Source organism: Mustela nivalis (genome assembly GCF_964662115.1).
Source record: "Mustela nivalis genome assembly, contig: HAP1_SCAFFOLD_75, whole genome shotgun sequence".
Taxonomy (NCBI): domain Eukaryota; kingdom Metazoa; phylum Chordata; class Mammalia; order Carnivora; family Mustelidae; genus Mustela; species Mustela nivalis.
The window spans coordinates 954868-1026956 of record NW_028136523.1 but is presented as its reverse complement, the minus strand read 5'-3'; positions in this window follow the sequence as shown (position 1 = coordinate 1026956).

Below are 72089 nucleotides of genomic sequence, written 5' to 3'. Positions count from 1 at the left end.
TTTATTTTGCCCCAAAATTTGATCACTTTTTTCACTGTCCTTACCTATTTTCCAAACCTAGTCCTTTTGCTTCACCTTTCAGTCTACGGACAACCCTGTATCTGACTGACTTGTTAATTCTGGGAATGTCTTGCAGATTAATTTGCTTGCCCGAGGTGGTTCCTCTAATTGATGTCTAAGAACCCTAATTAGTTAAGAAAACTTTTTTTTAACATTTTCATTGCTATTTATTATTATTATTATTATTGCTAATATCTCTATTATAAATAATTCACAAGGGCATCTTTCTGACAAAAGACAAAGAGCTGGCTACTAGTAGAAAAAGTACATTTAACTCTGTCAGTGAAAGTGGTAAAGGGATTTGAGAAAATAAGGCAAAGCAGTGGAATTATGTGTTAAAACTTTAAATATTATAGACACATTTACTTAATTTCTAATACTGTTGTTGCTTATAATTAAATAAGATGTTTTCCATGAACCACGCATTACAGCAAATATATTGTTTATACAGATTAAATTTTCATCAAAAGGGACGCCTGGGTGGCTCAGTTGGTTAAGCAGCTGCCTTTGGCTCAGGTCATGATCCCAGCGTCCTGGGATCGAGTCCCGCATCGGGCTCCTTGCTCGGCCGGGAGCCTGCTTCTCCCTCTGCCTCTGCCTGCCATTCTGTCTGCCTGTGCTTGCTCTCTCGCCCACTCTCTCTGATAAAGAAATAAAATCTTAAAATAAATAAATAAATTTTCATCAAAAAATTGTAAGTGTATTTTATTGTAGGATATGATAAGCATTTTGCAGATGAGAAAAGTGAAATTTAGAAAAGTATGTCTTTTCAAATCCCTCATACAATATCTGGCCTAGATAGAAGGATATACTATCACAATTGAGGAAGATAATTGAGATTACTTAAAATGATAAACTTTACTGTATAGGGTTTTTTACAAGTTTGCCACAGATTCAGATTCTTTTAAAATATATATCTATTTTGTGTAAAGAGAATGCACTGAGAAGTAAAAAGAAAGTGATATATCAGTGCTACCAACTAATGGCTATAATATCATCACCTTATTTATGAACAATGAAACAGTGTGCAATATTTAAATAAATTTAAATAAATTCCTATTTATTTTATATATTTATAAATTTAAATAAATTTCTATTTATTTATTATTAAAGAAATTCCTCTAACAAACAGTATGTTTTGAAGGTTGCTAGCAGGAAAGTGTTGTACGACATGGAAGTAATCAGAAAATGTGATCTAAAATTCTGCTTTCAAGGGCGCCTGGGTGGCTCAGTGGGTTAAAATTCTGCTTTCAAGAAGCTATCACAGTAAGTACTGAGCATTAGCTATTATATGCTATGGATGAATAACTGAAATCTACATTTGAAACTAATGGTACACTATATGTTACCTAATTGAATTTTAAAAAGTTAATAAAAAAACCACTATTTTATAAAACAATATTCCCAACAGGCTCTTTTGCTTTAAAATACTCACTTTGTAATGAGAGTCATTACTTTTGTCTAGCCAATTCTTACAGCACTGTTTATCCCTTCCCTGCTTTATCCCTTCCCAGTATCAATAAAGGCTCACTTGGGTTACCTAGAAGCCATGAGAAAGCTTGTAATAGATCTGGCTGGTTTTCACCAGCAATTTGACCACCATGTGCACAGGGAAGTCTATTGATAAAGGCTTTATTGCAATAAGTTGCAAATACATGGATGATTTTGAATTCTCTTTCTTGAGGTCTTGTTTCATGATAATAAATTTAGGGTGGCTTATTGGAATGGATGTTATTAACATATCTTCATAGTTATAAGCACATGGAATTGTAAAATAGATGAACGAATGTGGCATTACTGACAACTGTCCTCATTTTGAAATCAAATTACAGTGTACTAAGATGAGGAAGCAAAGCAGATTTGGGATTATGAGTGAAATAATTTAAAAAAGTCTTGGGGTATGATCAGACTATTGGGTAATTCAGTAGAAAAATGTCAACTGATTGAGATTCTGTGTTCCCTGATTTCAGAGAGAAGTTAAGATAAATAAGTAACACGAGGAGACTAGGAAGCCAAACATAAGTGATAATTTTGTGCCAGGGTGTGTTTACATCTGTTTATCTTCTTGCTTTACCACTAAGGTTGCTCCTAGAGGAGAGTTTAAATATGTGTTGGAGCTAATCTCTGTGGATTACACAAGAAACCACATCCTACAGCTCTCCCTGAAACACCCCTTATGATTTCAAAGTAATTTGGTTTTTGCATTTTTAGAAATAACAAAATACTTTGCAAACTCATCTACTTTATTACCATCACAAGTGAGTCAGCTGACTCCACATTTTAACACAGTGACAGTCACAGAGAATGGAGGAATGAGTAGAGTTATCAATATATGTGCTTTTAAGAAGTATGACAGGGTAGCAGCTATTTCCAGGAACCAAAACATGGGTCAGCAGCTGTGCAGGAAAAGTGATGGAATAAATGACTCATTTCAGAGGAGTTCTATAACATATTAGTTCTATAATGTATCTTCAGCCCCCAATTACCCGCTTTGATCTAAAGATAAGGATTTACAGTTAAGGTCCCATTTATGATTTGACTGGTGTGGTCTGAATCATTTTTACTATTGTTTTGACTATTACTTGAAACCTATAGTAGTACTTGGGATATGTGTTGTGTATTCTGTGAACATGTGCTATTTTTAGATTAGATAATTTCTGTCTCGAACCCCTGTTCATTTGTTTGTTTTTGTTTATTTGATAGTGGTTTCAGTAAATGGATATATCTGAAAAATTGCAAAGCCACTATTAAAACAAGTTATTATTATATATAGCATGGAATTGCACATTCCTCCTTTGAATCCGACAGAGCTTCACCATATCCTTAAAAATTTGGGAAAAACATGCTATTATTTTTCTTTATAAAATTTCTCCTGTTAGGCTGTGATGGTTGTCATCAGCAGTAACTCCTCTGAAGGCTTTGTCAAAAGAGTTGAAAAAATTGGAAAGGTGTGTGAATGAAGCTGTTTGCTGAATATAAAGAAAAGAGCATTGAAGTACAATTCACACTCTTACTTCTCCTTCTATGCTTTCAGATGTTTGACATTTGAAAATTTTGCTTCTAGAAGAGATGCCCTATATAATTCTTACTTTAAGGAGCAAGTTGCTTTTATAATTTTTTTATTATTCTACCATTCCAGTATTTCCATTTAAATTAAATTCAATACCATTTAAAAAAAATCAAAAGTGCAGCCAGTATTCAATTCCTGGGCTAAATAATTTTAGAAAGCTTTGTGTTATTGAACCTACAGGGTTTTTCTGTAGTTTTAACTCTTTCTTTCTGTGATTTTTCCCATTAGTCACGTAAGTGACTGCAATATAACAGACATTGAGGATAAAGAAGGACTGAATAGAACAATCCTTGGCCTCATGAAGTTGAGAATCTAGCAAGGGAGTCAAACAATTCAATCATTCAGTGACAATTTATTGAGTGCCTGGCCTAAAATGAGCACAACAAACCCCAGGCCAGAGGAATCATTTTAATGGGAGAGATAGATAATAGGTAAGCCAACTTTAAAAAAAAAATCGTACTGCTTTTTCTTTAATAGAGATGCATATTTGAACTAAATAAGCACATTTTTAAAAGAGCAGTGATTGAGAAGAGGTTTTTTAACTGAGTGGTCCGAAAGGGCCTCCCTGAAAAAGTCTGTTTTGAACAGATTTCTGAATAATATCAGCTAGGAAGCTGCGTAAAAATCTCAGGGATGGGTGATTTTTCCAGTCGAAAAACTGTAAAGGCTCCAAAGTCACAATAGAGCTATAAGTTTCTCTAATAAAGTAACTTCTGACAAAGAATGAGAAGAAATAACTAACCCAGGTTTGAAAGAAAAGGGACAGACTTTCTATGGAATTCATATTTAATTAAAGCTCTAAAGGACAAAAATACAATAGAGCAAAATTCTGGTCACGCTGATATACCTAACGAAAGTTCATAAACAAGGTGTGGGTAGCAAAGAGTGTGTGGGAATGTTGGTAAGAACAGTGGGGAAGAGTCATCCCTGAACATGTTCTTAAATGAAGCAATTCTTGTGTTGTATTAAAGGGTAAATTGGAGTTTGCCTAAGTGATTAGAGAAGGATGCCTCAGCTTATGGAAGTTCAAAGCCATAAAGATGTGATAAACTACTGCAGATATTTTCATGTATATTTGTTGTTGCTTCTAGTAATGGTGATCTAAAAACTCCTACTTAAGACAACTAAAAATCCAGACAAAATAGCTTTTAAAGTTAAAAATATCAGAATGATTATAAAAATAAGTGAGGGATTACTGGGCCAAAATACGAAATACAATGAGAGCCTAGAGATATATGCCCTGAAGCCATTTTAGCTATGAGAGCATTTGAAACTGCTAAAACACACTGAGCTGTGTTGTTCATAGACTCTTGATACTAGAGAAACAAATCCAGCAGCAATCAAATTTGAGGACTTTGGTACAACCCAAATTTAAGTTGAGATCCCCAAAGCACAAGGAGAAGCAGAAATAAGACTATAGCCTACCTTGCCTTCTGTGTAAACTGAGAAAGCCAATCACTGAATTTGGAGTATGATTGTCTTGTAGAGTCTCAGATATAAGAGAAAATTCTACCAAGGAGGACCATACCATTATTATAGCTCTTAATTATCCCTACTCAATAAGAGTTTCAAATATAATGTCTTGAACATAGCAAAATGTAACAAAGCACACAAAGAAAAACCATTAACAAGATTTGATAGACAAAATGGGATTAAGTATGATGTTAAAATGATCAATAAAGATTGTAAAATGGCTTGATTACTCTGCTCAAAGAAATGAGAGGGGAAGTAAATTGAACCAAAAACTGACACTAAAAATGATATTGAGAAAGGTTTTATAAATGAACCAAATGGATACTCTAGAACTTTAAAGATATGACAGCTAATTTAAGATACCACAGGGGTGCCTGGGTGGCTCACTTAATTAAACCTCCAATTCTTTTTCCTTTTTTTTTAACACCTTAATTTTATTTTATCTCTTTCAATTTGGCTCAGGTCATGATGTCATGGTTGTGAAATAGAGCCCAGAGTTGGGCTCTGTGCTGAGCCTGGAGCCTGCTTAAGATTCTTTTCCCTTCTTTTTCTATCCCTCCCTGCACTCTCACTTGCTCACTCTCTCTTGCTTGCAAATAAATAGATAGATAGATAGATAATAGACAAAGCAAAATAAAAGCAGATTATGAAAATAAATATAAAGATTTTGAAATGAAAACAAGTTCAAAATAAAATAGAGAAGACCTACACAGCTAAAAGTTCATTCAGAAAATCTACTATTAAAGAAGTCAGTATGACACAGTGTTAAGATATCAAAAGATTTGAGCATGTACTTTACAGAAAGGGTAATCCAAATGGCCACTCATATATAAAAACTGTTTATCTTTATTATGAATCTGGAATTAAATTAAATTAAATTAAAAATAAATTAAAACCTAAAATGACATACTATTACACACTTACCATATTGGGCAACAGTAAAATTGCCTTGCAAGAATGTGAAAGAATGAAAGTGCCCATAATAAAAACATTTGAGGTAAGTTGGACAATATTTAGAAAACTTAAAAATAAAAATAAAAATTTGGTCCATTCCTAGAAATACAACATGGAACTAAATGAATATTTTCACCAGGATATGCAAACAGATGATTATAGCTATTTCATTCATAACGGCAGATCAGTAGTGGTCTATTTGCACAATGTTACATTAAATAAGAGAGAATATTAACAAACTGGGAGGAGGGGCTAGGTTGTTATCAGAAACAGATCTTCTATGGTGCTGATTATGTTCTATTTCTCAAAATCTTTAAGTTAAAAAAGTTTTCAAATTTATATCTAGATAGATAGATGATAGATAGACAGATATCCCAGAAGCTGCAATGCTAGGCTAAGACCAGGCTTTAAAGGGCTTTTCTATACTCTACTAAATACTTGAAACCATTCATTATATCATAGCTCAGTGTTCAAATCTCCATTTGTTTCCTCAGGTTCCTAATATTTACCTTAAGGTGACCTGATTCAGACTTTTGATCACCTTTGTCTAAATATTTCTATTTTAACAAAGTGCTTTTTAACACTGAGAGACTAAAACTTAGAAAAATACTCTGATTGTTATCTCACTAGGGTGGAAAATATATAGTTACCCATTAACTAATGATATCCATGTCTACATTAGATCCGTGGCATTTTTAATTCTTGGGAGCTTTTGGTTAAATGAAATTTTTAAGCTTCCTTTAAAGGAAGCTTTAAGCCATCACCACATGAATAAAATTAAAGAACCAAATGAAAACAGGCCAAGTATTTACAGAGTAATAGAATGTGCAGTGGAAAGAGTACAATTCTGAAATCATAAAGCCTAAATTAGTGTGATGCATTTTTGCTACCCATGTAATCATAAACCAGTTATCTAAATGTGTTAGCCTCAGTTTTTTCACCCATGAAATGGTGATGATAATACTTATTATGCAGCGTTGTTGTGTGGATGTGATGAAGCATGGAGCATGAGAGTCTCATATTCCATGCTAAAATGATAGCTATTTTTATACTTATAATAATTCTAGTAATAGTAATTAAATTGTTCAAAATGGTAATATTCATTTATATTGAGGCATTGTATTGACTATTATTAGACACATTTACCAACATAAATTTCATTTTACTTTACCCCCTCTGAGGATATATATTCCCTAATTCAATATGAATCTCCTTATGAATAATAATTATCATAATAAATATGCTGATTTTTCTTCTATTTGTTTTTAAGGAGGTATCCTTTACTGTTGAACATAAAGAAACTTAAGCAAGTCTGTCTTATTCAAACTTTGCATGCTGCTTTCTTATGAAACTAGATTATAGAGTTGTATGAAATAAATTCATGCAGTTAAGACATTGATGTTTGGAACACTGGGTGGTCAGTTTAGTATTTCAAAAGAAGATTTTAAATTTAAACCTTAAAACTGAGCTCTTTCAGCCTTTTTTATAGACCATCCTTCATGCTTCATAAGTACTCCTCCATTGTAAACTAAGTAATAGTTTTTGTCACAGTGTATATAACAAAAATGGATTTTATATTCTATTATTTCAGAGTTAGTTGCAGTTTCTACTGCCTTACTTCCTTTTTTGAAAAATAGATTAATTCTACAAAAAGTTTTTTCCAGCTTTATTGAAAAAAATCGACATATTTGTAAATTTAAGAAATGATTTCTTATAACATTGCAAACGTTTAACATTGTGTAAATTTTGTACAATTTGATAAATTGGTATACATCTTTATTGCAATATAATCTACACAAAAATGTTAATACATCTACTATCTCGTATAGTTGCCACTGTTTTTTATGCATTTATCATAAGGAATTTTAAGATCTACTCTCTTAGCAACTTTTATGTATATAGTATAGTAGAGATAAACTTCAGAGGTCTTGTGGGTTTTGTTCCAGACTGCCTCAATAAAGTGATTATCTCAATAAACTAAGTCAAATTATTATATTTTTTGGTTTCCCAGTGCATATAAAAAATTATGTTTCCCAGTGCATATAAAAAATAAAAACTATACTGCACTGTTCAAAAGCATTAGGTTTTTAAAGAAAATCAATGTATATACCTTAAGTACACTAGTTCTGAGTTTTCAGTGGGTCATAATTACTGATCACAGATCACCATAACAAATACAATAATAATGAAAAAACTTGATATATTGCAAGAATTACCAACATGTGACAAAGAGACACAAAATGAACAAATGTTGTTAGAAAAATGGTGGCAGCAGACCTCTTTTATACAAGATTACTATAAACTTTCAACTTGTAAGAATGTGATATATGCAAAGTTTATTAAAGGGAAGCACAATAAATAAAAAGTATGTATATCTTATTAACTATGATCATCATGCTGTACATTAGATCCCCAGAACTTTTTCATATTATAGTTGCAAGTTTGCACCCTTGGACCACCTTACTCCACCCCAGGTTCACCCCTTGTCAACTCAACTCTAAGTTTCCATTAGTTTTCCTTTTCCTCAGATTCTGTATGTAAGGGATATCATAATACATAAATTAAAAAAATATACAAAATCTTTGAAATATTTCACTTAGAATAATACCTTCAAGATCCATCCATGCTGTTGTAAATGGCAGTATTTCTTAATTTTTCATGGTTAAGTAGTATTCCGTAGTATATATTTACCATACTTATTTTACTCATTCATCCATTAATGGATACTGAAGTTATTTCCATCTCTTGCTTAGAGTTAATAATTTTATAATAAACATAAGAGTGCAGATATGTCTTTGAACAGTGAACTTTGTTTTCTTTAGATAGATACCTAGAAGTGGGATTACTGAATCATATGGTAATTTTACTTTTAATAATATGAATAATCTCCATACTGTTTTCCATACAAATTTATATCTCTATTACAGTGCATAAGTTCCCCGTTTTCTCCAATATTTACCAAAATTGGTTAGTTTCAATTTTTTGGTAGTATATATTCTAATATCTTGCTGCGTTTTTCAGAGGTAAACAACAACAACAACAACATAAGGACTTTGCCCTGAGATTTTTACGTTGAGCACTTTTTAATGCTCCTGTTGGTCATTTATATAACTTTTTTGAAAAAAAAGTCTATTGAGATCCTTTTGCTATTTTTTTAATCATATATTTTTTTTCTATTTGTATCTGTTGGTTATTAACCTCTTTTCAGATATAAGATTCGTAAGTATTTTCTTACATTCTGTGGATTGTGTTTTCATTCTCTCTCCCTTTTTTTGGCAATGCAGAAACGTTAGTTTGATGTAATACCATTTATTTATTTTTGCTTTTTTTGCTTGTGTTTTTGGTCTGGTATCCAAAAAACTATTGGCAATACCAATGTCAAGGAGAATTTTTCCTATGTTTTCCTTTAGGAAATTTAGTTTCATGCATCACCTTTAAGTCTTTAATCTATTTCAAGTTCAGACTTATGAGTGATATAAGGTTCCCTTTTCATACTGTTTATGTGACTATTCAGTTTTAAATATCATTTATTGAACAGGCTATCTTTCCCCATTACATATGTTGGCCCCTGTCAAATATTAGGTGACTGTATGAAAGGATTTATTTCTGGACTCTCAATTCTGTTCTACTTGTTTATTGGTCTGTTTTTATGCCAGTATACTTTATTGTTTTGAGCATGAGGGCTTTGTAGTATAGTTTCAAATCAAGAAGTGTAATCTCCCTTCTTCATTCTTTCTCAGAACTGCTTTGATTATTTGTTGTCTTTCATGGTCTCATATAAACTTTAGGATTCTTTACTTACTTCTGTAAAACAATAATATTGGATTTTTTTTAAGATTTTTAATTTATTTATTTGACAGAGAGAGATGACAAGCAGGCAGAGAGGCAGGCAGAGAGAGAAGAGGAAGCAGGCTTCCTGCTGAGCAGAGAGCCTGATGCGGGGCTCGATCCCAGGACCCTGGGATCATGACCAGGTTCACCCCTTGTCAACTCAACTCTAAGTTTCCATTAGTTTTCCTTTTCCTCAGATTCTGTATGTAAGGGATATCATAATACATAAATTAAAAAAATATATAAAATCTTTGAAATATTTCTCCAAGCATAATACCCTCTAGTTCCATCCACGTCATCACAAATAGCAGGATTTCATTTCTTTTGATGGCTGCATAGTATTCCATTGAACATATATACCACATCTTATTTATTGATTCATCTGTTGAAGGACATTTAGTTTCTTTCCATAGTTTAACTATTGTGGACATTGCTGCTATAAACATTTGGGTGCATGTGCCCCTTCAGAATGCCACGTTTGTATCTGTAGGGTATATACCCAGTACTACAAGCACTGGGTCATAGGGTAGTTCTATTTTCAGCTTTTTGAGGCACGTCCACGCTGTTTTCCAGAGTGGTTGCACCAGCTTGCATTCCCACATACAGTGTAGGAGGGTTGCCCTTTCTCCACATCCTCGCCAGCATCTGTCATTGACGGACTTGTTCATTTTAGCCATTCTGAACGGTGTGAGGTGGTATCTCATTCTGGTTTTGATTTGTATTTCCCTGATGCCGAGTGATGTGGAGCATTTTTTCATGTGTCTGTTGGCCATTTGGATGTATTCTTTGCAGAAATGTCTGTTCATGTCCTCTGCCCATTTCTTCATTGGATTATTTGTTTTTAGGGTGTTGAGTTTGATAAGCTCTTTATAGATTTTGGATACTGGCCCTTTATCTGGTATGTCATTTGCAAATATCTTCTCCCAGATAACTTCTGACAGTGATCTTTTGGCTTTGTTAACTGTTTCCTTTGCAGTGCAAAAGCTTTTGGATCTGATGAAATCCCAATAGTTCATTCTTGCCCTTGCTTCCCTTGCCTTTCGCGATGTTCCTAGGAAGAAGTTGCTGCTGCTGAGGTCAAAGAAGTTGCTACCTGTTCTCTCCTCAAGGACTATGATGGATTCCTTTCTCACATTATGCTTCTTCATCCATTTCCAGTCGATTATAATGTATGGTGTTAGGATGGTCCAATTTCATTTTCTGCATGTGGCTGTTCAATTTTCCAGACCCCAAGGCCAATGGCTCCTTCTCTTCCCCAGGGACAGTGTGCTGTGCCTTCCCCACACTTGCTCCAGGGGAGCGCAGTGACAGACGTGTGCAACCATGCATCTCTCCCATGCAGAGGGGATGCCCAGGCAAAGAGGATTTCGCTCCATGCGGGTTTATTACACCGTGCTGTGGAGACTAGCTCCGGCAAGCAGCAGGCAGCATCCCACAGACCCGACTCTGATTTCCCAAAGAATGCTGTGCTTTCCCAGAGGGGATGCCCAGGCAAAGAGGCTTTCGCTCTATGCGGGTTTCTCCAAAAGTGCTGCGAATACTAGGCTAAGGCAAGCAACAAAAGCAGCCCACAGAACCGACTCTGATTTCCCAGCGACGGCCATGCTTTCGCAGAGGTTTTCAGCTTGGCGCGAACCGCACTTCGCTGCTGCTTCCTCAGCAAGGCTGTGGTCGTTTGCTCTGTCGCGGCAGGAAAGAAGAGCCGCGGGAGAGCTGGTGCCTCTTGGTCCTTGCTTTCCCGGGCTCCATGTTCGCGCCCGGGGTTCACCTTGCTAAGCCGATCTAAGCAGACACAGTCACAACCCTGCAGCAGCGTGCGTGGCCTAGCATGGCACTCTATGCCTATTACCATCTCCTGGCGTAGGTAAGGCTTTGCCTTTTGCTCCGGCGCTCGGGCAGACTCGGGTCTAGGCCAGTGCCTTCACCATAGGAGAGAGGAGGCGACAGGATTCCTGCACCGGGCCCGAGCACTGGGATGGGGAACAGTGGGGACTGTCTCCACTCTTTCCCCGGCACACCCCATGCCACCCACAATGCTGCCATATCTTGATGGAAGACGGCATCTGACTGCACGTTTCTCCATGGGGTTGTTTCTGCGAGTTCCGGGTATGGCAACTGGTGGCAAGCCCAAGTCTGCCCTTGGGACAGGTGGCCAAAAAAATGCTTTCCCCTTGGGACCAGAGGCACAGGACAGGCCTGCCTTCTGCCTAGACTCCTTCTTCAGAGTGGAGCACGCACCCATGCCCTTGTCGTCCCCTCATGTCTCCTTAGCAGCCAGGCTTCAATCTCTCCGCACAGGGAGCAGAGGACAGTTGTCTTCTCATGACCTGCTATTCGTGCCTCGGCAGGCTATTCTGACTCCCGAGCGTTTCCAGACCCCTCGGCCAAGGGATCCTTCTCTTCCCCGGGGGCGGCGTGCTGTGCCTTCCCCAAAATTGCTCCTGGGGAGCGCGGTGACAGACGTGTGCAACCATGCTTCTCTCTCAGGCAGAGGGGATGCTAGGGCAAAGAGGATTTCGCTCCATGCGGGTATCTTCCACCATGTTGCCGAGACTCGCTCAGGCAAGCAGCAGCAGCATCCCCAAACCCAACTCTGATTTCCCAATGAATGCTGTGCTTTCCTAAGGGAGAGGTCCAGGCAAAGAGGCTTTCGCTGTATGCGGGTTTCTCCCACCGCGAGACTGGGCTCAGGGAAGCAGCAGCAGGCCTGACAACATTTCTCAGCGAATGCTGTGCTTTCCCAGAGTCTTTGGTTGGAGCGAACCGCACTTCGCTGCTGCTTCCTCAGCAAGGCTTTGGTCGTTCGCTCTTTCGCAGCAGGGACGAAGAGCCGCGGGAGAGCTGGTGCCTCTTGGGCCTTGCTTTCGCGGGCTCCAAGTTCGCGCCTGGGTTTCACTTTGCTAAGCCGAACTAGGCAGACACAGTCACAACCCTGCAGCAGCGTGCGTGGCCTAGCATGGCACTCTATGCCTAATTCCATCTCCTGGCCTAGGTAAGGCTTTGCCTTTTGCTCCGGCGCTCGGGCAGACTCGGGGTCGAGGCCAGTGCCTTCACCACAGGAGAGAAGAGGCAACAGGATCCCTACACACGGCCCGGGCACTGGGATGGGGAACTGTGGGGGACTGTCTCCACTCCTTCCCCGCCGCACCCCCTGTCTCCTACAATGCTGCCACATCTTGGTGGAAGATGGCATCTGACTGACCGTTTCTCCATGGGGTTGTTTCTGCAAGTTCCAGGTATGGCACCTGGTGGCAAGCCCAAGTCTACCCTTGGGACAGGTGGCCAAAGAGATGCTTTCCCCTTGGGACAAGAGGCACAGGACAGGCCTGCCTTCTGCCCAGACTCCTTCCTCAGAGTGGAGCACGCGACCCTGCCTAGTCATCCCCTCATGTCTCCTTAGCAGCCAGGCTCCCATCTCTCCGCACAGGGAGCGGGTGACACATGTCTGGCCACCGGCCTGCATTTCGTGCCACGGAAGGCTATCCTGTCCCGAGCGTTTCCAGACCCCAAGGCCAAGGGATCCTTCTCTTCCCCGGGGGCGGCGTGCTGTGCCTTCCCCACACTTGCTCCTGGGGAGCGTGGTGACAGACGTGAGCAACCATGCTTCTCTCTCAGGCAGAAAGGATGCTAGGGCAAAGAGGATTTCGCTCCATGCCGGTATCTTCCAACATGCTGCGGAGACTTGCTTAGGCAAGCAGCAGCAGCATCCCCAAACCCAACTCTGATTTCCCAACGAATGCTGTGCTTTCCAAGGGGCGATGCCAAGGCAAAGGGGCTTTCGCTGTATGCGGGTTTCTCCCACCGCGAGACTGGGCTCAGGCACGCAGCAGCAGCCCCCAAAACATTTCTCGGGGAATGCTGTCCTTTCGCAGAGGCTTTGGTTTGGAGCAAACAGCACTTCGCCACTGCTTCCTCAGCAAGGCTTCTGTCGCGTCAGGGAAGAAGAGCTGCGGGAGAGCTGGTGCCTCTTGGGCCTTGCTTTCCCTGGCTCCATGTTCGCGTCCTGGGTTCACCCTGCCAGGCCGAACTTAGCAGACACAGTAACAACCGTGCAGTAGCGCGCTTAGCCTAGGATGGCACTCCATGCACACTACCATCTCCCGGTGTAGGCATCGCTTGGCCTTTTACTCTGGCGCTCAGGCCGACTCGCGGACTAGGCCTGTGCTTTCCCCACAGGAAAGGAGAGGTGACAGGATCCCTGCGCACCGCCCGTGCACTGAATAGGGAGCTTTGGGGGACTGTCACCACTCCTTCCCCTTAAAACCCGGGCCTCCTCCAAGCTTCTACATCCCGGAGGAAGACGGCATCTGATGGCCAGGTCTTTCTGGGAGTTGTTTCTCGAGTTTAGGGTAGGCGCCTGGTGGCAAGCCCATGGCTCCACCACGGTCAGGTGGCCAAGGAGCTGCTGTCTCCTTGGGCCCAAAGTCTCAGGACAGGCATGCTTTCTGCCCAGACTCCTTCCTCAGAGTGGAGCCCTTTCCCCTGCCCTAATCTCCCCCTCGTGTCTCCTTAGCAGCCCGGCTTCCTTCGCTCTGCAGTGACAGATGCGTCCCTTTCCTTAAGGCTCTTTCCACAGGCACCACCGCGCTTCTCTCTCAGGCAGAGCGGATGCCAAGGCAAAGGGGATTTCGCTCCATGCGGGTTTATTCCACCGTGCAGTGGAGACTAGCTCCGGCAAGCAGCAGGCAGCATCCCAAGACCCGACTCTGATTTCTCAGAGAATGCTGTGCTTTCCCAGAGAGGATGCCCCGGCAAAGAAGCTTTCACTCTATGCGGGTTTCTCCCATCGTGCTGCGAATACTAGGCTAAGGCAAGCAACAAAACTAGCCCACAGAACCGACTCTGATTTCCCAGCGACTGCTATGCTTTTGCAGAGGTTTTCTGCTTGGCGCAAACTGCACTTCTCTGCTGCTTCCTCAGCAAGGCTTTGGTCTTTCGCTCTGTCGCGGCAGGAAAGAAGAGCCGCGGGAGAGCTGGTGCCTCTTGGTCCTTGTTTTCCCGGGCTCCAAGTTCGCGCCCGGGGTTCACCTTGCTAAGCCAAACTAAGCAGACACAGTGCGTGGCCTAGCATGACACTCTATGCCTATTACCATCTCCTGGCGTATGTAAGGCTTTGCCTTTTGCTCCGGCGCTCGGGCAGACTCGGGGTCAAGGCCAGTGCCTTGACCACAGGAGAGAGGAGGCGACAGGATCCCTGCACAGGCCCCGAGCACTGGGATGGGGAACGGTGGGGACTGTCTCCACTCTTTCCCCGGCACACCCCGGCCACCCACAATCTGCCATATCTTGGTGGAAGACGGCATCTGACTGCAGGTTTCTCCATGGGGTTGTTTCTGCGAGTTCCGGGTATGGCACCTGGTGGCAAGCCCAAGTCTGCCCTTGGGACAGGTGGCCAAAGAGATGCTTTCCCCTTGGGACAAGAGGCACAGGACAGGCCTGCCTTCTGCCCAGACTCCTTCCTCAGAGTGGAGCACGCACCCATGCCCTTGTCTTCCCCTCATGTCTCCTTAGCAGCCAGGCTTCAATCTCTCCGCACAGGGAGGAGAGGACACTTGTCTTCTCATGGCCTGCTGTTCGTGCCTCGGCTGGCTATTCTGCTTCCCGAGCTTTTCCAGACCCCAAGGCCAAGGGATACTTCTCTTCCCCGGGGGCGGCGTGCTTTGCCTTCCCCAAAATTGCTCCTGGGGAGCGCGGTGACAGACGTGAGCAACCATGCTTCTGTCTCAGGCAGAAAGGATGCTAGGGCAAAGAGGATTTCGCTCCATGCGGGTATCTTCCAACATGCTGCGGAGACTCGCTTAGGCAAGCAGCAGCAGCATCCCCAAACCCAACTCTGATTTCCCAACGAATGCTGTGCTTTCCAAGGGGAGATGCCAAGGCAAAGGGGCTTTCGCTGTATGCGGGTTTCTCCCACCGCGAGACGGGGCTCAGGCACGCAGCAGCAGCCCCCAAAACATTTCTCGGGGAATGCTGTCCTTTCGCAGAGGCTTTGGTTTGGAGCAAACAGCCCTTCGCCACTGCTTCCTCAGCAAGGCTTCTGTCGCGTCAGGGAAGAAGAGCTGCGGGAGAGCTGGTGCCATTGGGCCTTGCTTTCCCTGGCTCCATGTTCGCATCCTGGGTTCACCCTGCCAGGCCGAACTACGCAGACACAGTCACAACCGTGCAGTAGCGCGCTTAGCCTAGGATGGCACTCCATGCACACTACCATCTCCCGGTGTAGGCATCGCTTGGCCTTTTACTCTGGCGCTCAGGCCGACTCGCGGACTAGGCCTGTGCTTTCCCCACAGGAAAGGAGAGGTGACAGGATCCCTGCACACCGCCCGTGCACTGAATAGGGAGCTTTGGGGGACTGTCACCACTCCTTCCCCTTAAAACCCGGGCGTCCTCCAAGCTTCTACATCCCGGAGGAAGACGGCATCTGATGGCCAGGTCTTTCTGGGAGTTGTTTCTCGAGTTTAGGGTAGGCGCCCGGTGGCAAGCCCATGGCTCCACCACGGTCAGGTGGCCAAGGAGCTGCTGTCTCCTTGGGCCCAAAGTCTCAGGACAGGCAAACTTTCTGCCCAGACTCCTTCCTCAGAGTGGAGCCCATTCCCCTGCCCTAATCTTCCCCTCGTGTCTCCTTAGCAGCCCGGCTTCCTTCGCTCTGCAGGGACAGATGTGTCCCTTTCCTTAAGGCTCTTTCACAGGCACCACCGCGCTTCTCTCTCAGGCAGAGTGGATGCCCAGGCAAGAGGATTTCGCTCCATGCGGGTTTATTCCACCGTGCAGTGGAGACTAGCTCCGGCAAGCAGCAGGCAGCATCCCACAGACCCGACTCTGATTTCCCAGAGAATGCTGTGCTTTCCCAGAGGGGATTCCTCGGCAAAGAAGCTTTCGCTCTATGCGGGTTTCTCCCATCAGGCTGCGAATACTAGGCTAAGGCAAGCAACAAAACTAGCCCACAGAACCGACTCTGATTTCCCAGCGACTGCAATGCTTTCACAGAGGTTTTCAGCTTGGCGCAAACCGCACTTCGCTGCTGCTTCCTCAGCAAGGCTTTGGTCGTTTGCTCTGTCGCGGCAGGAAAGAAGAGCCGCGGGAGAGCTGGTGCCTCTTGGTCCTTGTTTTCCCGGGCTCCAAGTTCGCGCCCGGGGTTCACCTTGCTAAGCCGATCTAAGCAGACACAGTCACAACCCTGCAGCAGGGTCCCTGCACAAGGCCCGAGCACTGGGATGGGGAACAGTGGGGTCTGTCTCCACTCTTTCCCCGGCACAACCCTGCAGAGCGAAGGAAGCCGGGCTGCTAAGGAGACACGAGGGGAAGATTAGGGCAGGGGAATGGGCTCCACTCTGAGGAAGGAGTCTGGGCAGAAAGTTTGCCTGTCCTGAGACTTTGGGCCCAAGGAGACAGCAGCTCCTTGGCCACCTGACCGTGGTGGAGCCATGGGTTTGCCACCGGGCGCCTACCCTAAACTCGAGAAACAACTCCCAGAAAGACCTGGCCATCAGATGCCGTCTTCCTCCGGGATGTAGAAGCTTGGAGGAGGCCCGGGTTTTAAGGGGACGGAGTGGTGACAGTCCCCCAAAGCTCCCTATTCAGTGCACGGGCGGTGTGCAGGGATCCTGTCACCTCTCCTTTCCTGTGGGGAAAGCACAGGCCTAGTCCGCGAGTCGGCCTGAGCGCCAGAGTAAAAGGCCAAGCGATGCCTACACCGGGAGATGGTAGTGTGCATGGAGTGCCATCCTAGGCTAAGCGCGCTACTGCACGGTTGTGACTGTGTCTGCGTAGTTCGGCCTGGCAGGGTGAACCCAGGATGCGAACATGGAGCCAGGGAAAGCAAGGCCCAATGGCACCAGCTCTCCCGCAGCTCTTCTTCCCTGACGCGACAGAAGCCTTGCTGAGGAAGCAGTGGCGAAGGGCTGTTTGCTCCAAACCAAAGCCTCTGCGAAAGGACAGCATTCCCCGAGAAATGTTTTGGGGGCTGCTGCTGCGTGCCTGAGCCCCGTCTCGCGGTGGGAGAAACCCGCATACAGCGAAAGCCCCTTTGCCTTGGCATCTCCCCTTGGAAAGCACAGCATTCGTTGGGAAATCAGAGTTGGGTTTGGGGATGCTGCTGCTGCTTGCCTAAGCGAGTCTCCGCAGCATGTTGGAAGATACCCGCATGGAGCGAAATCCTCTTTGCCCTAGCATCCTTTCTGCCTGAGACAGAAGCATGGTTGCTCACGTCTGTCACCGCGCTCCCCAGGAGCAATTTTGGGGAAGGCACAGCACGCCGCCCCCGGGGAAGAGAAGTATCCCTTGGCCTTGGGGTCTGGAAAAGCTCGGGAAGCAGAATAGCCTGCCGAGGCACGAACAGCAGGCCATGAGAAGACAAGTGTCCTCTACTCCCTGTGCGGAGAGATTGAAGCCTGGCTGCTAAGGAGACATGAGGGGAAGACAAGGGCATGGGTGCATGCTCCACTCTGAGGAAGGAGTCTGGGCAGAAGGCAGGCCTGTCCTGTGCCTCTTGTCCCAAGGGGAAAGCATCTCTTTGGCCACCTGTCCCAAGGGCAGACTTGGGCTTGCCACCAGGTGCCATACCCGGAAGTCGCAGAAACAACCCCATGGAGAAACGTGCAGTCAGATGCAGTCTTCCACCAAGATATGGCAGATTGTGGGTGGCCGGGGTGTGCCGGGGAAAGAGTGGAGACAGTCCCCACCGTTCCCCATCCCAGTGCTCGGGGCCTGTGCAGGGATCCTGTCGCCTCCTCTCTCCTGTGGTCAAGGCACTGGCCTTGACCCCGAGTCTGCCCGAGCGCCGGAGCAAAAGGCAAAGCCTTACATACGCCAGGAGATGGTAATAGGCATAGAGTGTCATGCTAGGCCACGCACTGTGTCTGCTTAGTTTGGCTTAGAAAGGTGAACCCCGGGCGCGAACTTGGAGCCCGGGAAAACAAGGACCAAGAGGCACCAGCTCTCCCGCGGCTCTTCTTTCCTGCCGCGACAGAGCGAAAGACCAAAGCCTTGCTGAGGAAGCAGCAGCGAAGTGCAGTTTGCGCCAAGCAGAAAACCTCTGCAAAAGCATAGCAGTCGCTGGGAAATCAGAGTCGGTTCTGTGGGCTAGTTTTGTTGCTTGCCTTAGCCTAGTATTTGCAGCACGATGGGAGAAACCCGCATAGAGTGAAAGCTTCTTTGCCGGGGCATCCTCTCTGGGAAAGCACAGCATTCTCTGTGAAATCAGAGTCGGGTCTTGGGATGCTGCCTGCTGCTTGCCGGAGCTAGTCTCCACTGCACGGTGGAATAAACCCGCATGGGGCGAAATTCTCTTTGCCTGGGCTTCCGCTCTGCCTGAGAGAGAAGCGCGGTGGTGCCTGTGGAAAGAGCCTTAAGGAAAGGGACACATCTGTCACTGCAGAGCGAAGGAAGCCGGGCTGCTAAGGAGACACGAGGGGAAGATTAGGGCAGGGGAAAGGGCTCCACTCTGAGGAAGGAGTCTGGGCAGAAATTTTGCCTGTCCTGAGCCTTTGGGCCCAAGGAGACAGCAGCTCCTTGGCCACCTGACCGTTTTGGAGCCATGGGCTTGCCACCAGGCGCCTACCCTAAACTCGAGAAACAACTCCCAGAAAGACCTGGCCATCAGATGCCGTCTTCCTCCGGGATGTAGAAGCTTGGAGGACGCCCGGGTTTTAAGGGGAAGGAGTTGTGACAGTCCCCCAAAGCTCCCTATTCAGTGCACGGGCGGTGTGCAGGGATCCTGTCACCTCTCCTTTCCTGTGGGGAAAGCACAGGCCTAGTCCGCGAGTCGGCCTGAGCGCCAGAGTAAAAGGCCAAGCGATGCCTACACCGGGAGATGGTAGTGTGCATGGAGTGCCATCCTAGGCTAAGCGCGCTACTGCACGGTTGTGACTGTGTCTGCGTAGTTCGGCCTGGCAGGGTGAACCCAGGACGCGAACATGGAGCCAGGGAAAGCAAGGCCCAAGAGGCACCAGCTCTCCCGCAGCTCTTCTTCCCAGACGCCTCAGAAGCCTTGCTGAGGAAGCAGTGGCGAAGGGCTGTTTGCTCCAAACCAAAGCCTCTGCGAAAGGACAGCATTCCCCGAGAAATGTTTTGGGGGCTGCTGCTGCGTGCCTGAGCCCACTCTCGCGGTGGAAGAAACCCGCATAGAGCGAAAGCCCTTTGCCTGGGCATCTCCCCTTGGAAAGCACAGCATTCGTTGGGAAATTAGAGTTGGGTTTGGGGATGCTGCTGCTGCTTGCCTAAGCGAGTCTCCGCAGCATGTTGGAAGATACCAGCATGGAGCAAAATCCTCTTTGCCCTAGCATCCTTTCTGCCTGAGAGAGAAGCATGGTTGCTCACGTCTGTAACCACGCTCCCCAGGAGCAAGTGTGGGTAAGGCACAGCACGCCGCCCCCGAGGAAGAGAAGGATCCCTTGGCCTTGGGGTCGGGAAACGCTCGGGAGCAGGATAGCCTGCCGCGGCACGAAATGCAGGCCGGTGGCCAGACATGTGTCACCCGCTCCCTGTGCGGAGAGATGGAAGCCTGGCTGCTAAGGAGACATGAGGGGACGACTAGGGCAGGGGCGTGTGCTCCACTCTAAGGAGTCTGGGCAGAAGGCAGGCCTGTCCTGTCCCTCTGTTACCAAGGGGACAGCATCTCCTTGGCCACCTGTCCCAAGGGCAGACTTGGGCTTGCCACCAGGTGCCATACCTGGAACTTGCAGAAACAACCCCATGGAGAAACGGTCAGTCAGATGCCATCTTCCACCAAGATGTGGCAGCATTGTGGGTGACAGGGGGTGCGGCGAGGAAGGAGTGGAGACAGTCCCCCACAGTTCCCCATCCCAGTGCCCGGGCCGTGTGCAGGGATCCTGTTGCCTCCTCTCTCCTGTGGTGAAGACACTGGCCTTGACCCCGAGTCTGCCCGAGCACCGGATCAAAAGGCAAAGCCTTACCAGAGCAGGAGATGGAATTAGGAATAGAGTGCCATGCTAGGCCACGCACGCTGCTGCAGGGTTGTGACTGTGTCTGCCTAGTTCGGCTTAGCAAAGTGAAATCCGGGCGCGAACATGGAGCCAGGGAAAGCAAGGCCCAAGAGGCAACAGCTCTCCCGCAGCTCTTCTTCCCTGACTCGACTGAAGGGGCGAAGTGCTGTTCGCTCCAAACCAAAGCCTCTGCGAAAGCACAGCATTCGCTGAGAAATGTTGTGCGGTCTGCTGCTGCTTCCCTGAGCCCAGTCTTGCGGTGGGAGAAACCCGCATACAGCGAAAGCCTCTTTTCCTGGGCCTCTCCCTTAGGAAAGCACAGCATTCGTTGGGAAATCAGAGTTGGGTTTGGGGATGCTGCTGCTGCTTGCCTGAGCGAGTCTCGGCAACATGGTGGAAGATACCCGCATGGAGCGAAATCCTCTTTGCCCTAGCATCCCCTCTGCTTGAGAGAGAAGCATGGTTGCACACGTCTGTCACCGCGCTCCCCAGGAGCAATTTTGGGGAAGGTACAGCACGCCGCCCCAGGGAAGAGAAGGATCCCTTGGCCTTGGGTCTAGAAACGCTCGGGAGTCAGAATAGCCTGCCGAGGCACGAACAGCAGGCCATGAGAAGACAAGTGTCCTCTACTCCCTGTGCGGAGAGATTGAAGCCTGGCTGCTAAGGACACATGAGGGGACGACAAGGGCAAGGGTGCATGCTCCACTCTGAGGAAGGAGTCTGGGCAGAAGGCAGGCCTGTCCTGTGCCTCTGGTCCCAAGGGGAAAGCATCTCCTTGGCCACCTGTCCCAAGGGCAGACTTGGGCTTGCCACCAGGTGCCATACCCGGAACTCGCAGAAACAACCCCATGGAGAAACGTGCAGTCAGATGCCCTCTTCCACCAAGATGTGGCAGCATTGTGGGTGGTCGGGGTGTGCCGGGGAAAGAGTGGAGACAGTCCCCACCGTTCCCCATCCCAGTGCTCGGGCCCTGTGCAGGGATCCTGTTGCCTCCTCTCTCCTGTGGTGAAGGCACTGGCCTTGACCCCAAGTCTGCCCGAGCGCCGGAGCAAAAGGCAAAGCCTTACCTACGCCAGGAGATGGTAATAGGCATAGAGTGTCATGCTAGGCCACGCACGCTGCTGCAGGGTTGTGACTGTGTCTGCTTAGATCGGCTTAGCAAGGTGAACCCCGGGCGCGAACTTGGAGCCCGGGAAAACAAGGCCCAAGAGGCACCAGCTCTCCCGCGGCTCTTCTTTCCTGCCGCGACAGAGCAAACGACCAAAGCCTTGCTGAGGAAGCAGCAGCGAAGTGCGGTTTGCGCCAAGCTGAAAACCTCTGCGAAAGCATAGCAGTCGCTGGGAAATCAGAGTCGGTTCTGTGGGATGCTGCCTGCTGCTTGCCGGAGCTAGTCTCCACTGCACGGTGGAATAAACCCGCATGGAGTGAAATCCTCTTTGCCTGGGCTTCCGCTCTGCCTGAGAGAGAAGCGCGGTGGTGCCTGTGGAAAGAGCCTTAAGGAAAGGGACGCATCTGTCACTGCAGAGCGAAGGAAGCCGGGCTGCTAAGGAGACACGAGGGGAAGATTAGGGCAGGGGAAAGGGCTCCACTCTGAGGAAGGAGTCTGGGCAGAAAGCATGCCTGTCCTGAGCCTTTGGGCCCAAGGAGACAGCAGCTCCTTGGCCACCTGACCGTTTTGGAGCCATTGGCTTGCCACCAGGCGCCTACCCTAAACTCGAGAAACAACTCCCAGAAAGACCTGGCCATCAGATGCCATCTTCCTCCGGAATGTAGAAGCTTGGAGGAGGCCCGGGTTTTAAGGGGAAGGAGTGGTGACAGTACCCAAAGCTCCCTATTCAGTGCACGGGCGGTGTGCAGGGATCCTGTCACCTCTCCTTTCCTGTGGGGAAAGCACAGGCCTAGCCCGCGAGTCGGCCTGAGCGCCAGAGTAAAAGGCCAAGCGATGCCTACACCGGGAGATGGTAGTGTGCATGGAGTGCCATCCTAGGCTAAGCGCGCTACTGCACGGTTGTGACTGTGTCTGCGTAGTTCGGCCTGGCAGGGTGAACCCAGGACGCGAACATGGAGCCAGGGAAAGCAAGGCCCAAGAGGCACCAGCTCTCCCGCAGCTCTTCTTCCCAGACGCGACAGAAGCCTTGCTGAGGAAGCAGTTCCGAAGGGCTGTTTGCTCCAAACCAAAGCCTCTTACAAAGGACAGCATTCCCCGAGAAATGTTTTGGGGGCTGCTGCTGCGTGCCTGAGCCCAGTCTCGTGGTGGGAGAGACGAGCATACAGCGAAAGCCCCTTTGCCTGGGCATCTCCCCTTGGAAAGCACAGCATTCGTTGGGAAATCAGAGTTGGGTTTGGGGATGCTGCTGCTGCTTGCCTAAGCGAGTCTCCGCAGCATGTTGGAAGATACCAGCATGGAGCAAAATCCTCTTTGCCCTAGCATCCTTTCTGCCTGAGAGAGAAGCATGGTTGCTCACGTCTGTCACCACGCTCCCCAGGAGCAAGTGAGGGGAAGGCACAGCACGCCGCCCCCGGGGAAGAGAAGGATCCCTTGGCCTTGGGGTCGGGAAACGCTCGGGAACAGGATAGCCTGCCGCGGTTCGAAATGCAGGCCGGTGGCCAGACATGTGTCACCCGCTCCCTGTGCGGAGAGATGGAAGCCTGGCTGCTAAGGAGACATGAGGGGACGACTAGGGCAGGGGCGCGTGCTCCTCTCTAAGGAGTCTGGGCAGAAGGCAGGCCTGTCCTGTGCCTCTGTTACCAAGGGTCACTATCTCCTTGGCCACCTGTCCCAAGGGCAGATTTGGGCTTGCCACCAGGTGCCATACCCGGAACTCGCAGAAACAACCCCATGGAGAAACGGTCAGTCAGATGCCATCTTCCACCAAGATGTGGCAGCATTGTGGGTGACAGGGGGTGCGGCGAGGAAGGAGTGGAGACAGTCCCCCACAGTTCCCCATCCCAGTGCCCGGGCCGTGTGCAGGGATCCTGTTGCCTCCTCTCTCCTGTGGTGAAGACACTGGCCTTGAACCCGAGTCTGCCCGAGCACCGGATCAAAAGGCAAAGCCTTACCAGAGCAGGAGATGGAATTAGGAATAGAGTGCCATGCTAGGCCACGCACGCTGCTGCAGGGTTGTGACTGTGTCTGCCTAGTTCGGCTTAGCAAAGTGAAATCCGGGCGCGAACATGGAGCCAGGGAAAGCAAGGCCCAAGAGGCAACAGCTCTCCCGCAGCTCTTCTTCCCTGACTCGACTGAAGCTTTGCTGAGGAAGCAGCGGCGAAGTGCTGTTCGCTCCAAACCAAAGCCTCTGCGAAAGCACAGCATTCGCTGAGAAATGTTGTGCGGTCTGCTGCTGCTTCCCTGAGCCCAGTCTTGCGGTGGGAGAAACCCGCATACAGCGAAAGCCTCTTTTCCTGGGCCTCTCCCTTAGGAAAGCACAGCATTCGTTGGGAAATCAGAGTTGGGTTTGGGGATGCTGCTGCTGCTTGCCTGAGCGAGTCTCGGCAACATGGTGGAAGATACCCGCATGGAGCGAAATCCTCTTTGCCCGAGCATCCCCTCTGCCTGAGAGAGAAGCATGGTTGCACACGTCTGTCACCCCGCTCCCCAGTCGCAATTTTGGGGAAGGCACAGCACGCCGCCCCAGGGAAGAGAAGGATCCCTTGGCCTTGGGTCTGGAAACGCTCGGGAGTCAGAATAGCCTGCCGAGGCACGAAGAGCAGGCCATGAGAAGACAAGTGTCCTCTACTCCCTGTGTGGAGAGATTGAAGCCTGGCTGCTAAGGAGACATGAGGGGACGACAAGGGCAAGGGTGCATGCTCCACTCTGAGGAAGGAGTCTGGGCAGAAGGCAGGCCTGTCCTGTGCCTCTGGTCCCAAGGGGAAAGCATCTCCTTGGCCACCTGTCCCAAGGGCAGACTTGGGCTTGCCACCAGGTGCCATACCCGGAACTCGCAGAAACAACCCCATGGAGAAACGTGCAGTCAGATGCCCTCTTCCACCAAGATGTGGCAGCATTGTGGGTGGCCGGGGTGTGCCGGGGAAAGAGTGGAGACAGTCCCCACTCTTCCCCATCCCAGTGCTCGGGCCCTGTGCAGGGGACCTGTTGCCTCCTCTCTCCTGTGGTGAAGGCACTGGCCTTGACCCCGAGTCTGCCCAAGCGCCGGAGCAAAAGGCAAAGCCTTACCTACACCAGGAGATGGTAATAGGCATAGAGTGTCATGCTAGGCCACGCACGCTGCTGCAGGGTTGTGACTGTGTCTGCTTAGTTCGGCTTAGCAAGGTGAACCCCGGGCGCGTACTTGGAGCCCGGGAAAACAAGGCCCAAGAGGCACCAGCTCTCCCGCGGCTCTTCTTTCCTGCCGCGACAGAGCGAACGACCAAAGCCTTGCTGAGGAAGCAGAAGCGAAGTGCGGTTTGCGCCAAGCTGAAAACCTCTGCAAAAGCATAGCAGTCGCTGGGAAATCAGAGTCGGTTCTGTGGGCTGCTTTTGTTGCTTGCCTTAGCCTAGTATTCGCAGCACTTTTGGAGAAACCCGCATAGAGCGAAAGCTTCTTTGCCGGGGCATCCCCTCTGGGAAAGTACAGCATTCTCTGGGAAATCAGAGTCGGGTCTGTGGGATGCTGCCTGCTGCTTGCCGGAGTTAGTCTCCAGTGCACGGTGGAACAAACCCGCATGGGGCGAAATTCTCTTTGCCTGGGCATCCACTCTGCCTGAGAGAGAAGCGCGGTGGTGCCTGTGGAAAGAGCCTTAAGGAAAGGGACACATCTGTCACTGCAGAGCGAAGGAAGCCGGGCTGCTAAGGAGACACGAGGGGAAGATTAGGGCAGGGGAAAGGGCTCCACTCTGAGGAAGGAGTCTGGGCAGAAAGCATGCCTGTCCTGAGCCTTTGGGCCCAAGGAGACAGCAGCTCCTTGGCCACCTGACCGTGGTGGAGCCATGGGCTTGCCCCAGGCGCCTACCCTAAACTCGAGAAACAACTCCCAGAAAGACCTGGCCATCAGATGCCGTCTTCCTCCGGGATGTAGAAGCTTGGAGGAGGCCCGGGTTTTAAGGGGAAGGAGTGGTGACAGTACCCCAAAGCTCCCTATTCAGTGCACGGGCGGTGTGCAGGGATCCTGTCACCTCTCCTTTCCTGTGGGGAAAGCACAGGCCTAGTCCGCGAGTCGGCCTGAGCGCCAGAGTAAAAGGCCAAGCGATGCCTACACCGGGAGATGGTAGTGTGCATGGAGTGCCATCCTAGGCTAAGCGCGCTACTGCACGGTTGCGACTGTGTCTGCTTAGTTCGGCCTGGCAGGGTGAACCCAGGACGCGAACATGGAGCCAGGGAAAGCAAGGCCCAAGAGGCAACAGCTCTCCCGCAGCTCTTCTTCCCTGACGCGACTGAAGCTTTGCTGAGGAAGCAGCGGCGAAGTGCTGTTCGCTCCAAACCAAAGCCTCTGCGAAAGCACAGCATTCGCTGAGAAATGTCCGGGCTGCTGCTGCTTCCCTGAGCCCAGTCTCGCGGTGGGAGAAACCCGCATACAGCGAAAGCCTCTTTGCCTGGGCCTCTCCCTTAGGAAAGCACAGCATTCGTTGGGAAATCAGAGTTGTGTTGGGGGATGCTGCTGCTGCTTGCCTGAGCGAGTCTCAGCAACATGGTGGAAGATACCCGCATGGAGCGAAATCCTCTTTGCCCGAGCATCCCCTCTGCCTGAGAGAGAAGCATGGTTGCACACGTCTGTCACCCCGCTCCCCAGGAGCAATTTTGGGGAAGGCACAGCACGCCGCCCCAGGGAAGAGAAGGATCCCTTGGCCTTGGGTCTGGAAACGCTCGGGAGTCAGAATAGCCTGCCGAGGCACGAAGAGCAGGCCATGAGAAGACAAGTGTCCTCTACTCCCTGTGCGGAGAGATTGAAGCCTGGCTGCTAAGGAGACATGAGGGGACGACAAGGGCAAGGGTGCATGCTCCACTCTGAGGAAGGAGTCTGGGCAGAAGGCAGGCCTGTCCTGTGCCTCTGGTCCCAAGGGGAAAGCATCTCCTTGGCCACCTGTCCCAAGGGCAGACTTGGGCTTGCCACCAGGTGCCATACCCGGAACTCGCAGAAACAACCCCATGGAGAAACGTGCAGTCAGATGCCCTCTTCCACCAAGATGTGGCAGCACTGTGGGTGGCCGGGGTGTGCCGGGGAAAGAGTGGAGACAGTCCCCACTCTTCCCCATCCCAGTGCTCGGGCCCTGTGCAGGGAACCTGTTGCCTCCTCTCTCCTGTGGTGAAGGCACTGGCCTTGACCCCGAGTCTGCCCAAGCGCCGGAGCAAAAGGCAAAGCCTTACCTACGCCAGGAGATGGTAATAGGCATAGAGTGTCATGCTAGGCCACGCACGCTGCTGCAGGGTTGTGACTGTGTCTGCTTAGTTCGGCTTAGCAAGGTGAACCCCGGGCGCGAACTTGGAGCCCGGGAAAACAAGGCCCAAGAGGCACCAGCTCTCCCGCGGCTCTTCTTTCCTGCCGCGACAGAGCGAACGACCAAAGCCTTGCTGAGAAAGCAGAAGCGAAGTGCGGTTTGCGCCAAGCTGAAAACCTCTGCGAAAGCATAGCAGTCGCTGGGAAATCAGAGTCGGTTCTGTGGGCTGCTTTTGTTGCTTGCCTTAGCCTAGTATTCGCAGCACGATGGGAAAAACCCGCATAGAGCGAAAGCTTCTTTGCCGGGGCATCCCCTCTGGGAAAGTACAGCATTCTCTGGGAAATCAGAGTCGGGTCTGTGGGATGCTGCCTGCTGCTTGCCGGAGTTAGTCTCCAGTGCACGGTGGAATAAACCCGCATGGGGCGAAATTCTCTTTGCCTGGGCATCCACTCTGCCTGAGAGAGAAGCGCGGTGGTGCCTGTGGAAAGAGCCTTAAGGAAAGGGACACATCTGTCACTGCAGAGCGAAGGAAGCCGGGCTGCTAAGGAGACACGAGGGGAAGATTAGGGCAGGGGAAAGGGCTCCACTCTGCTGAAGGAGTCTGGGCAGAAAGCATGCCTGTCCTGAGCCTTTGTGCCCAAGGAGACAGCAGCTCCTTGGCCACCTGACCGTGGTGGAGCCATGGGCTTGCCACCAGGCGCCTACCCTAAACTCGAGAAACAACTCCCAGAAAGACCTGGCCATCAGATGCCGTCTTCCTCCGGGATGTAGAAGCTTGGAGGAGGCCCGGGTTTTAAGGGGAAGGAGTGGTGACAGTACCCCAAAGCTCCCTATTCAGTGCACGGGCGGTGTGCAGGGATCCTGTCACCTCTCCTTTCCTGTGGGGAAAGCACAGGCCTAGTCCGCGAGTCGGCCTGAGCGCCAGAGTAAAAGGCCAAGCGATGCCTACACCGGGAGATGGTAGTGTGCATGGAGTGCCATCCTAGGCTAAGCGCGCTACTGCACGGTTGCGACTGTGTCTGCTTAGTTCGGCCTGGCAGGGTGAACCCAGGACGCGAACATGGAGCCAGGGAAAGCAAGGCCCAAGAGGCACCAGCTCTCCCGCAGCTCTTCTTCCCTGACGCGACTGAAGCTTTGCTGAGGAAGAAGCGGCGAAGTGCTGTTCGCTCCAAACCAAAGCCTCTGCGAAAGCACAGCATTCGCTGAGAAATGTCCGGGCTGCTGCTGCTTCCCTGAGCCCAGTCTCGCGGTGGGAGAAACCCGCATACAGCGAAAGCCTCTTTGCCTGGGCCTCTCCCTTAGGAAAGCACAGCATTCGTTGGGAAATCAGAGTTGTGTTGGGGGATGCTGCTGCTGCTTGCCTGAGCCAGTCTCAGCAACATGGTGGAAGATACCCTCATGGAGCGAAATCCTCTTTGCCCTAGCATCCCCTCTGCCTGAGAGAGAAGCATGGTTGCACACGTCGGTCACCGCGCTCCCCAGGAGCAATTTTGGGGAAGGCACAGCACGCCGCCCCCGGGGAAGAGAAGGATCCCTTGGCCGTGGGGTCTGGAAACGCTCGGAAGTCAGAATAGCCTGCCGAGGCACGAACAGCAGGCCATGAGAAGACAAGTGTCCTCTGCTCCCTGTGCGGAGAGATTGAAGCCTGGCTGCTAAGGAGACATGAGGGGACGACAAGGGCATGGGTGCGTGCTCCACTCTGAGGAAGGAGTCTGGGCAGAAGGCAGGCCTGTCCTGTGCCTCTGGTCCCAAGGGGAAAGCATCTCCTTGGCCACCTGTTCCAAGGGCAGACTTGGGCTTGCCACCAGTTGCCATACCCGGAACTCGCAGAAACAACCCCATGGAGAAACGTGCAGTCAGATGCCGTCTTCCACCAAGATATGGCAGCATTGTGGGTGGCCGGGGGTGTGCCGGGGAAAGAGTGGAGACAGTCCCCACCGTTCCCCATCCCAGTGCTCGGGGCCTGTGCAGGGATCCTGTCGCCTCCTCTCTCCTATGGTGAAGGCACTGGCCTAGACCCCGAGTCTGCCCGAGCGCCGGAGCAAAAGGCAAAGCCTTACCTAGGCCAGGAGATGGAATTAGGCATAGAGTGCCATGCTAGGCCACGCACGCTGCTGCAGGGTTGTGACTGTGTCTGCCTAGTTCGGCTTAGCAAAGTGAAACCCCGGGCGCGAACATGGAGCCCGGGAAAGCAAGGACCAAGAGGCACCAGCTCTCCCGCGGCTCTTCTTTCCTGCCGGGACAGAGCAAACGACCACAGCCTTGCTGAGGAAGCAGCAGCGAAGTGCGTTTCGCGCCAAGCTGAAAACCTCTGCGAAAGCATGGCCGTCGCTGGGAAATCAGAGTCGGTTCTGTGGGCTGCTTTTGTTGCTTGCCTTAGCCTAGTATTCGCAGCACTTTTGGAGAAACCCGCATAGAGCGAAAGCCTCTTTGCCCGGGCATCCCCTCTGGGAAAGCACAGCATTCTTTGGGAAATCAGAGTCGGGTCTGTGGGATGCTGCCTGCTGCTTGCCGGAGCTAGTCTCCACAGCACGGTGTAATAAACCCGCATGGAGCGAAATCCTCTTTGCCTGGGCATCCCCTCTGCATGGGAGAGATGCATGGTTGCACACGTCTGTCACTGCGCTCCCCAGGAGCAAGTGTGGGGAAGGCACAGCACACTGTCCCTGGGGAAGAGAAGGAGCCATTGGCCTTGGGGTCTGGAAAATTGAACAGCCACATGCAGAAAATGAAATTGGACCATCCTAACACCATACATTATAATCGACTGGAAATGGATGAAGAAGCATAATGTGAGAAAGGAATCCATCATAGTCCTTGAGGAGAGAACAGGTAGCAACTTCTTTGACCTCAGCAGCAGCAACTTCTTCCTAGGAACATCGCGAAAGGCAAGGGAAGCAAGGGCAAGAATGAACTATTGGGATTTCATCAGATCCAAAAGCTTTTGCACTGCAAAGGAAACAGTTAACAAAGCCAAAAGATCACTGTCAGAAGTTATCTGGGAGAAGATATTTGCAAATGACATACCAGATAAAGGGCCAGTATCCAAAATCTATAAAGAGCTTATCAAACTCAACACCCTAAAAACAAATAATCCAATGAAGAAATGGGCAGAGGACATGAACAGACATTTCTGCAAAGAATACATCCAAATGGCCAACAGACACATGAAAAAATGCTCCACATCACTCGGCATCAGGGAAATACAAATCAAAACCAGAATGAGATACCACCTCACACCGTTCAGAATGGCTAAAATGAACAAGTCCGTCAATGACAGATGCTGGCGAGGATGTGGAGAAAGGGCAACCCTCCTACACTGTATGTGGGAATGCAAGCTGGTGCAACCACTCTGGAAAACAGCGTGGACGTGCCTCAAAAAGCTGAAAATAGAACTACCCTATGACCCAGTGCTTGTAGTACTGGGTATATACCCTACAGATACAAACGTGGCATTCTGAAGGGGCACATGCACCCAAATGTTTATAGCAGCAATGTCCACAATAGTTAAACTATGGAAAGAAACTAAATGTCCTTCAACAGATGAATCAATAAATAAGATGTGGTATATATGTTCAATGGAATACTATGCAGCCATCAAAAGAAATGAAATCCTGCTATTTGTGATGACGTGGATGGAACTAGAGGGTATTATGCTTGGAGAAATAAATCAATCTGAGAAAGACAACTATCATATGATCTCCCTGATATGATGAAGTGGAGATGCAACATAGGCAGTTTCGGGCGTACGAAAAGAAAAATAAAAAAAAGATGGTATTAGGAGGGAGACAAACCATAAAAGACTGAATCTCACAAAACAGACTGAGGGTTGCTGGGGGGAGGTGTGTTGGGAGAGGATGGTGGGGGTATGGACATTGGAGAGGGCAGGTGCTATGGTGAGTGATGGTGAGTGCTGTGAAATGTGTAACCTGGTGATTCACAGACCTGTACCCCTAGGGATTAAAACACATTATATAAAAAATTTTAAAAAATAATTTAAAAAACCCATTAAAGAAAAAACACAGATTGCAAGCCCAGAGCTAATCTCATATTCAATCAAAACTTTTGAAAGTTTTCCCCTTAAAGATCAGAAGAAAGACAAGTGTGTCCATTTTCACTACTCTCATTTGACACAGTAGTGGATGTCCTAGCCAGAGAAACAAGGAACACAAAGAAACAAGAGTCTCCAAAAAAAAAAAAAAAGGAAGAAGTAAAATTTTCTTTTTTTGGATAACATGAACTTACATGTTAAAAAATCCTAAAAAATTCACAAAAAATTTGAATAAACAAATTTAGTAAAATTACCAAATACAAGATCAATATATAAAAGAAAAGAATTTTGTTTTGTTTCTTTTTTTTATGGACTGATTCCCAGTTTGTCATGTCATCCTTGTTCAGTGATCACGCTAATCTTCTCTGCATCATTCCAATTTTAGTATATGTGCTGCCAAAGTAAGCACAAGACAGGAGCATTTTAACATTCTAATGATGAACTATCTGAAAAAATAAAGAAAACAATCTAATTCACAATAGCATCAAAAATAATAAAATACTTAGGAATAGATTTAACTAAGAAGATGAAAGATCTGTACTCCATAAACTATGACATTGATAAAGAAATTGAAGGTGACAGAAATGGAAAGATAGCTCATATTTATGAATGGTAAGAATTAACATTGTTAAAATGTCCATACTACCGTAAACCATCTGTAAATCCAATTCCTATCAAAAATCCAATGTTAGGGGCGCCTGGGTGGCTCAGTGGGTTAAGCCGCTGCCTTCGGCTCTGGTCATGATCCCAGGGTCCTGGGATCGAGCCCCGCATCAGGCTCTCTGCTCAGCAGGAAGCCTGCTTCCTCTTCTCTCTCTGCCTGCCTCTCTGCCTGCTTGTCATCTCTCTCTGTCAAATAAATAAATTAAAAATCTTAAAAAAAATCCAATATTATTGTTTTACAGAAGTAAATAAAGAATCCTAAAGTTTATATGAGACCATGAAAGACAACAAATAATCAAAGCAGTTCTGAGAAAGAATGAAGAAGGGAGATTACACTTCTTGATTTGAAACTATACTACAAAGCCCTCATGCTCAAAACAATAAAGTATACTGGCATAAAAACAGACCAATAAACAAGTAGACAGAATTGAGAGTCCAGAAATAAATCCTTTCATACAGTCACCTAATATTTGACAGGGGCCAACATATGTAATGGGGAAAGATAGCCTGTTCAATAAATGATATTTAAAACTGAATAGTCACATAAACAGTATGAAAAGGGAACCTTATATCACTCATAAGTCTGAACTTGAAATAGATTAAAGACTTAAAGGTGATGCATGAAACTAAATTTCCTAAAGGAAAACATAGGAAAAATTCTCCTTGACATTGGTCTTGCCAATAGTTTTTTGGATACCAGACTAAAAACACAAGCAAAAAAAGAAAAAATAAATAAATGGTATTACATCAAACTAACGTTTCTGCATTGCCAAAAAAAGGGAGAGAGAATGAAAACACAATCCACAGAATGTAAGAAAATACTTACGAATCTTATATCTGAAAAGAGGTTAATAACCAACAGATACAAATAGAAAAAAATATATGATTAAAAAAATAGCAAAAGGATCTCAATAGACTTTTTTTTTCAAAAAAGTTATATAAATGACCAACAGGAGCATTAAAAAGTGCTCAACGTAAAAATCTCAGGGCAAAGTCCTTATGTTGTTGTTGTTGTTGTTTACCTCTGAAAAACACAGCAAGATATTAGAATATATACTACCAAAAAATTGAAACTAACCAATTTTGGTAAATATTGGGGAAAACGGGGAACTTATGCACTGTAATAGGGATATAAATTTGTATGGAAAACAGTATGGAGATTATTCATATTATTAAAAGTAAAATTACCATATGATTCAGTAATCCCACTTCTAGGTATCTATCTAAAGGAAACGAAGTCACTGTTCAAAGACATATCTGCACTCTTATGTTTATTATAAAATTATTAACTCTAAGCAAGAGATGGAAATAACTTCAGTATCCATTAATGGATGAAAGAATAAAATAAGTATGGTAAATATATACTACGGAATACTACTTAACCATGAAAAATTAAGAAATACTGCCATTTACAACAGCATGGATGGATCTTGAAGGTATTATACTAAGTGAAATATTTCAAAGATTTTATATATTTTTTAATTTTATGTATTATGATATCCCTTACATACAGAATCTGAGGAAAAGGAAAACTAATGGAAACTTAGAGTTGAGTTGACAAGGGGTGAACCTGGGGTGGAGTAAGGTGGTCCAAGGGTGCAAACTTGCAACTATAATATGAAAAAGTTCTGGGGATCTAATGTACAGCATGATGATCATAGTTAATAAAATATACATACTTTTTTTATTGTGCTTCCCTTTATTAAACTTTGCATATATCACATTCTTACAAGTTGAAAGTTTATAGCAATCTTGTATAAAAAAAGTCTGCTGCCACCATTTCTCTAACAACATTTGTTCATTTTGTGTCTCTCTGTCACATGTTGGTAATTCTTGCAATATTTCAAGTTTTTTACATTATTATTGTATTTGTTATGGTGAACTGTGATCAGTAATTATGACCCACTGAAAACTCAGAACTAGTTTACTTAAGGTATATACATTGTTTTTCTTTAAAAACATAATGCTTTTGAACAGTACAGTATAGTGTCTATTTTTTATATGCACTGGGAAACCATAAAAAATAATAATTTGACTTAGTTTATTGAGATAATCACTTTATTGAGGCGGTCTGGAACAAAACCCACAAGACCTCTGAAGTTTATCTCTACTATACTATATACATAAAAGTTGCTAAGAGAGTAGATCTTAAAATTCCTTACGATACATGCATAAAAATCAGTGGCAACTATACGAGATAGTAGATGTATTAACATTTTTGTGTAGATTATATTGCAATAAAGATGTATACCAATTTATCAAATTGTACAAAATTTACACAATGTTAAAAGTTTGCAATGTTATAAGAAATCATTTCTTAAATTTACAAATATGTCGATTTTTTTCAATAAAGCTGGAAAAAACTTTTTGTAGAATTAATCTATTTTTCAAAAAAGGAAGTAAGGCAGTAGAAACTGCAACTAACTCTGAAATAATAGAATATAAAATCCATTTTTGTTATATACACTGTGACAAAAACTATTACTTAGTTTACAATGGAGGAGTACTTATGAAGCATGAAGGATGGTCTATAAAAAAGGCTGAAAGAGCTCAGTTTTAAGGTTTAAATTTAAAATCTTCTTTTGAAATACTAAACTGACCACCCAGTGTTCCAAACATCAATGTCTTAACTGCATGAATTTATTTCATACAACTCTATAATCTAGTTTCATAAGAAAGCAGCATGCAAAGTTTGAATAAGACAGACTTGCTTAAGTTTCTTTATGTTCAACAGTAAAGGATACCTCCTTAAAAACAAATAGAAGAAAAATCAGCATATTTATTATGATAATTATTATTCATAAGGAGATTCATATTGAATTAGGGAATATATATCCTCAGAGGGGGTAAAGTAAAATGAAATTTATGTTGGTAAATGTGTCTAATAATAGTCAATACAATGCCTCAATATAAATGAATATTACCATTTTGAACAATTTAATTACTATTACTAGAATTATTATAAGTATAAAAATAGCTATCATTTTAGCATGGAATATGAGACTCTCATGCTCCATGCTTCATCACATCCACACAACAACGCTGCATAATAAGTATTATCATCACCATTTCATGGGTGAAAAAACTGAGGCTAACACATTTAGATAACTGGTTTATGATTACATGGGTAGCAAAAATGCATCACACTAATTTAGGCTTTATGATTTCAGAATTGTACTCTTTCCACTGCACATTCTATTACTCTGTAAATACTTGGCCTGTTTTCATTTGGTTCTTTAATTTTATTCATGTGGTGATGGCTTAAAGCTTCCTTTAAAGGAAGCTTAAAAATTTCATTTAACCAAAAGCTCCCAAGAATTAAAAATGCCACGGATCTAATGTAGACATGGATATCATTAGTTAATGGGTAACTATATATTTTCCACCCTAGTGAGATAACAATCAGAGTATTTTTCTAAGTTTTAGTCTCTCAGTGTTAAAAAGCACTTTGTTAAAATAGAAATATTTAGACAAAGGTGATCAAAAGTCTGAATCAGGTCACCTTAAGGTAAATATTAGGAACCTGAGGAAACAAATGGAGATTTGAACACTGAGCTATGATATAATGAATGGTTTCAAGTATTTAGTAGAGTATAGAAAAGCCCTTTAAAGCCTGGTCTTAGCCTAGCATTGCAGCTTCTGGGATATCTGTCTATCTATCATCTATCTATCTAGATATAAATTTGAAAACTTTTTTAACTTAAAGATTTTGAGAAATAGAACATAATCAGCACCATAGAAGATCTGTTTCTGATAACAACCTAGCCCCTCCTCCCAGTTTGTTAATATTCTCTCTTATTTAATGTAACATTGTGCAAATAGACCACTACTGATCTGCCGTTATGAATGAAATAGCTATAATCATCTGTTTGCATATCCTGGTGAAAATATTCATTTAGTTCCATGTTGTATTTCTAGGAATGGACCAAATTTTTATTTTTATTTTTAAGTTTTCTAAATATTGTCCAACTTACCTCAAATGTTTTTATTATGGGCACTTTCATTCTTTCACATTCTTGCAAGGCAATTTTACTGTTGCCCAATATGGTAAGTGTGTAATAGTATGTCATTTTAGGTTTTAATTTATTTTTAATTTAATTTAATTTAATTCCAGATTCATAATAAAGATAAACAGTTTTTATATATGAGTGGCCATTTGGATTACCCTTTCTGTAAAGTACATGCTCAAATCTTTTGATATCTTAACACTGTGTCATACTGACTTCTTTAATAGTAGATTTTCTGAATGAACTTTTAGCTGTGTAGGTCTTCTCTATTTTATTTTGAACTTGTTTTCATTTCAAAATCTTTATATTTATTTTCATAATCTGCTTTTATTTTGCTTTGTCTATTATCTATCTATCTATCTATTTATTTGCAAGCAAGAGAGTGTGAGCAAGTGAGAGTGCAGGGAGGGATAGAAAAAGAAGGGAAAAGAATCTTAAGCAGGCTCCAGGCTCAGCACAGAGCCCAACTCTGGGCTCTATTTCACAACCATGACATCATGACCTGAGCCAAATTGAAAGAGATAAAATAAAATTAAGGTGTTAAAAAAAAAGGAAAAAGAATTGGAGGTTTAATTAAGTGAGCCACCCAGGCACCCCTGTGGTATCTTAAATTAGCTGTCATATCTTTAAAGTTCTAGAGTATCCATTTGGTTCATTTATAAAACCTTTCTCAATATCATTTTTAGTGTCAGCTTTTTGTTCAATTTGCTTCCCCTCTCATTTCTTTGAGCAGAGTAATCAAGCCATTTTACAATCTTTATTGATCATTTTAACATCATACTTAATCCCATTTTGTCTATCCAATCTTGTTAATGGTTTTTCTTTGTGTGCTTTGTTACATTTTGCTATGTTCAAGACATTATATTTGAAACTCTTATTGAGTAGGGATAATTAAGAGCTATAATAACGGTATGGTCCTCCTTGGTAGGATTTTCTCTTATATCTGAGACTCTACAAGACAATCATACTCCAAATTCAGTGATTGGCTTTCTCAGTTTACACAGAAGGCAAGGTAGGCTATAGTCTTATTTCTGCTTCTCCTTGTGCTTTGGGGATCTCAACTTAAATTTGGGTTGTACCAAAGTCCTCAAATTTGATTGCTGCTGGATTTGTTTCTCTAGTATCAAGAGTCTATGAACAACACAGCTCAGTGTGTTTTAGCAGTTTCAAATGCTCTCATAGCTAAAATGGCTTCAGGGCATATATCTCTAGGCTCTCATTGTATTTCGTATTTTGGCCCAGTAATCCCTCACTTATTTTTATAATCATTCTGATATTTTTAACTTTAAAAGCTATTTTGTCTGGATTTTTAGTTGTCTTAAGTAGGAGTTTTTAGATCACCATTACTAGAAGCAACAACAAATATACATGAAAATATCTGCAGTAGTTTATCACATCTTTATGGCTTTGAACTTCCATAAGCTGAGGCATCCTTCTCTAATCACTTAGGCAAACTCCAATTTAACCTTTAATACAACCCAAGAATTGCTTCATTTAAGAACATGTTCAGGGATGACTCTTCCCCACTGTTCTTACCAACATTCCCACACACTCTTTGCTACCCACACCTTGCTTATGAACTTTCGTTAGGTATATCAGCGTGACCAGAATTTTGCTCTATTGTATTTTTGTCCTTTAGAGCTTTAATTAAATATGAATTCCATAGAAAGTCTGTCCCTTTTCTTTCAAACCTGGGTTAGTTATTTCTTCTCATTCTTTGTCAGAAGTTACTTTATTAGAGAAACTTATAGCTCTATTGTGACTTTGGAGCCTTTACAGTTTTTCGACTGGAAAAATCACCCATCCCTGAGATTTTTACGCAGCTTCCTAGCTGATATTATTCAGAAATCTGTTCAAAACAGACTTTTTCAGGGAGGCCCTTTCGGACCACTCAGTTAAAAAACCTCTTCTCAATCACTGCTCTTTTAAAAATGTGCTTATTTAGTTCAAATATGCATCTCTATTAAAGAAAAAGCAGTACGATTTTTTTTTTTTAAGTTGGCTTACCTATTATCTATCTCTCCCATTAAAATGATTCCTCTGGCCTGGGGTTTTGTTGTGCTCATTTTAGGCCAGGCACTCAATAAATTGTCACTGAATGATTGAATTGTTTGACTCCCTTGCTAGATTCTCAACTTCATGAGGCCAAGGATTGTTCTATTCAGTCCTTCTTTATCCTCAATGTCTGTTATATTGCAGTCACTTACGTGACTAATGGGAAAAATCACAGAAAGAAAGAGTTAAAACTACAGAAAAACCCTGTAGGTTCAATAACACAAAGCTTTCTAAAATTATTTAGCCCAGGAATTGAATACTGGCTGCACTTTTGATTTTTTTTAAATGGTATTGAATTTAATTTAAATGGAAATACTGGAATGGTAGAATAATAAAAAATTATAAAAGCAACTTGCTCCTTAAAGTAAGAATTATATAGGGCATCTCTTCTAGAAGCAAAATTTTCAAATGTCAAACATCTGAAAGCATAGAAGGAGAAGTAAGAGTGTGAATTGTACTTCAATGCTCTTTTCTTTATATTCAGCAAACAGCTTCATTCACACACCTTTCCAATTTTTTCAACTCTTTTGACAAAGCCTTCAGAGGAGTTACTGCTGATGACAACCATCACAGCCTAACAGGAGAAATTTTATAAAGAAAAATAATAGCATGTTTTTCCCAAATTGTTAAGGATATGGTGAAGCTCTGTCGGATTCAAAGGAGGAATGTGCAATTCCATGCTATATATAATAATAACTTGTTTTAATAGTGGCTTTGCAATTTTTCAGATATATCCATTTACTGAAACCACTATCAAATAAACAAAAACAAACAAATGAACAGGGGTTCGAGACAGAAATTATCTAATTTAAAATAGCACATGTTCACAGAATACACAACACATATCCCAAGTACTACTATAGGTTTCAAGTAATAGTCAAAACAATAGTAAAAATGATTCAGACCACACCAGTCAAATCATAAATGGGACCTTAACTGTAAATCCTTATCTTTAGATCAAAGCGGGTAATTGGGGGCTGAAGATACATTATAGAACTAATATGTTATAGAACTCCTCTGAAATGAGTCATTTATTCCATCACTTTTCCTGCACAGCTGCTGACCCATGTTTTGGTTCCTGGAAATAGCTGCTACCCTGTCATACTTCTTAAAAGCACATATATTGATAACTCTACTCATTCCTCCATTCTCTGTGACTGTCACTGTGTTAAAATGTGGAGTCAGCTGACTCACTTGTGATGGTAATAAAGTAGATGAGTTTGCAAAGTATTTTGTTATTTCTAAAAATGCAAAAACCAAATTACATTGAAATCATAAGGGGTGTTTCAGGGAGAGCTGTAGGATGTGGTTTCTTGTGTAATCCACAGAGATTAGCTCCAACACATATTTAAACTCTCCTCTAGGAGCAACCTTAGTGGTAAAGCAAGAAGATAAACAGATGTAAACACACCCTGGCACAAAATTATCACTTATGTTTGGCTTCCTAGTCTCCTCGTGTTACTTATTTATCTTAACTTCTCTCTGAAATCAGGGAACACAGAATCTCAATCAGTTGACATTTTTCTACTGAATTACCCAATAGTCTGATCATACCCCAAGACTTTTTTAAATTATTTCACTCATAATCCCAAATCTGCTTTGCTTCCTCATCTTAGTACACTGTAATTTGATTTCAAAATGAGGACAGTTGTCAGTAATGCCACATTCGTTCATCTATTTTACAATTCCATGTGCTTATAACTATGAAGATATGTTAATAACATCCATTCCAATAAGCCACCCTAAATTTATTATCATGAAACAAGACCTCAAGAAAGAGAATTCAAAATCATCCATGTATTTGCAACTTATTGCAATAAAGCCTTTATCAATAGACTTCCCTGTGCACATGGTGGTCAAATTGCTGGTGAAAACCAGCCAGATCTATTACAAGCTTTCTCATGGCTTCTAGGTAACCCAAGTGAGCCTTTATTGATACTGGGAAGGGATAAAGCAGGGAAGGGATAAACAGTGCTGTAAGAATTGGCTAGACAAAAGTAATGACTCTCATTACAAAGTGAGTATTTTAAAGCAAAAGAGCCTGTTGGGAATATTGTTTTATAAAATAGTGGTTTTTTTATTAACTTTTTAAAATTCAATTAGGTAACATATAGTGTACCATTAGTTTCAAATGTAGATTTCAGTTATTCATCCATAGCATATAATAGCTAATGCTCAGTACTTACTGTGATAGCTTCTTGAAAGCAGAATTTTAACCCACTGAGCCACCCAGGCGCCCTTGAAAGCAGAATTTTAGATCACATTTTCTGATTACTTCCATGTCGTACAACACTTTCCTGCTAGCAACCTTCAAAACATACTGTTTGTTAGAGGAATTTCTTTAATAATAAATAAATAGAAATTTATTTAAATTTATAAATATATAAAATAAATAGGAATTTATTTAAATTTATTTAAATATTGCACACTGTTTCATTGTTCATAAATAAGGTGATGATATTATAGCCATTAGTTGGTAGCACTGATATATCACTTTTTTTTTACTTCTCAGTGCATTCTCTTTACACAAAATAGATATATATTTTAAAAGAATCTGAATCTGTGGCAAACTTGTAAAAAACCCTATACAGTAAAGTTTATCATTTTAAGTAATCTCAATTATCTTCCTCAATTGTGATAGTATATCCTTCTATCTAGGCCAGATATTGTATGAGGGATTTGAAAAGACATACTTTTCTAAATTTCACTTTTCTCATCTGCAAAATGCTTATCATATCCTACAATAAAATACACTTACAATTTTTTGATGAAAATTTATTTATTTATTTTAAGATTTTATTTCTTTATCAGAGAGAGTGGGCGAGAGAGCAAGCACAGGCAGACAGAATGGCAGGCAGAGGCAGAGGGAGAAGCAGGCTCCCGGCCGAGCAAGGAGCCCGATGCGGGACTCGATCCCAGGACGCTGGGATCATGACCTGAGCCAAAGGCAGCTGCTTAACCAACTGAGCCACCCAGGCGTCCCTTTTGATGAAAATTTAATCTGTATAAACAATATATTTGCTGTAATGCGTGGTTCATGGAAAACATCTTATTTAATTATAAGCAACAACAGTATTAGAAATTAAGTAAATGTGTCTATAATATTTAAAGTTTTAACACATAATTCCACTGCTTTGCCTTATTTTCTCAAATCCCTTTACCACTTTCACTGACAGAGTTAAATGTACTTTTTCTACTAGTAGCCAGCTCTTTGTCTTTTGTCAGAAAGATGCCCTTGTGAATTATTTATAATAGAGATATTAGCAATAATAATAATAATAATAAATAGCAATGAAAATGTTAAAAAAAAGTTTTCTTAACTAATTAGGGTTCTTAGACATCAATTAGAGGAACCACCTCGGGCAAGCAAATTAATCTGCAAGACATTCCCAGAATTAACAAGTCAGTCAGATACAGGGTTGTCCATAGACTGAAAGGTGAAGCAAAAGGACTAGGTTTGGAAAATAGGTAAGGACAGTGAAAAAAGTGATCAAATTTTGGGGCAAAATAAATTCTTAGGTGTCCTTTCAATGGAGTCCTGTTCATTATGTAGCAGAAACTCTAGAGATTATCTCAATCCATTGGAGTCACCCCGTTTATTAGCTTGCTATTGACAAAGTTATTTACAAACTGTAGAGCAAGAGGTTATAATGGAGAAAACTGATGGTAATGCACAGGATTCTTGTTAACAATAATGCAAGTTAGTGATTTTTCATTAGAAAACATAAATTCTATAACCCAAATTATGGGCCCAGAGCACTTCTGCTGCACAACTCTGCTTATATCCCAAATAACCATGTGAACTAGTTTTAATATCTGCTTCTCTTATTAATTTTTGAATAAAAATTCTTGACACAAGTATTTTATAATTGTGTGATAACCATGCATTTAATTTCTTGGAGAACGAAACACACTTTAGCATAACTAGGTTCGTTCACAGAACCAGCCTTGATAACACACTTCTATATGTTAGAAATGATGTAATAAATGTAGAATATTGGGCACTTGTTTGGTATTCTTTGCCATGTTTTGCACTATCTAAAAAGAGATCAGTGAACTTGGACTGGAGTTAGTAGACATGGAAGAAAATAAAATATTACAGAGAAGAATACTCTGTGGTCCACAACCTAAACGGGCTGGGATTCCCATCATTTGGATCCCTGTAGCTTTACAAAAGTCAATTAAATTTTTGTATCTCCGATTAAAGTTGATTCCCCAGTACTTTTTCAAACATCTCTTGTAAAGTATTGTTTCCCAGAAAAAAAGGGATTTTGCACATGTATCTGCCTTTGTCTCTGGTCATGATCTCAGTCAGGATCCTGGGATCGAGCCCCATTTCGGGCTTCCTGCTCATTAGGGAGTATATTTCTCAGTCTCTCTCTGCAGCTACATCCCCCTGCCCCACTCATGCTCTCTCTCTCTCTCAAATAAATAAATACAATCTTTAATTTTTTAATTAAAAATAAGATAAATAAAATAAAATAAAAAGTCTGGTCTTACTGCCCCATTTAGCTCCTTTTGTTTTTTTGAGTTGTATTTAAAGCAGCATGAGAGAACATGAGGCTCTCAAACTTTAAAAAAAAATAAGGAAAAAATTGAGTTTTGTTAGGATTTAAGATCTTGTCTGCTAGACAAAAACGTTGGCTTTGTTAACATGTGAAAATCAACAAAAGAGAATAAGATCGAATTCTAATAATTTTTGTAGAAATTAAAAATTTCCTCCAACCCAATTACATACAGACCCATTAAGTAAATTCATTCCAATGTTCATTAACTAATCTCCAAATTCCTGACTAAATCCCTTTTGTAAGCCAGAATGTGAGCTAAAAACTGGGATTTTAAAAAATGTTCATTTGAAATCCAGTTAGTTAACATATTTGGTTGTATTAGTTTCATGTGTACAATATAACATATAGCACTCAGTGCTCATCATGACAAGTGCTCTAATTAACCCCCATCACTTATTTAATCCATCACTCCTTTCAGATCCCGTCAAGTAACCATCAGTTTGTTCTCTGTAATGAAATGTCTGTTTCTTGCTTTGTTTCTCTTTCTATGTCTTATTATTTCCCCTTTGCTTGTTTGTTTTGTTTCTTTTATTCCATATATGAGTAAAGGTATTTGTCTTTCTCTGACTGACTTATTTCACTTTTAGCATTATACTGTCTAGTTCCAACCATGTTATTGCAAATGGCAAGATTTCAGTCTTTTTTATGGCAGAATAATATTCCATTGTATATACATACCACTTATTCTTTATTTATTCATCAATTGATGGATACTTGGGCGCTTTCCATATCTTAGCTTTATAAATAATGCTGCTATAAATATAGGGGTGCTAGCATCCCTTTGAATAAGTTTTCTTATATTCATTGGGTAAATACACACCAACAGGTTTGTTGGATCAAAAAGGACTTCTATTTTTAAATTTTATGGAAATTCCATACTGTTTTCAAATATGGCTGTATCAGTTTGCATCACCACCAACAGTTCACAATTGTTACTTTTTCTTTTTTTTTTTTAAGATTTTATTCATTTGACAGAGAGAGATCACAAGTAGAGAGAGAGAGAGGAGGGAGCAGGCTCCATGCCTGGCAGAGAGCCCGATGTGGGACTTGATCCCAGGACCCTGAGATCATGACCTGAGCTGAAGGCAGAGGCTTAACCCACTGAGCCACCCAGGCAGCCCCCACAAGTGTTACTTTTTCACATCCTCTCCAACACCTTTTGTTTCTTGTAGTGTTGATTTTAGCCATTCTGACAGGTGTGAGGTGGTATCTCTTTCTAGTTTTGCTTTGCAATTTCCTGATGATACATGATGATGGACATCTTTTCATGTATCTACTGAACATTTGAATGTGTGCTTTGGGGAAACACTTGTTCATGTCTTCTATCCATGGTTTTATTGGATTATTTGTTTTTGGATGTTGACTAAAAACTGGATATTAAGTAAGACACAAGACAGGTTTCTTGAGCTTAAATTTTATTTGCATGAGTATCATTAACAGGAAAAAATATGCATATGTGTATGTACAAGTGTGTTTATGTATACATCTATCTATCTATCCTCTATCCCATGTCTTCTAATTGTGGTAAATCCTGTAAGGTGGGGAATGGGATAGTCTGAAGAAATATGCTTCTGGATATGCTGGGTAAGCAAATTTAATTGCACTCAGATGCATTGGATATAAGTGAATCACTCAAATGAGTTATTTAATATTATATAGAAACAAATTAAAAGTTTATGTAGTTGAAAATAATAGGTAGTTAAAATAATTTTTTTGTTTGTTGTTTTTGTGTCTTTTTTTGTTTATATATACTATGGTGTGAATGTTTATGTCTCCCAAAATCATATTATGGAATCTAACTCTGGAAGTGATAGAATTAAAACTTAGGGGCCTTTGGGAGGTGATTAGGTCATAAGTGGGATTACAGTCCTTTTAAAGGAGACCCCAGAGAGTTCTCTTGCTTCATTCATCATGTACATTTACAGTGAGAAGATAGCCATCTATGAGGAAGTGGGCTCTCCCTGGATCTGCCCATTCCTTAATCTTGAACTTCTCCGTTCTAGAACTGTGAGAAATAAATTCCTGTTCTTTATAAGCTATTAAGTCTATATCATGTCCGTTATAGCAGCCTGCATGCAGAAGGACACTATGACCTAAAATGAGAGCAATAAATATAAAGTTTCAGTAAAGTCAGTTGGTACAATGTTTTTTTTTTTTTTTACTTAGAGAAGACATGCTGCTTCATGTTAAAACTTGATATTGTATATGTTTCTTGAAGGGCCACTTCTTACTCCTTTGTGTGTTTTCCACAAAGTCCAGGATGATGCCTTACATAAAGGTAATATTTTATAAATACTGTTGGAAATATATACTTCTCTAAAATCTTATTTTGCCTACAGATTACTTGGATCCACTTTGCCTTGTGTAGAATATTTGAAATATATTAAGTACAGAATGTCTCTCTAAATAACATTTAGAATCATCATTAGTTTATGACTCCTGACTCATTTGTTTATACAGTGATACTTACTTCAAGAACACTGAAATTTGTAATATAATTTTGAATTAATCACCAAGCTAGTTTATTTTAACTTATGAAAAAATAATTTCTCATGTTGGTTTAATTCTGCTCTTATGTTATGGTCATGACATTTTCATTAAAATAAAGTAGAAAATAGAAGTAAATAATTAATGAAAAATAAAAAATAATAAATAAAAAATAAAAGCAAATCTCTTGTGAAATGTTAAACTTTTCTTACTTATTTTGTTTTGCTTTTCCTCTACCATGCTGGCAAAGCTGTATGTTGCAGATAAGTATAATTTTCTAGGTGGTAGGTTTGTTACTTTTACTAAAATTTTCAAAATATAAAGAGTTGAATAGTCATGGATTGTTTATTAAACTCCTTATCTACACATATAAAAATAAAACAATGATGGTGACCTGGGTATTTCTAAAATTGTATTCTGTTTTTCCATATTATGGTTTACAATGTAATTAATAAAGATTCTGCATATATTAACATCCATCCCCTTCTATCTCATCTGTATGTCCATACAGAGCATGTATGATTTCTATTCATTTCTATGTTGTGGTGAAGAGATTGTCTGAAGTAGCCTATATTTATGCAGGTAGATCTTAAGCTACGGTGCTCTTGTTTATTTGCTTGTTCGTGATCAGTATGTCTTGAAAGATGATAACTATTGCATCAGGTGTGACGATTAAAAAATATTATTGGTGCCTGATACACTGTGATGAAATAGGTAAGTCAATTCATAATTTGTTAATTAAATTAGAAAAGAAATTCCTTTGGATTTGTTCTTTATTAAAGTTTTTTTTTAACGAATTCCTTGGGATGTTTTTTGTGTAATATATATCACATGCCTCAACCTTTAAATTTGAATGTAGAAAAGAGTTATCAGAATGAGCCTAGAAAATATTGTTATGGGGGCGCCTGGGTGGCTCAGTGGGTTAAGCCGCTGCCTTTGGCTCAGGTCATAATCTCAGAGTCCTGGGATCGAGTCCCACATTGGGCTCTCTGCTCAGCAGGGTGCCTGCTTCCTCCTCTCTTTCTGCCTGCCTCTCTGCCTACTTGTGATCTCTCTCTGTCAAATACATAAACAAAATCTTAAAAAAAAGAAAATATTGTTTTGAAATATTTTTGTTCTGTTATATTATGTTAACTTAGGAAATAATGGTAGTTATTTTTATTAGCATTTCCTACTTTCCACATGCCCTTACAGATGAGATATCATGTTTTTCCTACTCTTTTTATCGTGGTTGTTATATTCTTCATGATCAATAACAATCAATAAAAATTCACAACATTAATTTTCTTTGGGAAAGTGATATTTTAGCAAGAATCCATGACCAAAAATTTTAGCTGTTGTTCTTCCAGGAGATGAGACTATCAATGTTCCCGAAATTTCAAGAAATAGAACTTATTAATTGTGTTGGTTGATGTTTATTGTCTCTGAACTTAGAGGTGCATAATTCAATTTAAAATTTATTTTGGGGGCACCTGGGTGGCTCAGTGGGTTAAAGCCTCTGCCTTTGGCTCAGGTCATGATCCCAGGGTCCTGGGATCGAGCCCCGCATCGGGCTCTCTGCCTAGCAGGGAGCCTGCTTCCTCTTCCCTCTCTCTCTGCCTGCCTCTCTGCCTACTTGTGATCTCTATCTGTCAAATAAAATAAATAAAATCTTAAAAAAACCGGAGTGGACCTTATGGGGGTGCTTATCTGAAATTGAGGGACATTATAAAAAAATAAAAAATAAAATTTATTTTGAATTGAAAACAAGATCTTACTGAAGTTTAGGCATCCCACTTTATATCAGGCCTCCAGTACATTCTAATTTATTTATAGAAAATATCATAAACATGAATGACACTTTTCCTATTGCATTTATATGAAACTGCAATGACTCAAAATGTCAGATTTGAAAAGCACTACCTTTCTATAATTTCTGTTTCCTAGGAGGAATGGATATACCATTTTAGCTCAATTATCCAACAGTATTCAAAACCACCATGAATTTTAAAACATAGTTATTATACCCTAAAAATCAAGTATGAAAATGTATAAACAACCAAATCTCTATCTGTAAATGAAATACTCCCACACAGACGGGTTTTAAAACTTTCTAACTTAAGGAATTTGATAGCACAGACTCAGGGTAGTAGTTTCAGTGCCTACAGTATACTTTCAGGGAGAGAGTAATGTAAGCTCTGAGTCACTTTCTGCCTAGAGATGACCTAATAGTGGTTCTGGCATTGTTTGTTTGTTTTTGAAAATACGTTCCTGGGCGTCATTCAGAAAATGCAGAGTTTGGCATCTATATAAATTAAGGATGATCTTTTTGAACTTTTGTCTTTCATTACATCAAATTAACATAATTGGACAGAAATTCCACTAAATTAAGCATTGTTAGGAAATGTGTAAATTGGAGCTACTCAAATTAGTTGCTCTTTGAACTATGTGCTGTTGGTTCAGGATTAGATAAGGATTTTGAAGGCAAACCTAAATCATTGCTTCCTTTTTTGAGAGATTCTCAGCATATTTTCTTAAAATTAGCTGAAATAAACAATGTGTTTAGTCGCAAAGTGATTTGCATTTTTGCACAAACTCCCTATCTCCTTGAGAATTATAACAGATATTTCATGAAACATCATTGATCTTTACTTTGTTACACTGCTGTAAAGTACATTCAGAGTTGCCAGTTAAAGGTGTTAGTGTTGAGATGAAATGTCATGCATTTTTCTTCACTTCCATGCAAATGAACACAGTAATTTATTAAGACACAATGAAGAAAAAAAAATTGACAATGAGTTCCAGATTTTAAAAATCACTTGCCATTCAATCCAAATTGTGAGTTTGATCGGTTACCGAACACTTTATAATGCACCCCCGGTAATTTTACAGAGATTACTTTTTTCTTACCAATTCTTGATTATTCTGTCTTGCAATGCAGAGAAAGCTAACTAATTTAAAATAAACTTCCGTTAATTTTGATTGTTATAAACTTAAAATTGACTAATTTCCATATACAGAGTTTAAAATGTTCACAATTTACATTAAATATATATTCTGTGTATACCTTGGAAAAATTATACTGAAAATTGAAATTAAAATGATGTTGTATATAGCTGCAAGAAGCCGCCTGTCCCATTTCATCTTACTATATAAGTTGTGTCAGGTAATTTATAAAATCCCTGCTGCATAACAAATCTATTTTTTGTTGGAATGGGTAGTAATGTTTCTTCTTATTTCGAAATAAGAGTTGGTCTATGAGTGCCTCTGCAACTGTATTTTTCCTAAGTGGCTTCATGGTCTTGAACTGAGAAAGTTCAGAGCATTAAACATCAAAGTAATATATTTTGACATAATTAGACATCAAGGAAATGCAATTAAAATGACACTGAGATATCACTACACACTTACCAGAATGGCTAAAATAAAATATAATGACAAGCCCAAAAGAAAAAAATATACCATTTGATGATACACAATGGCAAGTTGTACCATAACTTAACCATCTCAGACTAGTGTAGTGTTAAATTTGTTTTTCTAAGCCATGTTTTGGGTCACTTACCACTTTTCAAGGATATAAAGTGCTATCATTTTACTTAAAACTGTGAAATTTGGTCAGATTTAAATTTCAATTTATGTTAAAACATTCTGTAAACTGTGTTAGACTTTGACATTTGTTCCCTCAGTTCAGTGAATAACACTATATCATATTCTGAAAAATACGCTAATTTTTTATTATTTTGAAAAATATCCCTTTTTCCTCTTATGGTAATTATGAATATGAATTAATAGTAGAATTTGATATGGTCCAGTATGACCATAAATACTTTATTGTATATTATCAAATTTAATAATGAATATAATGTACTTCTTTGGACAATTTTTAAAGACCAGTCTACTCTTAAAACAAAAAAAATGGAGATGCACTTCTTTAGTTCACACAAATTTCATTTTATTATATATGACCTCAGATAAATTTCAACAAATCATAATTTATTAAAATCATGTCTACTTAAAAATCTCATAGAAGAGTTAAACCATCAAAAATAAAAATAAACACACACAACACACACACATCACCCATGTATTGGCAAATCACAATTGCTGTAACAATACATTAGGCATTCCACAGTTAAGGGCTATCAAAATTTCCATCAGTGACAAAAAGATTTGTATCCAAATGGACTGATTTTCCAGAATCCAAGAAAAAGTCTCCTAGGATTTATTTAAAGATAAATATTTGAACAAATACTTCTTAAATTTAGGAAATTCAGAACATACGATTAAAGAATATTTGCAGTGCAGACTATATTCAATCCTTCCTTCAAAATGTGCCTTTGAGTACATAATTCTGTTTTCTCGATCTCAATTGAGCTGTCTTCCAAGGAAGTTTTCCAAAATGTGTGTCTCTGTGTGATAAATGTTCTAAGACCTAACATGCTTCATTGTATTTTTACTGTGCTCTCAAATTTAATCAATAATTTGGATTGATGCATAATACCTAGTTTCAAATATCTTTTCCATCTATAAAAACTCCCAGCTGTCTCTTTATATGCTATTACTATTGAGAATTGTGCTGTCAGTATTATTCTTGTACATTTTAGGTGATCTGTTCTTCTCTTGGGCATCATTTATGCTCTTCTCTGTTTTTGATATTCTTAAAACTCACCATAATGTATACGAGTGGTTTTTAGTGTGTGTAGTTTTTGTTTTGTTTTGTTTCTGATATCTCATGTTTGGCATCATTTTAAGTCTGGTATCTTTTATCTTTCTTTAATTCTCCAAAATTTATCTCAGTACTTATTTAAATATTTTCTTTATTTTTTTTTTCTTTTCTGCTGTATTTGGGCAGAAGTCATTAATTTGTTTGTTTTTCCCAACTCATTTATTCATTTTACAGCTATATTCATCTTAGTCTCCATTTATTGTATTCTTTATTTCAACAATTTTCACTTAATTTATATTCACAGTATAGTATCTTTCTTTTCCTTGTATATGTATATCATTATTTTATCATATACTTTTAAGCTATTTTTAAAAATATTTTATTTATTTATTTGACAGTGAGAGATCACAAGTAGGCAGAGAGGTGGGCAGAGAGAGAGGAAGAGAAGCAGGCTACCTGCTGAGCAGAAAGCCCGATGTGGGGCTTGATCCCAGGACCCTGAGATCATGACCTGAACGGAAGGCAGCGGCTTAACCCACTGAGCCACCCAGGCGCTCCTTTTAAGCTATTTTTTAAAAGTACAGTCATTCTTTTTTTTTTTTTTAAGATTTTATTTATTTATTTATTTGACAGAGAGAGATCACAAGTAGACAGAGGGCAGGCAGAGAGAGAGAGAGGGAAGCAGACTCCCTGCTGAGCAGAGAGCCTGATGCAGGACTTGATCCCAGGACCCTGAGATTATGACCTGAGCTGAAGGCAGTGGCTTAATCCACTGTGCCACCTAGGCGCCCCTAAGCTATTTTTTTAATTCCTGTTCCAATAACACTTGGATTGGCATATAAAGTTAACCACATCATATTTTTTAGGTAAGTAATTGTACTTTTTATGTGCATAGTTATTTTGGTCCATGAGTTCAGCTCTTCTTAGGATCATCAAATCTCTGTAAAGTCTGGGTATGCTAGGATTTTCTAAGCAACAATAAAATACATTGAAACCTGGTAGCTTAATTATAATAATGTTTTCTTTCTCAATCATTCATAATAGTATTCCATTCTGAGTAGCTTCCTTCTATTTTGCAGCTTTAGTGTTTGGAAAAACTTGAAATGTGATATTACTGTGATAATGTGAATTAGTCAGGGTTTTTCAGAGAATCGGGAAGAGAAAAAAAGGAAGATATTCTCCAGGGCCAACTCTAGAAGTGACTATTAAAACATCTGTCCAAATTCAATTGAACAAAACTCAGAAATGCCATCTCCAGTGAAATACAAAAAAGATTATATATAGTTCTGGGCACACACATCTCATTTGACCCAATGATGTATATCAATGAAAGACTGAAGGCCAATCACCACTCCATGGGAGAATTTAAAAATAAATTTACTAATGAGGCCAAGAATTCAGAATCACCAATACTTCAGAACTAATAATAACTGCCTTCACTTGATTTTATTCTATAAGATAAATCCTATGATCAAGTTTCAATTTTAAATTCTTACAATTTTAAATTCTTAAATCCTTATGAAGAAGCATCATTTGGAGGGAGCAGTTTTCATAATTTATCATCCATCAGCTTTTTTTTAAAGATTTTATTTATTTATTGGACACAGAGAGAGAGAAAGAGAGAGAGAGAGAGATCACAAGTAAGCAGAGAGGCAGGCAAGCAGGGAGGGAAGCGGGCTTCTTTTTGAGCAGAGCCCGATGTGGGGCTGGATCCCAGGACCCAGAGACCATGACTTGAGATGAAGGCAGAGGCTTAACCCACCACCCACGTGATGAGAGAGCCACTCAGGTGCCCCTCATCCATCAGTCTTAATTGATTGGAGGAAAATGTGTGGAGGAATAATGCCTTAGGGAGCTAATCTCTCTAAAGAATTTTCAAGTCTTTACCCCTTCAAGGTTTTTGTAAAGTTCTGATAGCCTCTAAACATCTAGTGGATTTCTACAGTGACAGGCCTGTTAAAACCTGTCTTCAAACCAGGAATAGAGCTTGAAACATACCAGTCAAGGGCAACTTTGAGTCTTTTAAGGAATTTATCATCATTTCTTTCTTTTTGGTTAATATCTGAAATAGTTCCATATTACACTGGCATAATTTCTCCAGAGCTGACTTTGAAGGAGGCATTCAGTTCCAGCTAGTTCCATATTTTGGCAAGAACTATACTTCTATATTAAAAAAAAAAAACATATTTTAGGGCACCTGGGTGGCTCAGTGGATTAAAATCTCTTCCTTCGGCTCAGGTCATGATTCCAGGTTCCTGGGATTGAGTCCTACAGTGGGCTCTCTTCTCAGCTGGGAGTATGCTTCCATTCCTCTCTCTCTGGCTGCCTCTCTGCCTTCCTATGATCTCTGTCAAGTAAATAAATAAAATTTTTAAAAAAACATATTTTATACCAGTTATCCATGTTTATTAACTAAGATATCACAATACAAATAATACAAACAGTTGCTCTTTATTAATACCTTCAACCAAGATCAAAAAATATGTCATATTTTCTCCAAAAATTTTATATCATCTGATAGGTCAGATATATATATAAATTACTTTTAAAGTTTTAAAAATATCAGCAAATATTTTCATTTAAATGCAAATTTGAAAAAAAATCTACTTTTCCAAACACGACTTTTTATCCTATTTATTTTGAATTTTGTCAACAACTGATAAAATGTTTAGCGAGACTATAAATGTTAGATCGAAAAAAATGATTAATAGATGTAGGTTCAAATTATTATGTTCCATTAAAAATGATTTAGTCTTTGATGAACATCTGTTTGGTAATATGTTGATCCAGATATAGTAAATTAAAGACATATATAAAATTATAGGGAAATGACATCTTTCGTTCCATTATGAGTAGAGCTTTTAAAATGCTATTTGTCACAACCTGTCATCTTGTCATTATGTAGCATTATGTAGCAATTAAAAAATGTATACTCTTCACTTAGAAGTCTTTTAGAAATCTAAAATATGACTTTCTATGGTTTGTGTCTCCATATTGCTTTATTGCCAGTTAAAACAAATCCACATGCTTTGATTCAAAGGTAATAAATTCCTCTTATTTGGAAAAAGGATGTTTATTTTTGTTCTCTCACCCTTAGCAGGTGGTTTCATTAGCAGGTGGAATCACACAGTATATACTATTCATGGCCTGGATTTTCTTTTCTCGGCATCATTACTTTGAGAATCTCCAATTGTCTTTGCTCTATTGATGGACATTGATGAACATTTCCACTGTTTTCAATTCTTAAAAATAAAGCTGCTATGAAATTCACAGAGTTATAATTTCATGCTTATTAAAAATATTTATTTTGATCTACATAGATGAATGAAACTTTTATTTTATTAAATTATTTGCCAAAAAATCTGTGAGTTTTAAAAATGTATTTCCTTTGAAGGGTTATTTTAGAGCATTCAAAGAGGATCTAAGAGTGTGGTATTATGCAGTTTTTAAGTAGGTATGAAATGGTTAATTATAGGATTGTTTCTTTAGGCTTATGTATATTGTCCATTATATGCTATAAAATATTTTGAAAGTAAATTTAAAGTATGTTTTATGTAGTTTATTTTTTGGAAAAAAATATTGAAATGACTTATGAAATTCAGTATACTCTCAACATTGATTTATTTTGAAATTTACCAGTTGTCTACTGAACTATTATATGGCAGATATTACTTGAGACTACACTGGTAAATGAAATACTTGGCTTTGTAGAACTTTTATTTTAATGGGTGAGACAATTCAAAGCTATAAACCTTAATAAAAATGGCATAGTGCATTCAAAAAGGAAGAGTACAATGGGGAAAAAGAAAAATTCGATCAGGGTGAGAAAAATCAAGGTTGCTAGGCAGGGGATGGGGAGTTAAATCTTTTAATAGAAAGATCAGGGTACTTACAATGAAGCTGACAATTGAACAAATGTATGGAAAGGTGATGAATTTGCGCAGAACTATCAGCAATAAGGTCACTCCAGACAAAGGAATTGGCTATCTTGAAGGCCATAAGGTTGGATCATGCCTGGCATATCTGAGGAATAGCAAGGAGGCCACTGTGAGTGACTGAAGAGTAGCAGGGAAAGAGGTCACAGAGGTTAAATGAGTGGCTAGATCAAGTAAAAGCTTCGAAGTCATTGTAAAACTCTGGCTTTTATATTTGGAAACTTACTGTGTGATAGAATTTTTGCTAATAACTGAGAGTTCAAATGTCCATAAAATTTCAAGGATTCTTATTCTAGTAAGACAGAATAAAGAGAAAGAGTTCATATTTTCACATGGTGTAAGAAATGCTCGGAGATCCAAGTGTAGGAAGCTATGGGAGCACAGAAGAAGGCACTAAAATCACACCATATATTTGATGACTGTGACTATATATAAATTTGTATTTTCTAGATTTTTTGTAGTCATGGAATCACACAGTATATACTATTCATGGCCTGGATTTTCTTTTCTCGGCATCATTACTTTGAGAATCTCCAATTGTCTTTGCTCTATTGATGGACATTGATGAACATTTCCACTGTTTTCAATTCTTAAAAATAAAGCTGCTATGAAATTCACATACAAGTCCTTGTATGAACATAGGGATTGTTTCTCTTGGTGAAATGCCTAGAATAAAATGGCTATTTGTGTAACTGCAACATATTTTTCATTTAAAAAAATTTTGAAACTATTTTCCAAAGTGGTTGTATCATGATATATGCCAACAACAGTTTAGATTTTTTGTTTCTTCTCAATCTAGCTCAGACCAAGTACAATTAGCCTTTATAATTTTAGCCATTCTAATAGATATGTAAGCATGTCTCATTATGATTTTAATTTTTATTTCTTTAATGTTTAAATGTTGAGAAATTGGCCATGTACTTATAAGCCATCCATATACTTTTGGTGACATGTCTCTTCCATTATTTCCTTCACATGTAAAATTGGATACTCTGTTTGGTTATTAGTAAGGTTTTTTATTTTTATTCATTTTTAAATAATCAGAGTAGATGTCCATTATCAGATATTTAATTTGCAAATCCCTTCTCCATCTTTACGGATTCTCAATGGAGCTTTGATAGCTGTGTCTTTCAAGAAATATGCTACTTCTTTCCTGGTACACGGAGGTATGACTAGAACATTATCAATGTTGACCTTTGCAAAGAAAATCATGGCTTAAGATATATGTAGTCTGCAGTTGTTGGGAGTGTTCACCATCCTTGCCTCTAACTCATCTCTCACTGCCCACACATTCAGGTATAGGGGAATATTGATTGACAAAATATTAATTGCCAAATAACACTAGTTAGAGAATAAGAAAAATGCAGGCACCTGATTATATAATATTCCTTAAATAAAATATGTTTTTATAAGTGCTATTGGAAGTAAATTCCTCAATACTTTAATCACACAGAATGATGGAATCCTAGATTTTTTTTTCTTGTATTTACTAAGAAAATGATCATGCCTCAAGTATATTAAAATGGAATAGGGAAAATTAAAAATTGCTTTAAGTCGATTTGCGTGTGTTGTGCGTATGTGAGAGAGAAAGTGAGAGAGAAAGAGAAAGAGAGAAAAAGAGAAAGGGAAAGACAGAGAGGTGGCTGCAGTGCATTGATGAGTTGCAGGATAGATTTTTAAGTTTTTTCTTTTGCTTTCTACATTTCCTTTTCCTTAGGTTCAAGAGAACAATCAGTAATATCTCAGATGCCTGCTGGTAACATCAGCAGAAAGAGTTAGAGGTTCCTAGAAAATTAAAGAAGAGATATAGTTTTCCTGACATAAGAAAAGTCATTTTTTGTCCCCAGCTATTTTCAATGATCTATACCCCACCTGTGTACTTGCCCCAGCACACTTCTTCCAAAAATTCCTGGGAGGTTCTTACAAAGAAATGCAAAAACCTCACTCCTAAGGATTTTGAGGGAACAAGGCAATGGGAAAACTAACAGTCACCACCAGACCAGGAAATAGCCTAAGCTATTGAGACAATAAATCAGTGGTAAAACTCCTAGTGCTATTTCAAAAGCAATCAAGGCCTTTCATTCCTTGTCCCAGAAAATGAGCCCAAGACCCCATCTAGTTTCTATCTGCTCTTGAAGCCTGCAGAGTTCCTTTCCCTTGTCCAACAGTTACCTCTGCTTTATTCTAACGTTGAAGTTTCTGCCCTCGGTGGAATACAAGCTTCATTCAGGTGAACATGCAATACATATTGCACAAATACATATGTGGATGTGCATGCATCCACAACCTTATGACCAACCATACACGGGATAATAAAACTCTCCCTTCTGAGTATTCATCTTAAATACTAAATAAAAATCTCTCTCCTGTTCAAACAGTCAAGGCTTTGGAACTTATTCCCTGTGAACTCCTTGTATGTTGTAAACAAAGATTCCTTTGTTTGACAACTCCACCTGTTTCTGTGATTCACCAAAGACTGACCTCAGTTAGTTCAGTTACTGTAATGTAATATCAAGCATATCTAGTTAGTTGATCATTTTGTTCAAGTCTTACATATCTTACCAATATGATGACCATTTGTCTATGTAATCTTAAAATAAGGGTGTTGAAATTATTTTCCATTTGTCGTCCAAGGTAGAAGTTATGATTTTTGTTCTTAGTTTTTCCCTATATATCCCCAAATCTGTTGTTACGTATTAAAATTCAAGAATTATTATACTCCCGGGGCGCCTGGGTGGCTCAGTGGGTTAGGCCGCTGCCTTAGGCTCAGGTCATGATCTCAGGGTCCTGGGATCGAGTCCTGCATCGGGCTCTCTGCTCAGCAGGGAGCCTGCTTCCTCCTCTCTCTGTCTCTGCCTGCCTCTCTGCCTACTTGTGATCTCTCTCTGTCAAATAAATAAATAAAATCTTTAAAAAAAAAAAGAATTATTATACTCCCTGATGAATTCATCCTTTTACTCTTCTGTAATTTTGACTTGATCTTTATGTCTGATAATGAAATTTGCTTTAAAATCACTTTTCATTATCTTGATATAACCACCAAAGTTATAGTGTGATTAGAGTTAATATAGCATATTTTTTCTTTTACTTTTTAAAGCACTTCTATATTGAATCCTGACAAAGAAACAAAACAGCTTTTTAACTCTGGAAGCATCTTTCTAAATTATCCTTTTTTTTTTTTTTTTAATGAAGCAGTAGCAATTTTTGTTAAGGGACCTAAACTGAAAGTAGGTTTAGAAATTTATTTATTTTTTTATTTATTTAGTAAAAGATTTTATTTTATTTATTGACAGCAAGAGAGAGAGAGAGAGAGAGAAGAAGCACACAAACAGGGGGAATCATGTGCAAAGGGAGAGGAAGAAGCAAGCTCCTTGGGGTGCAAGTAGTCCCATGCAGGGCTGGATCCCTGTACACTGGAATCATGACCTCAGCCAAAGGCAAACATCTGCTTAAACAACTAAGTCATCCAGGCACCCCTAGAAAATTAAAAAAAAAAAAGGCCTTTTAAAACATTTTGTTTCTTTCTTGTTTTTTTTTTTAAATATTTTATTTATTTGACAGACAGAGAGACAGGAAGAGGAACTATAAGCAGGGCAGAGGGAAAAGGAGAAGCAGGTTTCCCACTGTGCAGAGAGCCTGATGTGGGGCTTCATCCCAGGACCCTGGGATCATGACCTGAAAAGAAGGGACACTTCTTGGAGGAAGCCACCCAGACACCTCTTTTCTTTGTTTTTAATATATGGCAACTGATGCTTCCCAGCCACGAGGAGCATATTACCCATTGATTAAATCTTTGATAACAACCTATTTAAAAAGGTGTGTAAATATATACTTACTCAGATTTATACACTTTGTGTTTTCTTCATAGTTTGGGGCTGGACCCCATGGTCACAACACTGCTTCCAGTCTTTGCCTTCCCATCTTTTGATACCAGGTATTTGGTCAGCAAAGCAAATTAGTATCAAAATTGATAAGCCCTTGGCACCATATCTCTGGAGCAGGGCTTGCTCTTAGCCAAGGCCCAGAGCAGTTGACCTCCCCTCACTAGTGCTATAGCCCCAAGGACTAGGTCCCTGCCACCAGAACTCAGTCTTACATGTTATGCTAAGCAGACAAAACCAAACCAGGAAAGCTCCAACAGCTTTCACTGGCATGCCTCATCTCCAACTCTCTCGACGTCTAGGCAGTACCAGATGACAGGGAGGGGTCTTGGTCCAACATATGGGAGGGAAGGAAGTAGCCACGAGCAAGTACCTGCCTCTCTGTTCCTTTCTTTCATGAGCAGGTTGTAAGGAGGAGGAAGAGGAAGGGGAAGAGAGGTGAACTTCAAGGGGTGAAGGCCTCAGGTAGGCAGCTGGCTCCTGCCAGTAGGAAAGGGACAAAGGAGAAGGCAGTGAGTCTTGCAGGGAGGGTGGGGGGTAAGGGTTACAGCTTATGACGGAATCTGGACAGGAGTAATAGGGATACTAGTCATTTGAGTCCACCATTGGCAAGCTGGGCTGGGTGTCAGGGCAGATAGGCCTCCCTGGGCAACGGCACATGAGAGAAGGTGGAATTCTTCTCTGAGGAGCAGGTGAAGCTTTGGGTGTTGGGAAAGCATAGACAGTATTGTTCCAGGGCCAAGGACAGGTCCGGGTACTCCTGGTTGGAGGTCAAGGCCACAGTATGATCCAGGTCTTCTACCAGCAGCTTGAAGGTACCACATGCCAGCCACCCCTCATTATTGTGTATAACTCTCTGGTGCACTTATTGGCTTATCCATCAAATGACTCCTTCAGCAGCTTGAAAACCACCTCCACAGGCACTCCAGGATATGGGAGGCTTCCAGAGTGAAAATTTTGCACAGGATCACCCCCAAAAGACCAGAAGTCACTCTGGTGGATGTAGATCTGGTCAAACATGGCCTTAGGGACCATCCACTTCACAGGCAGTCCACTGTTGGTTCTCATTTTATAGTAACTGATGTGGTGATATCTCTGGCAAGGCTGAAGTCTGAGATCTTCATCATGTTGTCCTTTGTCACCAGCACTTCCCTGGTGGCCAGGTCTTGGTGTATGCACTTCTTGGAGGCAAGGTACTCCATGCCTCAGGCTACCTGGTAGGCAAAGTATACCGGGTGCTTGGAGGAGAGTTGCTCTGCTGCATTGTGGCTGATATTGTAACAGTACTCCAGGTCAGGAGGCCTCTGGGCCTGCAGGTACTCCTGTATGTTGTCTTTGGAGGCATATTCCATGATAGTGTACGAAGGACCATCCTGTGTGCAGGACCCAGCAGGTTGATGGTGTCCTTGTGCTGTCCAATCATCTTCATCATCTCCATTTCTGAGATTAGGTTTGACAGGTCTTTCTCTGCTGCATCTGACTTCAACATCTTCACAGACACTTTAGTCAAATGGTTGGATTTGTCTTTGTCCAGCCCAAAGTAGGCCTCTCTTAGGGGTCTGCCTAAACTGCCTACAACCAGCCTGCCTCAAGGCAGTTATGAACTCTAGATTATCCTCAAAAACATTAAACCACAAGCTAAAAATTCTCTTCACTAGGTCTCTGTCGCAGGTCTAATTTTCTTATCTTTCATCATTTATCTTTTTCCTAATTCTTATTTTCAGTATAGTTTATTTGGCTTCCAGGTGTTTCCCCGGGTTTCTGTATGCTGTTTCATAGGGAAGAATTATCCTGTCATAAAATTATTTCTTGAGCATTCATTACATCTCTCGGTTAAAATGGGTTCTTTTATGGTATTGATTCATTTGAGTTTTCTCAAAATGGGAAGAATTTTCAAAATGGTGTTTTCCTCAAGGTTCAGAGTATGTCTTAGCCTCATCTTTACTCTTTTTGAAATTCACTTTTCAAATTCTTGTCCCTCTTTTTATCTTTTTAAATTAAAATGTTTCCTTTTACTATTTTTTTATTTGAGTGTAGTTGATAGTCAGTGTTACATTGGTTTCAGGTTTTCAAGATCTCCATACATTATTCTATGATCACTACAAATATAGCCACCATCTGTCACTATTATAATATCATTGACTATATTCTCTACACTGTCCCATATCTCTTTTTAAAATCTCTGATTTTTATGTTTTCTGTTATTCCAATTTTCGACCTCATTTTACTTGGTTACTTTAATAAAATATGCCTGATTACACACTCTATGCTGAAAACCATAGCATTTGATTTATAGTAGTCTTCTTCTTCTTCTTCTTCTTCTTCTTCTTCTTCTTCTTCTTCTTCTTCTTCTTCTTCTTCTTCTTCTTCTTTCTTCTTCTTAATTAACATATAATGTATTATTAGCCCCAGGGGTACAGGTCTGTGAATCGCCAGGTTTACACACTTCACAGCACTCACCACAGCACATACCCTCCCCAATGTTCATAACCCCACCACCCTCTCCCTAACCTCCCCCCCCCCCCCCCCCCGGCAACTCTCAGTTTGTTTTGTGAGATTAAGAGTCTCTTATGGTTTGTCTCCCTCCCGATCCCATCTTGTTTCATTTACTCTTTTCCTGTTCCCCAAACCCCCCACATTGCACCTCCATTTCCTCATATCAGGGAGATCATATGATAGTGACTTTCTCTGGTTGACTTATTTTGCTAAGCATAATACCCTCCAGTTCCATCCATGTCAACGCAAATGGCAAGATTTCATTTCTTTTGATGGCTGAATAGTATTCCATTGTGTGTGTGTGTATATATATATATATATATATATATATATATATATATATATTTCATTTGTTGATGGACATCTAGGTTCTTTCCATAGTTTGGCTATTGTGGATATTAATGCTATAAACATTTGGTGCACGTGCCCCTTTGGATCATATAGCAGTCTTCTTTACCTCTATCAGAACCCCAGGAAGCTTTATTTATTTATTTACTCACATAAACAGATGATCCAACACAACGTTTTTTGATGTTCCAATGTATTATAATGTCTTACCGCTTAACACTATGCTTACTGCTCTCTTTCACTGTCTGACTAAATCCTCATCATCACTATGCCATTTAATGAGAAAGAACATTTGAACTCAGAGTTCTCTCCATATCAGGGAATGAAGACTCCACCCTTCTGTTTGTGCAGGTAAAATAAATGTTGATGTCTGTCCTGCACATACCCCATCCTGTTCACCAGAATATTCACCATCAAAATATATACACAATGAAAACCATACCTCACCACTTCTATTACCACCCAGCATGCTAAAAACACCATCATATGTTCCTGAATTATTGACTTGATTGATAACCCCACTTCCACACATACTGCACTCCTTTCTCCATGCAAATTTATTTTGGTACAGCAATTTAACCTAAAAATCAAGTCATATGATTTTATTCTGCTGTTGAAAGACTTTTGGTATCTTCCCCTTTCATATTAAATAAAAACTGAAGGCGTTTCAATGTACTAGAAGGTCATACATCAATACGTTCTTCCTCTCTCCACCACTATGAACTCCTCATTGGCCTCCTTGCTTTTCCTCAAAAGTAACAGACAAGCTGTTCACACAAAGTCTATATACTTACTTGCTCTGCCTAGAGCAATCTTTTCCTTTAATATTTGTATAACACTCTCCTTCACTTCCTGGGTCTTTGTGCAAATAACATCTCATAAATGAGATATAACCACCCAAAACAAAATAAAATTAACTTTCATCCCAGCATTCCCCAATGGCTTTTACCTTTCTTGTATTTCTTTGTATCACTTATCACCATCAACCATCAATCATTATTCTATTACTGGTTTATTTTCTTATTTGAGACAGAGAGAGAGAGAATTGGGAGGGTGCGCAGAGGAAGAAGAAAACACCCCACTGCCTAGAAAGCCTGCTGGGGAGTTACATCCCAGGACCCTGAGATCATGACCCAAGCCAAAGGCAGTCACTCAATGGACTGAGCCACCAAGGTGCCCCTCTATTATTGGTTTATTTCACTATTATATTTCAAAAGAATGTGAGCTCTTTGTGGTCAGGTATTTTATATGTTTTATTAATTGAAGTATTCTCAGAAAGGTAGCTGGCAGATTGTAAGGGCTCACTAAACTGTATTTTGTTGTTATTATTGGGCTCCTTTATGGGCTTTACCTCTTACGCTAGAAGTCTATCCTTCAGATGTAAGCGATAAGAATAGAGCCCTGCTGCCTGTTCAAATGTGTAAAAAGCCTGTATTAAGTGGATATTTTAAAAGCTAAATGAATGGCTTAATAGTTGTATATAGGGGAAAAGGGAACATATTTTCCACAGTTTAGAAGTGGAGTTCTTTTATAGAGTTCTTGTACAAGCCTACACTATGGAACGATAATGGGCAGTTGTACATTACAATTATACAAACACTTTGGTAATTTATATCCTTTTTTTGTAATTCTTGACTGGATCATTTAATTCCTTAGGAGCATTATAGCATTTCAACTTTTCATGTTCAATAAACTTATTGGGGTTGCTACCTTTTTTATTCAAATGGAGAAATAGTCATGATTTAATCTAAATAAAGTGTTATTGATTGTGTTGTTTTCTAGGAATGAGTCGCACATGCTAGTTTAAAAGTTTTGTTAAATTCCCAAGTCTGTCACTGATAAAAGCCTTTTGTAGATTAGTAACTTGATCAAAACGGAAAAGTTATGTATCACCTATTGTTATACTATCTTTGTTTCCATCTTGCATTGTAATAACACCCATCTTAACTCTATTTAAGACAAATCATTGCCAGATGGATTTCTGGCATTGATTGCAGGATATGAAATCTAGTATAACTAAAAGTTTTTGGTTTTAGTAGCATATAAATCAATTTAGAAAAATATATGTATTTGAATATAAGATAAAGTTTTAAATTATTTGGCAATAATAAACTAAACTTTTTTTTTGTAAATTTTTATTTTCTAAAATTTCATTGAGCTCTCTTGCAATAAGAAACAAGTTACAAAAAATTAAGGTTTATTTACCCCAATTCAAAATTATTAGGAATATAATCATAGAGGTTGAAGTATTTAAAATATTGAACCCAAAATGTTTTATTAGGTAAATTCATGAATGCTGAGCATTCACTGTTAAAATATACTAATAACATTGATAGACTGGTAGAAGCCTAAAATCAAATATTTATTAAATATTTATATCCATATCTTTTCATAGCTTGGTAATTCATTTCTCTAGCATTAAATAATATTCCATTGTTTGCATGTACTACACTTTCTTTGACCTTTCACTTATGGAAGGATATGTTGGTTGCTTCCAAGCTTTTGTCAGTTATGAATAAAACTACTATAGACATCTTTGTGGGTATAGATTTCATCTTCTTTGGATAAATACCAAGAGCTGCTACTGCTGAATCATCTGGCAAGAATATGTTTAGTTTTGTAAGAAACTGCCAAGTTGTTTTCCATTCTTTATTCTCAATACACATGGAAGAACATTCCTGTTGCTCCACATCCTCACCAACATTTCGTGTTCTGTTGTCAGTGCTCTGGATTCTGGGTATGTACTGGTGTCTCTTTTTTGTTTTAATTTGCATTTTCCTGATGACATATGATGTGAAGCATCTTTTTATATGCTTATTTGCCATCTGTAATATTTTCTTTGGTGAGGTATCTGCTAAGGCCTTTGGCTCATTTTTAATCCGGTTTTTCCCCCATTGTTGAGTTTTTAGGGGTCTTTGTGTATTTTTGATTAACAGTCCTTTGCCAGATGTGTATTTTGCAAATTTTTTCTCATAGTCTGTGCTTTGCCTTTTCATTCTCTTGGCATTGTGTTTCACAGAGTAGACATTTTTAAATTCAGTGCTTGTGCTTTTGTAGCTAAAGTTATTGCGAAAACCAAGGTCATTTAAATTTTCTTCTATATTACCTTCTACATGTTTCATGTTTAGGTTTATAATCCAATCTGAGTTAATTTTTGTGAAGAGTGTAGGATATCTGCCTGGATTTATTTTATTTTATATTTTTAGATTTAGCTTCACCATTGCTACAGAACCATTTGTTTAAAAGATTGTATTTTGCTCTCTTGTATTGCTTTTGCTTTTCTATTAAATATAAAATATAATTGATAATATATATTCTGTTGCTTTAATCTAGTCTCTCTGTGGTATTACAATATCATGCTTACAATTATCGTTATGGTAAACTTTTTTTTAAGATTTTATTTATTTATTTGACAGAGAGAGAGATCACAAATGGGCAGAGAGACAGCCAGAGAGAGAGATGAGGAAAAGCAGGCTCCCTGCTGAGCAGAGAACCCAATGCCGGACTCGATCCCTGGCCCCTGGGATCATGACCTGAGCCGGAAGGCAGAGGCTTAACCCACTGAGCCACCCAGGCGCCCAATCGTTATGGTAAACTTTGAAGTCAGTCCTCAGTCTTTGTTCTCCTTCAACACTATGTTGACTATTGTGAGTCTTTGCCTCTCCATATAAACTTTAAAATAAGTTTGTTAATATTAAAAAAAAAGAACTTGCTGGTATGCATTAATTGTATAGATAAACTTGGAAACCAGTGACCTCTTGAGCTTAGCAGGAGATAGACCATGGACATCAGTTGTCACAGTGGTGCCTCTGGCAGAACCTATTGCAAATCCCTAGGCAAAATGAGACCTCAAGGATCTGAGAGAATGTCTAAGAAGTACTTGATACATCCCTTGGGTATGGTTTATTGAAGTGTCCACCTGTCTGAAAGCTGGGGAATCTAGATAAGGGAGGGAAAATTAGTTATGATAAAGCATATCAACAAACATCAATAAATTTTGTAAAACTAATTGTCATGGCTCATATACAATATGACCAACAGAGGGACCATCAGAAGGAAAGCATCAGTTATGTTTATTGTGAAATTTTTTATTCAAAATAAAGCAATGTGAGGGGAAGACACAATGAGAAAATTACCAGTTTTTAAATGGTAAACATCTTACAAAATGGAATAGGTTTTATATTCTAAGTAGTATATTGAAAAGTAAAACATTGGGGCGCCTGGGTGGCGCAGTGGGTTGGGCTGCTGCCTTCAGCTCGGGTCATGATCTCAGGGTCCTTGGATTGAGCCCCGCATCGGGCTCTCTGCTCCACAGGGAGCCTGCTTCCCCCTCTCTCTCTCTCTCTCACTGCCTGCCTCTCTGCCTACTTGTGATCTCTGTCTCTCAAATAAATAAATAAAATCTTTAAAAAAAAAGAAAAGAAAAGTAAAACATTAAAAAATAAAATTTCAATGAAAAAAATTATTTAATTTTTAAAAAGGTTAAAAATAGCAGAACCATTTTTCTTATAACTGGAAAATACACTGTATATACATCTATCAAAATAACTTGTCATGGGGGAGCCTGGGTGGCTCAGTAGGTTAAAGCATCTGCCTTCGGCTCAGGTCATGATTCCAGGATCCTTGGATCGAGGCCCACATCGGGCTCTCAGCTCAGCAGGGAGCCTGCTTCCTCCTCTCTCTCTCTGCCTGACTCTGCCTTATTGTGATCTCTGTCAAATAAATAAATAAAAACTTTTATAATAAATATTTGAAAAATAACTTGTCATGTCTGGAATCAGGAGCATATGGAAAAAAATAATATCTGAGGACAATACTTCTGCCATGTTTTGTGCCTTGCTAATATTTTTAAACAGTCAGGCAAATTTTAGCCTTATTGAAATACCTGCTAAGATACCTGCAGTGCCTTTTGGAGCCCTATGACTATAAAAATTAATTGCAAATATTCAAAATGTTTACTATGGTGTCACTATTTAGGGCCACCACCAAGTATGTTTCAGAAGTAAGCATAACTGTTACTCTTCCATAAGGCAAAAGGGCATATTTTCAGGAGTTCCATCTGCTGTACCAGGAGGTGAATCAAGTAATGATTTTTGTCTATAAAATAATTCACTTTTCAATCTAACATTCCTCATTCCACATTATAATAATAAAAACTAGGAGGAGACTAAAACAAACAAACAAATACAACTACAACAACCAGCTTTTCCTACAGTGGAAAAGTAAATATAACCTAAGGAGTAGCCTAAAATTTATTTTTAAATATTTTAAGATAAACGTTTTTGTTAGAAAACCATATATTTTATATTACTAAGAAATAACAGGCAATGTTTTATTAACTTCTAAAAAGTCTAGTTACTTGTATTTATCTATTAACTCATCTCTTTATGAAGTAGAACATGATCACACCTCTTGTATCTACCCAAGTTTGTATGCTTTGGTTGTTTTATGTTTGCTATTTCCTTGCTTAATTTTTACAATATTTGATACATAATAGTATCTTTAAGTCCATCTATGATTTCACAGAATTTGTTTGAACTTCATAAAAATGTACCATACTTTTTGCACTGTCCTTGTTTTACTTCTCTATTAGCTTTCCAAGTTTTATTCACTTTAGAGTGTGTAGCTATCATTTATTTTTACTCCTCCATAATGCTATGTTTACAAATTTGTATTTATCTGTACTTTTAAAAATATCTTAATTATATACCATTTCTCATCTCACGTAACACTCATGTTACTTCTACACTTATCAGATATTATGTAACTGAAAACCACAACTCAGCAACAATAGAACACCATTTTTCAAAATTAAATGGCTTACCAGAATTCTTTAATTCTATCCTTTATTTGTATTAGATGACCCTTTGTTCTGGTATTTGGCATTGTTCATATGGAGGAAATCTTATAAGTTGATATTCCATAAATAGAAGGATTTTTATGATCGATTAATTATTTTCATTTAGAATGCATAGAATATGGTTGATTTAATATTTCTTTCTTACTCTCTGCCTGGAACATAGTGCTATCTATGCAATAGCCACTAAAATATTAAGTTAATTACCTAGACTTTAAACTGCATATTAATAGGAATAGCATACAGAACTCTTCTCAGATTGGGACACCTGGGTGGCTCAGTCAGTTAAACGCCTGAGCCTTTAGCTCGGGTCATGATCTTAGGGTCCTGGGACTCAGTTCTGCAACAGATTCCCTGCTTAGCCGGGAGTTTGCTTCTCCCTCATCCTGCTGCTCCCCCTGCTTGTGCTCTCTCTCACTCTCTCTCTTACAAATAAATAAAATTAAAAAAATAAATTCTTCTCAGATAGCTAATATAGAATATCGTCTTTGTATTCATCAAAGGGAAAGTGCCATATAATAATGAAATCCAGACTACTTCAAATTCATTTTTTAACCAGTAAGAAATACTGGAAACAAGCCAAAAATGTCTTCAATGAATTAAAGAAATAGATTGATTTTCAATATCTTAATGTTTCTAATGTTAAATTGCAAGATTTTTATACTAGATATCAGTGTAAATATTCATTATACAAGGATATTCTAAAAATAAACCTGAGAAAACTACTTGACATATATGATGACAAAAACCAATGTCAGTTTGGGTAAAACTTACAACACCTACCACCTGAAACTCTTGTTCTATATGGTGCCATCTTGTGATGCTGGGCAGCGGCAGTGAGCCACAGCTTCCAGTCAGCTAGAAGATTACAGGGGTGAACACCTGATATTCTTACAAGCATTCTATATATAGAATATATATATAGAATATATATATTCTTCTTTTTTTAGTGTAATATTTAATAAATTGCATGTGATATTTGATACTTTGTTATAAAATAGGCTTTGCTTAAGATGATTTTGCCCAAATGCAGGCAAATGTAAGTGTTCTGAGTATGTTTAAATAAGCTTAAGGTAAGCTATGATATTTGATAGTTTTGGGGTATTAAATGCATTTTCAATTTTTTATGTGTTTCTCTGTACATAGCCCCCTTGTAAGCTGAGGAACATCTCTATATGTATATGTAGCCTTGGTATGGCTTACATATTATTGGCATGAAACATCTAGAACAGTACGTGTGCCATAGAATTGTCTACAACATCAAACAAGTTTCTTGAAAACTTGTGCCAAAGGGGTTATGTCTTTAAGGATTCTTATTTCAGAAGGGTTCTCTCAAACGTAAGATTTTTCAGAAGTTAAGTGAAAATCTGACCAAACTAAACATTTTTCCATTTTCCCTAGTGAGCAAAGATAGCTAAAATCTATCTGCCATTTTCAACACTGTACTCAACGATTGTAATTCTAATTTAAGAACAGATTATTTATATCAAAACCACATGTTGGCCTAATCTTATACAATATTCATAAGTCACACTCAGACCCTTGGACACTTTTATTTGTTGAGTCTATATGGTACTACGGACATTCATCTTTTTTGACCTCATAGCTTCATGTATGTCTATACTTTTGTAAATACATGCATCATAGTTCCATTGTAAAATGTCTGGGTTATAAAATGTGCTATGCTATCAAAATGGTAATAAGAACATACAAATGACCTGATGTAATGAACTGGACCAGATTGCCAGATATCACATTGCATACCAGAAAGATTCAGTGGTAAGTTTTAAAATGGCCAGCTATACACTGACTGAATTATAACTCATTTAGCTTCTTTCTTTGTGTACAGTATTATACATTAGTCAGTATTATAGTAGATAAGTACTTTGGACAGATGTAAATATGCTGTAATAAAAAATGTTTTTCTTCTTTCTTTTAGTCCTTTTTACTTGTAAGACTAGCCACAAATACCACGCCTCCCCCAAAATAATTTGCAATCCAAATTTATCTCTAAATGAATTTATTGCACAGAAATATATGTATATATATATATATATATATATATATATATATATATATACACTTACAGAAGACATGTTCAAAAATAGTTACACAACAGCAGGGCCCTAAATGTAAGCAGTATAGTTGTTTTGTTTTGTTTTGTTTTATTTCTTTTAAAAAAAGAGGTTATGTGAAATATTAGGATTTTATTTCCAGGCGTAGTATTTCAAGACAGTTAACTACACCTATGGTGTCAACAGCCTCTTGTTGGCAGTATGATTTTATTGGCTCCATGGAATAACAGCAAGAATTTACTATTGCTTCTTTCTTTTATGACACACACAGAAAAAAAAAATTGACACATTTGCTCAAGACCAACCAGAATCATTTTAACCTATCAAAATTGATGGGAGGCCTTCACTGCCAAAGTCACTGCTGCGTTTTCACAATTCACTGCAGACAATCTGCTACTCCCATTATGATAAAGGAGAGCAGAGTCATAATCAGGGAAGAAAGCTAGATTAATACTTGTAATTATCATTGAATATTTAGCCTGCTATAGGATTATTATTATTAGTGTCATTTGATAATTTTCTCTCATTTTATTAAACACAACTGTGAGTAATTACGCTACCTAATATTTCTCTGTATTGGCTGACTAGCTAGCAAACATTCATGAAAATATCCATTAGCCACACATATAAAATGCTGCATTATGATGCTGTTGAATCAGAACATACCACTACCTGATCCTGTAGCTCTTTGGGGATTTGCAAATCAATTAATTCTATGTTTATTGGATTCTTCCCATACAATTAGAAAATTTATAATCGAGTCCATGAACATTATTAGTTTTACCATTTTAAACCAGCAATCACACTTTGATTTTTACAACAAAAGCAGAAATATAAACACACACATTTGGATCAGTTTTCTCTTAGTCTGTCTGGACTTCAAAATCCTATTCCTCAAGATGATGCACACCAAAGTTCTGGATTAAACAAGAAATTAGATGGCACCTGAACACTTGGTTTAATATTCTCAAAAGGATTATGCAACTTCTTTCTTACAATATGACATTGTTTTACAAAGATCCACACTTTTATAATGTTAGTATTTATAATAATCAATAAAGTCAATTAATCATGATTAAAAATCAAACATAAAAATTTCTACTTTTTGCTTTTGCCCCCTCCATTTAGAACTTATTTATAGCCTGATAATTCAAAGGTCCCTATGTTTATGAAAATCTGGACAGAAATAGCTCTAAGATCCCATTCAGAACTTGATATTAATCTAAGTCTTTTGGCTCCATTTATCCTGAGAGCAAAGAGTAGGACAAAGGATTTGAGTACTGTTAGTTTATCTGGGAGATTATCCAAGGTAGAAAAGAATGGGAAAGTGATACAGTGAAGAAGCAACTTTGTCAAAGAGGTACATTGTTGATATAATTGTTGTGGATAGAAAATGAAGGCTTGCTTTTACTGAAAGGTCCTGAGAAACTTCTTTAAGTTGTCCTCATGAAGACCTGAAAACTGACAATTTTACCTATGGTTCTTATTTCCACTTCACTGAGAGCTGTCCTCAGAGGACATTAACTCTCCTACACTTTCAGGTTGTGTTGGAGACATTCTAAAATGAGAGAGAGAACATGAGATGCTATCAGTGTTAAGTAACTGCAATTTCCCATGGAACTATCCACCACAGGTTTGGCTATAATCAGGTGTTGGGCCTTGATATCAGAGGGATTTGAGGCAGTATCATTTTAGGTTAATCATTATATCTGAAATTTCCAAAAACTTCAACTGATGAAACTTTGATTATAAACCTATAAATATAACAATAAATCTACAGTATTCAAATTATTTTCATAGAAATACACAAACAAAGCATCAACTGATTAATATTTAAATGTTACAAAATACTGAACTGAAAGAATTTGGTCATATAACAACGTGTAAGAAGTAGAGCTTAGGTTTAGGTTAGAAGTCAGGATGCATTTGGGACTCAGTTAAGAAATTGAATGGAGGGACGCCTGGGTGGCTCAGTGGGTTAAGCCACTGCCTTCGGCTCAGGTCATGATCCCAGGGTCCTGGGACCGAGCCCCAAATCAGGCTCTCTGCTCAGCAGGGAGACTGCTTCCTCCTCTCTCTCTGCCTGCCTCTCTGCCTGCTTGTCATCTCTCTCTGTCAAATAAATAAATAAAATCTTAAAAAAAAAGAAATTGAATGGATGTCTGACTATCTTATAGGTTTGCTAAAAATCAGTGACTTTGTGTTCACGTGTGGCTATGCGGGAATTTTTAACTTTCTCTAAGAAGTTATTAGATTGATTATATAATGGCAGTAAAGGATGGGGAAAAGCAAAGTACAAACCCCATAAAGACAAAGACACTGAGTATGAGAAAAGAGTAATAGATAAGAAGAATCAATGCATTTGAGGAAAATGGGAATTGAAATACACAATGATTGTTGATTTTTTTAGATGCAGAAATCAAAACTAGCTTGCAAGAAGGAAATAACAGAAGACATGTTGTGAAAAGGCAGTAACGTGGAATAAAGGAGTAGGGAGAGCATATCAGGTAATTTGGATAGGAAGGAGTTAGGAGATAGCTGCTTGATAAATTTTATATGGCCCACTTAAATGCACAGATTTCTCTTCTTTAATTTATATGGAGAACAGGGTGTCGTTTCTCTTCCCTTTCAGAGCACCCGAGGTGTACTCTTTCAGACTGAAAACCTGAAAAGCTCAGGACTCAGTTGCTTAAGCACAGCTGAGAGGACATATTTCAATTAAGATTTACAGTTTGCTGTAGGTAGTAGACTGTCAAAAGTGGTTTAACCATATTTTTCATTTAACAAGAAGACTACAGAGAGTGTTTTCTGGTGTTGGTTCAGAGTCTTAAGAAAGTCAAGTGAACTATCTTAGAGGTTTTCATGGCTTTTTATTCACAGTTGCAAAAATTGCTGTTGGAGTTCTCACTATTAAGCCCACATTTCTGGCAGAAAGATAGAGGTAAAAGAGAATGATATCTTGTACGACTGATACTTTGTCATATGGTTACAATGTAACTAGAAAAGAGACAATAAAATATTTGATGTTGTTTTAAGTTTCCTTGTTGTCAATCCCTCAGTGCTTTCTGATACTAAAGGAAAAAGTAGATGGATATTGACCTGGCAACTATCAACACCTGTCAGTCTCTATTGGATAACCAATATCTCTATAATCTCTTCTTCCCAGTAAAAAAAAAATAAAATATATTCATAAACCACACTGTGCCATCTCAAGTTACTGCACCAAGATAAAATTACAATGATTTTCAGTTGTTCCAAATGGACAGAATACCCTTCCTTATGATATCATGTCTTATAAGATAGATAATTGGCTTGCTACCAATATACCCAGATGAGACTGTGGAAGAGACAGGAAAAAAATAATAATATTTATTTATTCCTTGGGTTGACCCTGTTTACACAGATGCATTACTATTAGAAAAGGTTGGTTTGGGACATTGGAATGAATTTACTTAATGGGTCTGTATGTAATTGGGTTGGAGAAAATTTTTAATTTCTACAAAAATTATTAGAATTCTATCTTATTCCCTTTTGATAATTTTCACATGTTAACAAAGCCAACGTTTTTGTCTAGCAGACAAGATCTTAAATCCTAACAAAACTCAATTTTTTCCTTTTTTTTTTTAAGTTTGAGAGCCTCATGTTCTCTCATGCTGCTTTAAATACAACTCAAAAAAACAAAAGGAGCTAAATGGGGCAGTAAGCCCAGTCTTTTTATTTTAATTTATTTATCTTATTTTTAATTAAAAAATTAAAGATTGTATTTATTTATTTGAGAGAGAGAGAGCATGAGTGGGGCAGGGGGATGTAGCTGCAGAGAGAGACTGAGAAGTATACTCCCTAATGAGCAGGAAGCCCGATATGGGGCTCGATCCCAGGATACTGACTGAGATCATGACCAGAGACAAAGGCAGATACATGTGCAAAATCCCTTTTTTTCTGGGAAACAATACTTTACAAGAGATGTTTGAAAAAGTACTGGGGAAACAACTTTAATCAGAGATACAAAAATTTAATTGACTTCTGTAAAGCTACAGGGATCCAAATGATGGGAATCCCAGGCCGTTTAGGTTGTGGACCACAGAGTATTCTTCTCTGTAATATTTTATTTTCTTCCATGTCTACTAACTCCAGTCCAAGTTCACTGATCTCTTTTTAGATAGTGCAAAACATGGCAAAGAATACCAAACAAGTGCCCAATATTCTACATTTATTACATCATTTCTAACATATAGAAGTGTGTTACCAAGGCTGGTTCTGTGAACAAACCTAGTTATGCTAAAGTGTGTTTTGTTCTCCAAAAATTAAATTCATGATTATC